We start from the raw sequence: 72,089 nt of genomic DNA, 5'->3' as shown, positions 1-72,089 counted from the left end.
AGCTGTTCCTTGTCTGGACCTGCTGACTCCTGCTAAGTTTGATGGTTCCCCTAAAGCCTGTCGGGGATTCCTGAACCAATGCGAGATCCATTTCGAACTGCAGCCCAGCAACTTTCCAACGCAGCATGCTAAAGTTGCATATATTATCTCTCTCCTGTCTGGTTCAGCCTTGGATTGGGCATCGCCATTATGGGAATGATCTGATGCCCTTCTGTCTTCATATAAAAACTTTGTGACAACTTTCTGGTGAATATTTGATGAGCTGGGGTGAGTGACTTCGGCATCTGCATATATATTACATCTTCGCCAGGGATCTCGATCTGTGGGACAGTATAGTATCTTGTACAGTTCCAAATTCTAGTATCTGGACTTGCCTGGAATGATGAGGCGCTGTATGCAGCATTCTGGCATAGACTTATTGAGCATATAAAAGATGAGCTTGCCACTCGTGACTTACCTTCAAAGTTAGATGAGCTCATCTCATTATGTACCAAAGTTGACCTCTGTTTTCAGGAACATGCGATTGAACATGGAAGGGCCACTACATTTAAGGTGCAAGTCGTCCCTACACCTCGTTTTGGTTCACCAGCTAAAGAGGAACCAATGAATGTAAATCTCTTTTGCCTGTCTCCAGAGGAGCGAAAAAGATGCCGCTATGGACACTTGTGTCTCTACTGTGCTGCCCCTTCGCACATGATTGATGCATGCCCAAAGCATCAGGAAATCTCAAAGTCCTAGCCCATCAGGGAGAAGGACGGCTAGGAGTAATTAAATCTTCTCCATCTACAGTATGAGTGACTGTATATGACCAGTTGCTTTGCAGGTTTCCCAACGCTTCAAGAATGTTTCTACCTTATTTGATTCCGGATCAGCAGGGAATTTTGTGACTGCAGAACTGGTTTAGCGGTGGTCCCTTCCCACTGAGGGACTTTTGTATCCTGTGGATGGCAGAATTCCAGATGCTACTATTACTTGCAGGATGCTGCCTCTCCAAGTTAAAGTGGGGGTCCTGCAGTCTGAACTGTTGTCTTTTTTCTAGTGTTACCCAGAGCCACCCATCCTCTGGTTCTGGCCCTGCCTCGGCTTCATCTCCACAGCCCCCAGATCGATTGGAAGACTCCTCAAGTAACAGCCTGGGGGTCCTCTTGTTTAGGTACCTGTCTTCAGTGGATCCTTCCAGCATGTACTTCAGCTTCCAAGTCTGCTGATATTCCACCGCCATCCATATACCGACTTTAACAATGTTTTCAGTAAATCCAGAGCAGATGAATTTCCTCCTCATAGGAAATGGGACTGTCCCTTAGACCTTGTTCCAGGCAAGACTCTGCCCAGAGGATGTACTTACTCTCTCTCACTTCCCGAGACTCAAGCAATGGCAGACTACATCAAAGATGATCTTGCCAAGGGGTTCATTCGACCATCCTCCTCACCAGCTGGAGCAGGTTTCTTGTTTGTGATGAAAAAAAATGGCAGACTGCATCCATGTATAGACTTTCGAGGTCTCAACGACATTATGGTATAGAATCGGTATCCATTACCTCTCATCACCAAATTTTTTGATCGAGTCAGTGGAGCCACCATTTTTTCAAAACTGCTGGATCTCAGAGGTGCATATAATCTCATTCAAATCCGAGAGGGTGATGAGTGGAAGATGACGTTTAACACCAGGGACAGTCATTATGAGTACCTCGTCATGCCTTTCAGACTCCGTAATGCTCCAGCAGTCTTTCAGCACTTAATAAACAAAATATTTCGAGACCTGCTCTACCAACACATTGTCGTATATCTGGAAGACATTCTGATCTTTGCAAGCAATTTGGAAGAACATTGATATAGGGTGAAAGAGGTCCTATCCTGTCTACGTGCTCACCATTTATTCTGCAAACTTGAAAAGTGTATGTTTGAGGTGAAGTCCATTCCATTCCTTGGCTACATTATTTTAGGCTCCGGTCTCAGAATGGATCCAGAAAAGCTTCAAGCAATTCTAATTGGCCAATCCCTTCTTCACTGAAAGGCATTCAACACTTTCTGGGCTTCGCCAATTACTACAGAAAATGAATCCGTAATTTCTCTACCATCATTGCTCCTATATCTGCTCTAAACCAGAAAGGGGCTAATCTGGCAAAGTGATCTGAAGAAGCCACCCAAGCTTTTTTTTCAGCTCCAGTTTTGAAACAACCAGACACTTCATTATCTTTCATCCTAGAAGTGGATGCCTCATCCATCGTTGTGGGAGCAGTTCTTTCACCGAGCACTCCAGATAGTCATCTCCACCCCAGTGGGTTTTTTTCAAGAAAACTTTCACCCGCAGAGTGCAGCTATACTATTGGCGACAAAGAATTGCTCGAAATCAAGTTGGTATTAGTGGAGTAAAGATATCTGCTCGAAGGTGCTTCCCACGATATCACCATTCTAACTGATCACAAAAATCTGCTATACCTGAAGTCAGCAAAATGTCTCAACCCCCGTCAATTCAGATGGGCCCTTTTCTTTTCCAGGTTTCGCTTCAAACTGTCGTTCTGTCCTGGGTCACAAAATCATAAGGCTGATGCCCTTTCCCATTCCTGGGAGCAAGAAAATCAATCAAATTCTACTGAAAAGTAATCAATTATTTATGCAGTAGCATTATCCGCAGTGGGAGTGGACTCTATGCCTCCTCCAGGGAAAAGCTTTGTTAAGCCAGCACTGCAGAAGCTCTTCCAGTGGGCACATGCTTCTTGTTTCGCTGGTCATGCGGGCATTCATAAGACCTATGAGATCATCACCAGACTCTACTAGTGGCCAACACTCAAATGGGATGTACAGGACTTTATTGCTTCTTGCTGTAAGTGCGCACAGCACAAAATCAACCGTCAGTCTCCTGCCGGGCAATTAATGCCCTTATCTGTGCCTCATCATCCATGGACTCATCTTTCGATGGACTTAATTACAGACCTCCCTGAGTCCAATAAATATAATATCATCTGGGTGGTAGGTGACTGGTTCACCAAGATGGCCCACTTCATTCCACTCACCGGTCTTTCGTTGGCTTCCAAGCTGGCTCAGTTATTTGTAGAAGAGATCTTCAAGCCATGGTCTACCTATTGAAATTATCTCTGACAGAGGAGTCCAGTTCATTGCCAAGTTTTGGCGAAGTCTCTGCCTCATACTTCGAATTAAGTTGAGGTTCTCCATGGCCTATCACCCCCAGATGAACGGACAAACTGAGATAGTGAATTAAGAGTTGGAGTCCTTTCCTGGAATTTATGTATCCTCGTCTCAAGATGACTCTGCCCACTTGCTGCCTTGGGCAGAGTTCTGCCATAACAACCAATACCACTCTTCATCCTTATCCACACCATTCCTTGCAAACTACGGGTTCCATCCCAGAGTTCCTGAATTCTGTCAGTTTTCAACTTCTTCCCTGCCAGTGGTGGATCTTATACTCCAACAATTTGCAAAAAATGTAAAGCTTATTCGATCATCGCTTCTCAAAGCATCTGTCAGGTATAAGAAGTTTCCTGATAGGAAGTGGAAAGGGGTGGTCTTCAGGTTGCCGACTGTTTGGATCCCGGCACACAGTATACCGGCACCGGAATCCTGACAGCCGACATACTGACAGTTTTTCTCCCTCTTGGGGGTTCACGACTCCCCTGGAGGGAGAATAGATAGCTTGGCAAGGGGCTCTTTTGCGCTCGCCACACTGTCGGTAAACCGGCGGTCGGGCTTCTGGCGCCGGTATGCTGGTCGCCGGGAGCCTGGTCGCTGGCATACCATACCACACCCGTGGAAAGAGGTTCCTGCTCTCCAACTGGGAGATCCTGTGTGGTTGTCTACCAAAAATCTGAAGTTAAGAGTGCTCTCCATGTAGTTCGCTCCTCGCAATATTGGTCCATTTGCAATTGAGCGAGTCATCAATCTGGTGGCTTACAAGCTAACACTGCCTCCTTTCCTGAAAGTCCCCAGCTCCTTTCACATTTCATTGTTGAAACCTCTGGTCCTTAATAGATTCCATTCCAAGATTCCCAAGGCACCTAAGGTGCAAACTCAGTGAAGAGTGGAATACGAAGTGGTTAAGATCCTGGACTCTCGGATTCGGTACGGACATCTCCAATACCTAATTGGAAAGGGTATGGTCCATGCCAGATTTCCATGCAAGCCTAAGAGGTGTCCTGGGGCCACCCCTAAAGGAAGGGAGCGGGGTGCTGTCATGGTCCAGGCAATTAAACAGACATTCTTACCTATCAAGTGCCTGTCCAAGCTATCACTACGCTCCAGGTCCGGTTGCTATCAGAGTGGTATGCGTCCACTGCATAGTGTGGTAGATCTGCAATCACATGTGACACAAACATAGTTTCCTCCTAAATCAAATGTGGGTGCTGCCATGTTTGATCCAGTCATCTCATTCCAGTGAGCCTATCCTGAGCATCCTGCTGTCTAGCTGATCATCCCAGCCAATCCTTGCACACTGACTCCTATAAGAATGCTGGGTAAGGACTGCCTAATTGCCAGTGCTATGATTGTCATACCCTGTATGGTTGTTTGCTCTCAGCTGCTTCCAGGTTACCTTGCTCCAGGGGATTCCACTCTGTCCTGAGACCTGAGTTCCATCCAGCTTGCAGCTCTGCCTGGATCTATCGGTGTTCCACCATCAATACTCACCTCCATCGATACTCACCTCCATCGGTGTTCTGCCATTGATACTCACCTCCATCGGTGTTCCGTCATCGATCTCTAGCTCCATCGGTGTTCACCTCCATCGGTATTCCACCATCGATACTCACCTCCATCGGTGTTCCGCCATTGATCTCTAGCTCCATCAGTGTTCCGCCATCGATCTCAAGCTACAGTGGTGCTCTGCACCAATATCCAGTATCATTGGTATCCATATCACCTCCAGTGGTCAGTAACCTTGTGCTCATTTATATTTGGACTTTATCAGTGGTTTACATTGCAACTGTGTCAACTATTATGTGCTCATTAATATTGGGACTTCATCAGTGGTTTACACTGCAACTGTGTCTGCTATTGTGTGCTGATTATATTGGGACTTCATCAGTGGTTCACACTGCATCTTATATTACATTTTGCCATCAATGTTACATCTGCTACAGTATTATCTCTGTTCCTGTGCCAATGTTACTGCATTATCTGTGATACCGATTATTGAGTCTATTACAATCTACCGCTATCTGTATCCTTTTGCATTCTGAATAAAAGACTTATTTTATTTAATATTCTCCTTCATTCTGGTCACGCCTTCAGGCATACGCTCAAGTTACCACATCCTGATTATTGTATAAGAACTTTATTAAAGCTCCCAGATTCACATTCCAGTCAGCCACTACTCCTGAGCTCTCCGCTGGTCAGAGTCAGACCTCAGGCATGACAGTAAGAAGCGCTATTACTGTGTGTGGCCTATTGCGTAAGGGACGCTATTACAGAGTGTTGCCTAATGTATAAGGTGTGCTATTACTCTGTGTGTGGCCTAATGTATAAGGGGCACTATTACTGTGTGTGGCCTAACGTATAAGGAACGCTATTACTATGTGTGGCCTAATGTATAAGGGGCGCTAATTACTTTGTGTGGCCTAACCTATAAGGGGCGCAATTATTGTGTGTGGCCTAACATATAAGGGATGCTACTACTGTGTGTGGCCTAAAATATAAGGAGCGCTACTGCTGTGTGAGGTCTAACATATAAGGGGTGCTTTTACTGTGTGTGGACTAACGTATAAGGGGCACTATTACTGTGTGTGGCCTGATGTATAAGGTGTGCTACTACTGTGTGGCATAATGTGAATTGGTCCTGTTTGGCATAACATGACTAAGAGGCAGTACTGTGTCGTGTAATTTGAATTGGGTGTGATGGGGTATAGGTATTGATATATATTGATTCTAGACTTTATATGCATTATGCTTAAATGTGTTATTGTATCCTTAAAATGTTTTATAGAGATATTCTGCTGAAAATATATTTTGTAAAAAGGAAGCACATACCAAAGATTAGGAAACAGCTGAATGTTTTCATAAGATTCTGTTCCTGGATGACCAAACATCCAGGAAAGGAGAAAGGGAACAGATAAGACATAATTACTGAAAAGCAGATGTTACCCTGACCTTATGCCTAGGAAACTGTCTCTCAATGTGATTTGTAATTCTGTAATGGTTATCTCTAGGAAATAGCTGATTTATTGTGTCCGTGCGAACAGTTTGGTTTCATGCTTAAAACTATAATTTACTGCTTTTAGTATAGCTTGTACTTATTTTTAATTTCTTTGATAATAATGAGTATGATGCAGCTTGTATACTGCTTTTTGAGTATAAAATAAAACTTGTAATGAGCCACTCTTCAGATCAGAAACCTCTGTTGACATATGCAAGTTGTACTGCATCTGCTGATTATCTCAAATGAATACCATGATTGCATAGTTTAGGTACGATTCGTGGAACTACACATACCAGCAAGTTGAACTGCATCTGCTGATTATCTCAAATGAATACCATGATTGCATAGTTTAGGTACGATTCGTGGAACTACACATACCAGCAAGTTGTACTGCATCTGCTGATTATCTCAAATGAATGCCATGATTGCATAGTTTAGGTACGATTCGTGGAACTACACATACCAGCAAGTTGTACTGCATCTGCTGATTATCTCAAATGAATACCATGATTGCATAGTTTAGGTACGATTCGTGGAACTGCACATACCAGCAAGTTGTACTGCATCTGCTGATTATCTCAAATGAATACCATGATTGCATAGTTTAGGTACGATTCGTGGAACTACACATACCAGCAAGTTGTACTGCATCTGCTGATTATCTCAAATGAATACCATGATTGCATAGTTTAGGTATGATTCGTGGAACTACACATACTAGCAAGTTGTACTGCATCTGCTGATTATCTCAAATGAATACCATGATTGCATAGTTTAGGTACGATTCGTGGAACTACACATACCAGCAAGTTGTACTGCATCTGCTGATTATCTCAAATGAATACCATGATTGCATAGTTTAGGTACGATTCGTGGAACTACACATACCAGCAAGTTGTACTGCATCTGCTGATTATCTCAAATGAATACCATGATTGCATAGTTTAGGTACATTGAGAAAGAGTTGTTTGTTTTTTAACTCTGTAAAGATTTAGTAGGCTGTCTTATTGGTATGTAATGCTTATTTGTGTAAGCTAATTTATTGCCTTAGTTTGAAGTGGGATTGTATTGGGAGGGGTTTGCAATCATTGCATTCACATGGAAAATGTTCCTATTTAAAGTAGTAGGCTGTCTTATTGGTATGTAATGCTTATTTGTGTAAGCTAATTTATTGCCTTAGTTTGAAGTGGGATTGTATTGGGAGGGGTTTGCAATCATTGCATTCACATGGAAAATGTTCCTATTTAAAGTCTAGTATACGGCTGGTAGCGCTTCCATAGAAGTGCTGACATAAAAGTTTTATTATAATATTAGCGTTATACCTGCATTAAACCGAAGGAGAACAGAAGGAAAATAACAACACACCAAAATTATGACATATGGACTGTTTTAATACCTCAAAAGTATGTAATTCATCTTATGCATATTATCTGTATTTTACACTAAGAAAAGACATCCCCAACAGTTCTCCATTATGCAAACTCATGTATGTTCTTGATGTAATGAATTGCTTGTAATTGGCATTGCATGTGTGGGGAAGTTGTCCAGTGAAACAGTTCTATTACTGCATGCTGTCTGGTGTTTACCTCCTTTGACCATTTGGCCATTTGTGGACAGGTGTACTATATCTTTTCATTTAGTGAGGTGTAGTCGTGGTGTAAAGGACAGAGTGTGATTCCTGATTGGGGAGGGGGGAAACAAACAAACACTGAACAACATCACCAAACAGGTAATTTCAACTTTAAACTTGTTATTTTTTTGTACTGTCTGGACATGGCTACTAATAACATCCACATACAAAATTCTTAAAGCTATGTGTGCAAATGCTAGGAGCTTAGGAGACAAAATTCCAGAGCTAATTGCGATAATGACAAGGGATAACCTGGATATTGTCGCAATTACTGAGTCATGGTGCAATGAGAATCATGACTGGGACATAGCTATACCAGGATACAATTTATTTAGGAAGAATAGAATGGGAAGAATAGGAGGAGGGGTAGCAATGTATGTGAAAAAAAGCATATATGCTACTTTAATACAAAATGTTGAGGACAAAACTGAGGCCCTTTGGGTCACCACGGAAACTGGGGAGAAGGACATTATTCGCTTTGGGGTGATCTATAGACCACCAGGCCAGGGGCAGGATTTGGACAGGAACCTATTGTTGGACATCTCTAAAATGGCTGAAAGGGAGAAGTCATAATCATGGGAGACTTTAATTTACCTGATGTAAATTGGGAGGGGTCCTTTGCAAGTTCAGCTACAAGTGGCAAATTTCTAAATTCCTTACAGGAAGCACCTCTCAAGCAATTGGTGAGGGAGCCCACTCGCAAAGACTCAATATTAGATTTAATTCTTACAAATGGTGACAGGATATCAGACATATATGTGGGTGAGCACCTGGGATCCAGTGATCATCACGCAGTATGGTTTAGTATAAAGACAGGATCCAACTCCTGTCACACAACTCCTGTTGGATTTTAGAAATGCTGACTTTGCAAAAATGGGGAGATGTTTAAGTGATTCATTGGCTGACTGGAAGAACTTGGAAGGGGTGCAGGAGAGATGGGAAAAACTGTAAAGTGCAATACTAAGGGCAACAGACCTTTGTATCAAAAGGGTTAGGAAAAGCACCAGGAAAAGGAAGCCAGTGTGGTTCGCAAAAGAAGTATCAACTAGTGTGAAAGCAAAAAAGATGGCTTTTAGGAAATACAAACAGACTCAAAATAATAATGACAAAGAGGTGTATATTGACAGACGGAAGGATGCTAAGAAAGTGATCAGGCGTGCAAAGGCAGAAGCTAAGGAGAAAATGTCCCAGTCAGTAGATAAAGGGGGCAAAACTTTTTTTAAGTATATAAATGTAAGGAGAAAATCAAATGGAGGAATAATAAGACTTAAGACAGAGAGTGAGAATTTAGTGGAGGGAGACAAGGCAATAGCAGATCACCTAAATAATTATTTTTGCTCTGTATTTACTACAGAAGGAGAAGGGAAGGGGCCCCAGTTATGTTGCAAGGACATTCATAAAAATAAGGTAGATGAAAGTACATTTACAGAGGAGAAGGTCCTAACTGAACTTTCAAAACTAAAAGTGGATAAATCAATGGGGCCCGATGAGATACACCCAAGGATACTAAAAGAGCTAAAAGATGTGCTGGTGGCACCATTCACAGAATTAATTAACCAGTCACTAAATACTGGTGCCATTCCAGAGGACTGGAACAGAGCAAATGTAGTTCCACTGTACAAAAGTGGAAGCAAGGAAGAAGCAAGTAACTACAGACCAGTAAGCCAAACATCAGTAGTAGGGAAAGTAATGGAAAAACTACTAAAAGAAAGAGTTGTGGAATATCTTAAATCAAACAACTTACAGGATCCAAAACAGCATGGATTTTCAGGTGGGAGATCATGCCAAACCAATCTTATTTACTTTTTTGACTATGTGATGAAAATAATAAATCAAGGGGGAGCTGTAGATGTAGCATATCTAGACTTTAGTAAGGCATTTGACACTGTCCCACATCGCAGACTGCTAAATAAACTTGAAAGTGTGGGGGTGGATTATAAAATAGTTAAATGGATAAGAACCTGGTTGCAGGATAGGAAACAGACAGTTGTAGTTATGGAGGGAAATGTTACCAGTGGAGTACCCCAGGGATCTGTACTCGGACCAGTTTTCTTTAATATCTTTGTTGGTGACATTGCAAATAGTATTGAAGGGAAGGTATGCCTTTTTGCAGATGATACAAAGATATGCAACAGAGTAGACACACCAGGAGGGGTAAAACAAATGATTGATGACCTAGCTAGGCTTGAAAAATGGTCAAGAACATGGCAACTACAGTTTAATGCTAAAAAATGCAAAATCATGCACTTGGGTCTCAAAAACCCAAAGGCTAAATATAGTATCAAGGGTACTATAATGGAAGCTACTGAGGAGGAAAGGGATTTAGGAGTAACTATTTCAAGTGACTTAAAGGCAGTAAAGCAATGCAACAAAGCAATGAGAAAGGCAAGTCAGATGCTTGGTTGCATAGGGAGAGGAATCAGTAGCAGGAAAAGAGAAGTAATAATGCCATTGTATAGGTCATTGGTGCGGCCTCATCTGGAATACTGTGTCCAGTTCTGGAGACCATATCTCCAGAAGGATATAAATACATTAGAGAGTGTACAAAGAAGGGCAACTAAAATGGTGCATGGCCTACATCACAGAACTTACCCGGAAAGGCTAAAAGATCTTAACATGTATAGTATGGAGGAGAGAAGGGAAAGGGGAGACATGATAGAAACTTTCAAATATACCAAAGGTTTTAACAAAGTTCAGGAGGGAAACATTCTTCAAAGGAAGAGAAGTATTAGAACTCGAGGACATACACTGAAACTGGAGGGAGGCAGGTTCAGGGGAAATTTAAGGAAAAATTATTTCACAGAAAGGGTAGTGGATAAGTGGAATAGCCTTCTATCAGAGGTGGTAGAGGCTAAGACTGTAGAGCAATTTAAACATGCTTGGGATAGGCATATGAATATCCTTACAAAGAATGAAAGTTAAAAAATGGTTGCGATTACCTAAAGGATAATAAAAAAAATGGGCAGACTATATGGGCCAAGTGGTTCTTATCTGCCGTCAAATTCTATGTTTCTATGAGTTTTTTTTCACTTTTTTTGGTGTAGTTATCTCTGTACAGTGAATGGGAACCCCAACTAGTGCACCGTGTCACCTTCCATGGCTCGCCATGCTTCGGGCAAGGTTACCATTCCCAATTGTAGTCCATGTGGATCGTAAAGTATGAAAAAGTAAAAAAAATGAAAACAAATGTGAAAAACTCATGTCGACCTTTTGTCATGTCGACATAGAACATGTCAACCTAGAGTCCCTGTTGAACTAGAAACCATGCCAACCTACTTACTGTCGACCAATAGTAGTCGACGTAGACATTGTCAAGCCAAGTGTGGTGACCAAGAGACCGGATACCCTGTGTGTTGTCTCTTCACTTCTGGTATCCAGCCGGCTGATAGAAGCAAATACTCTGACTGATAATCGAAGGCAGTTGTGTTCAGACCACCAGTGGTCCCTGAACCCTAACATTTCTGAGGGCTCATCCAGGATACCCCACCATCTTGACAGATGACAGAACCAACCCTAGAGACCCAGGAGAACCATTGAACCTGTTGGAGATAAGCCTCCTCTTATCAATTTCCTTCAATTGTCTGTTGTTACCCTTTGTTTACCAATCGATTGGGAATCCCAGGAAGCCGACACCACACGTCAGTTATGTCCAGCAAAATGAGACTACCTTCACTTTATTTAGCATGACATTATATAGAGAAAAAGCTACTTGCATGAACACTTGATACACGTCATATTTCAAAACAATAATGCATCTCTTCTCATAACTCCTCTCAGGCTGACATCCCCCCATGTGTCCTTCAGAGAAGTCTAAACACACAGAGACTGTCTAATAACATGTTTTCAAGAATTATAGCTACGACCTTGCTTCGCACAGAATGTACTAACTATGAAATGTCAGCATTATTATGATTAACTCAGCAAAGCACACTTCTACTTCACTACATCATTGCTGCTACTTAACAAAATGGCTGACATGCTTAAGCTATCTATCATCTATCTAGCATCTATCTTCCTCAGTCCCTCCTTTCATAATAATATGACATTACCGCTGATAACAATATGACATTACAGTTGAGCTACAAGGCATCACATAAACTCTGCTTAAAAAGACTAAGCAAACAGTCTAGCTATAATGGTGCTAAAGGCTACCTTCCCATAGGATCGTGCTTGTCACTCTATCCCACGGAAGGTAAAGAACCGTTCACATCATATCCATTAAGGTAGACTGTTCACGGCTCCTTCTTGCCAAGCTCTTCTGTAGTTTTGTTAACACTCGGAGGATTCACATCTTTGAGTTTACAGATTTTTTTCAAGCTGAAAGGAAAGGAAACAAAATAGCATCTTAAAATACAGATATATGCAAATTGCTAAGCCAACAATTTTTAATAAAAACATAACTATTCCAACAATCTACTCTTTGATCCCTCTAAACCAATTAGCTGGGTTTGAGCAGAACATTTCTCTAAACCACTTCTTGCGCACTATTTGTTTCATTAGTAATAATATACAACACATTCTTGGAGTTCTCTTCATACATATTCTAAAAAATATTACACTATTTTAGTAGTATGTATTTGCTTTAAACAAATTAAAACCTCTTATAGGCTTATATGTAGTGGGGACAGATGTCCATTACCCTCCTTTTCCAGATGTGGGCCCATGTTAGCCCAGTATTTCTTAATTAACTGGTATCTTTGAACTTCTTGAGATTTCATTATCTTTACTTTGACTAACACAAGCGCTAGTGTGATAACACATTTCTTATATACTATATATATATATATAAGAAGCACATACTACATATACTACATATATAAGAAGCATGTACTTATACACTAAACACTGGTATGTAACTTTGGATTGGTGGACATGCCAGTCCCTGTCCTCTCCTATGAGAGATATAGAGTATATTATGACAACAATGACTACTGAAGTTCCCAATATAATGACCCATAGTGGTCTGTCTAGTTTAGGCCCAATTAGACTCTGCGTGTTTGTGTATTTCATTGTTCAAACTTAACTTGAGCAAAATTGCAGTGGAACCCAAGTTTCTCTTTCCTTAATTGACACAGAAGTGGGTGTGGTCAGCAACACTCGATATGGACCATCAAATCTGGGCTCAAGTGACTCTTTCACGCGTCTTTCCAGATACTCCCGATCTCCTGGTTAAAGCTTGTCGGGATTCAGATTTGCTCCTGAATCTGGGAGAAAGGCAAACTAGAAAATACAGAAGTGTCAGTTTCTTCAGTAAGACCTTTTAACATATGCAGTCAAATTACCATATATATGCTGTAATTCTCATGGATAATAACATCCTATCTTAGGTATGCTATTAAACAATAATTCATAAGGTTAATAACCTATAGTTTTACTGAATATGGTTCTACTTTTAACCAGTACTAAAAATAAACACTTTAGCATCCCTTTCTGGTTTCTGTGACACACCCACTAACCTGTGGGGGATACACAGAATGCAGTTGTATTACCAAATCATACCTTATGTACTACATTATTTATTTAATTAAATAAATACCGCTATCTGCTACTATAACTCTTGGTACTCTTTATCTGCACATAACTTCTGAAACTATTTTTCTAGGTATTGATTTTGCTGTGGTTTTTGGCATTGGCAAATAACTGAAAATGTATGTGGCTACCAATACATCTTTGGCAGTTAGATATAGTCAATTTGCAGACTTTGAAATGGAAAACAACTTTTTTGAGATTGCTCCATGGGTTGACTTGACCTTCTGTCCTGGATTGGACATTTCCATATATCCAGTAGACTTGTACAAACTTGGTTGCATCTGGATAACATCCTGGAGCTATCCATCTTCCATTAACTAAATTTTCCATTTGATCCTCTCCCAGGTGTGTGAGTCCATGGCTGACTTAACACCCGTGTGGATATAAGCTTCTGGGTAAGTATAGCTTCTCTTCTAATTTTCATAAACCAATGTCTTTTTCTTGTCTGGCTCTTCTTCTTTGCCATGCTGCTTTTTCTTCAGGACCTGCTTGTTCCTGAAATTTCTTCAAATTCTGTTGATTAGGCATTTGAGGCCTTGCTTCTTTCTGTTACTTCTGTCTGTATGGTGTAGATGGCTACCTTTACTGGTTGTTTGGTTGCTTTCTTTATCCACAGGCTACTTTCTCACCCTCTCCTGCTTGGTTCTAAAATTCAATCAGCGTTTCTAGTCTGGCACTGGAATGGTTACTGGATAGACTTGCCTTTCCTGCTGCCCTCTTGGCTTCAGCATCTTGCCAGATTGTTGCTTCTTGTATCAGAAGTGTCATTTCTTGCATGTGCCTGGATCTTCATTACTGCAACCTTTTCTGTGGCCCTTGCAAGCTCTGAACTGGTGTCTGATCAGTGAAGCATGTTGTATGTCTTCGCCACTTGTTTTCTTGAAGCCTCTGCTTTTCCATATCTGGCCCACACTCTTGTACTGGGATGGTAAGTATCCTGGATCCACAACTCCATGTTCAGTGGTCACTTATTCCTGTATAAGGAATTCCATCCTCATGGTACCTTGATCCATCCACATATAGCTCTTGCTGAGCATTAGGTAGGGCTGTGTTTGTAACATATGGCAAGTTGAGGTACTTGTTCCATTAACGCCACACAAGGAAAAGGAAACTTTTTGATTGCTAGAATTATTCTCTTCCGGGCCATCCCTCTGGTCATGCATCCATGATGATCTGTCTGTATCTTGCTCTTCTGGACCACCTTTCTGGTCCTTATCAACTTCTTGCTTTCCCATTCATCAGTAGATAATCTGTTTTTCCCTCCTTTTGAAGCTTGAGATTCAACACCTTTATTGATTAATGCTGGAAAAGGGTTGCTGAGTTGAGGGTAATACATCTTCTGATGGTTACTTGTCGCACTTTGGCAGTGCTACTTCATACATGGTCAGCCTTGCCGCTGACAGGTGTTTGGTTCTTGCTTGTTGAAGCTTCTCTGTACCTGCATGTGGTACCTGGATGATAAGTTCATGATTCAGCACTATGCCTGTGCTCTTGTCCTCTTCTGGGACTGTTGATTCAGCACTGTGTCTGTGCTCTTGTACTCTTCTAGGACTGTTGCTGCTATCACTGCTCTGATGCCGGTAGGTGCTCTTTGAGTACTGCTGTCAAGCTTGCTTGAGTTGTAGGCCACTGGTCTTCACCTCAGTCCATGATTTTGCATAAGGACTTCTATGTATGGCCTCCTTCTTTAATAGTCAGGTAGTTCTAGGGCTTGAGATGAGGCAACTGTTGTTTCCAATTGTTCAATAGCTTCATTCATCTGTTGCTGTATGTAGGATGTGGACCCTCCTCCCTATCAGTGTTGTCATACAATGCTTGCATGTAGACTGGTGCTAGAGGTATCCGTGTTCTGTAGTGTCCTACTAGGCCCAGGAATGATCATCTGACTTGCTTGACACTAGTTGGCATCTTAGCTTGCAGTATGAATCTTTTCCTTCTCACTTTTGTTAGATGTCGGGTACCTTGGGTGTCCTAGGAAGATTACCTCTTGCTTGACTAGCTGCAATTTCTCCTTCTGAGGCTCTGCAGTCTTGTTCTTCCAGAAACCTCACTAAGGACACTGTTCCTTCTTGGTACTTCTTTTAGTAGTGGTGGCAATCAGCAGTTCATTCACCCTGTATTTAGCTGTGTGTTTTGTGGATAAATCACTTGGTGATATAGCCCCTCCACAGGGCTATCCTGGTCCAGTAGTATTGCTTACTTTCTTCTACAACTGGTACTGCGGGAATGAGCCAATACTGAACTTCTGTTCTAACTTGCTTCTTAATGGTTTTTTGTTCTATCCTTTGATAAGTTGCTGGAAAGTTCAACTTCTGCTGGTGTGTACTGTATTCTCCTTGGATAAGATTCAGTACATTGTGCTCCAGCAAAGTCACTGGACATGTACTCCGAGGTCAAGAACTGGGCTGGTATTGGTGACTGTAGTTCTTGCATCTCCTGTCCTTGTAAGTATTTCTGATATCATCAGTTCTTGTGGTATCTCCCTCGGCTGTCTTCTGCGTGTGCTGGCTCCAGTATTCATTAGATACAAATGTATTTCTCCAGTGGGAAGGGTGACTGTAATCATACCTTCTGCTGTTTCCTCTGGAGACATTATGTTCACTGGGGAGTACCTGAAGAAGCTTGAACTTCATATTGACAGAAGATGCATCATTCATTTGTCTTCTGGAACTTTTTCTGTCGTGTTCCTTATTATTTGCTTTAAACCCCGGAGCTTCTGTTACTTTAAATCATGGCATCATCTCTGTAATCTTGCCATGTAGTACTGACCACTTGTCAGATGTCTTTCTTTGTCCTTCTTAAAGCAGACTTCCTTTAGTCTCCAAACTTTCATGCGACCTTCATATTGCTTCTCAACTTTTCTTTTTCCAATCACCTCTCTTTATGATTCATCCATTATTCTTCATACTTTGTCCTTTCTTTACTTGCATATTCTTTCCCACTGCTGCTGGCATGTCATCTTATTAGTCCAAGTCCACCCAGGCTGGTGTTCAACATAATGATGTTCATGCTGGGAGTTGTTGTTCCTCTTTGTCTTACTTTTCCTGTGAGAGGTAGACTTGTATAGCAGCTTGTATTTCAGGTTACATCTTTGCTTTCTTGCAGGGGTAGGGCTTAACCTCCCAATCCAGTCGTTGCAATAGCCTGATCTGTAAGTTAACATAGAGGAATCTGGTTGTGCATAAAAACAGCTCTTGAAACCCTTGTGTCTTCTGTGGGTAAAGTCACTTTTATCGAACTGCCAGTGGTGACTGAGTACACTGTTGCCGATACAGGAGTTGCACACCCTCATATTCTATCATCTTGTGTGTGCTGCGTAACATATGGCTGATAAGAAACCTGTTGCCGTGTGTGACGACATGTGATGACACAGCTGGCGCGTCGTGTCGCTCAGTGGTAAAAGACACGTGGTTACTTTCCTAGCCCTGGTCCTACACATGGACTTCATCAATTGCCAATATGTTATTAGTTATATGTTAGGCAATATTGTATTATATTGTATGATGTTATTGTTACAAGGGTACAGTTATGTTTTACAAGGGTACAGTTATGTTTTCAATGTATATATATGAATTGTAAAATAATGTTTTCCCAATATGACTGCGCAGATAACCTGTGTGTTTGCTGTTGTGTAGATACAGCCAGTCTCAGATGTCAGGCCATACACCCCCCTCATTCTTCCCCACACAATGGATTCCAGGCCACACAATCAGATTAAGTAAGGTTACTTTAGTTAACATCTATTGTGGCCTAGGGGACATGCCTGGGCATGTGAAACTGTCTGGGGGTGTCGCCTTATTGTAGGAAAGACAAAGGTTTGATATAGCAAAGAGGGGACGTGAGACAGAGGTGCAGAGAGAGGCAGGAGACTGACTAAGAAGTAATGTTCTGTCAGGAGCTCCAGGAGGGAATTGTCGTGTAGAATTGGATCACAGAAGTGTGCTGAACTGTGTTATAACCTATTCTGTTAATAAACCACTGTTGGTTTTTCATCTACCACCGTGACTGAGTGATTTTGAACCCAATATCCTCACATTTCCTCCCCCAGCAGATTCCATGTGGCTGCTTCACTTCTGCAGTGCATGAACGCATTCCCAAGATGACACAACTTGTCCTGTATGCTGGATACTCTCCACCTGCTGATTTCCCACTGAGCTTCATTCCAGTACTCCCAAATGTACTGCATCTTGGTAAATATAAATAACATATCCGGCTTCTCAGCCTGCCGATATGCTGACGAACTTCCAACCACAAGCTCCACTGCCCTGGTTCCATTACTGGTCTCCTCCGCTGAGGCCTCGACCATATCCTCCTCTTCCTCCTTATCACAAGGGTGCTCAACGTCCCATTGAGCCAGTTTTCCAATTAGGGATTCCTTGGTATCCACTGTATTAAACTCAATCCGTCTTGCTCGACAGAGGTCCTGTAGTTGATCCTTCTTGCTGTAACGGTAGCATAGCGGGGCAGAATCCATTGCCTACTGTGGTTTATACCTTTCTGCTGGTGTCTTGAGTGATCCCACTGCTGCCGCCAAATGTGAGGATATTGGGTTCAAAATCACTCAGTCACGGTGGTAGATGAAAAACCAACAGTGGTTTATTAACAGAATAGGTTATAACACAGTTCAGCACACTTCTGTGATCCAATTCTACACGACAATTCCCTCCTGGAGCTCCTGACAGAACATTACTTCTTAGTCAGTCTCCTGCCTCTCTCTGCACCTCTGTCTCACGTCCCCTCTTTGCTATATCAAACCTTTGTCTTTCCTACAATAAGGCGACACCCCCAGACAGTTTCACATGCCCAGGCATGTCCCCTAGGCCACAATAGATGTTAACTAAAGTAACCTTACTTAATCTGATTGTGTGGCCTGGAATCCATTGTGTGGGGAAGAATGAGGGGGGTGTATGGCCTGACATCTGAGACTGGCTGTATCTACACAACAGCAAACACACAGGTTATCTGCGCAGTCATATTGGGAAAACATTATTTTACAATTCATATATATACATTGAAAACATAACTGTACCCTTGTAAAACATAACTGTACCCTTGTAACAATAACATCATACAATATAATACAATATTGCCTAACATATAACTAATAACATATTGGCAATTGATGAAAGTCCATGTGTAGGACCAGGGCTAGGAAAGTAACCACGTGTCTTTTACCACTGAGCGACACGACGCGCCAGCTGTGTCATCACAGGTCGTCACACCGTGTTTTTAAAAACCTGTTCTAAATTTACTTAACAGGGTCTATATATATATTCCATAGACAAAAAACCTTACGGTTTCACATGTCCCATTAAGGCTTCTTAGACATGATTGAAATTTCAGAAACCTGTTGTAACTCTTCCACTCAAACTCCAAAAAGCAATGAAATTCCGATCATTAAGGCTGACGCCTTAATGGACGTGTTCCTTGCGCAATACGGATATGGTATGCCATCACAGCCTGTGGGTAAGTGCAGATTCAGCACTCTCACAGAGTGAGATTGCTGTCACTCACACAATGGTGGAGCTGCTAATTCACAGATTTGTGTGCTCATTGGAATACACACATGCAGTCTATGCAACTGAAGGTCTGAGCAGAAGACAAAGCTGCTCGGATGAGGTAAGAGTGTTGTTGGTTGGAGGGAGAAGACAGAGCATTGTGGATGGGGGAACAAAAGTGTGTGGCTAGAGGGAAGACTAAGCAGCATTGCTGAATCTGCACTTACCCACAGGCTGTGATGGCATACCATATCCGTATTGCGCAAGGAACACGTCCATTAAGGCGTCAGCCTTAATGATCGGAATTTCATTGCTTTTTGGAGTTTGAGTGGAAGAGTTACAACAGGTTTCTGAAATTTCAATCATGTCTAAGAAGCCTTAATGGGACATGTGAAACCGTAAGGTTTTTTGTCTATGGAATTTCATTGCTTTTTTTAAATTTATTTTTTTTATTCAGAAATGTAAAATTTCACTGTAAGAATAAACATTTGATTTTTTAAATGTTTAATGAAAATGTTCGTATAACATCACTGTTCTGTGCAAAATTATTTTATTTACCAAACCGAATTGTTTAAGGTCCATACACACTTAACGATTTAATGAGCGACGTCGCTCATTTTCCCCCCTCCTTGAGCGACGTCGCTCGTTTTATCGTTAAGTGTGTATGCCGTCAGCGACGAACGATGCGCGGCCCCGCGGGTCGGCAACAATCGTCACTGTCGGTAGGGCATGCATGAAGGATGTGGACTGTCGTCCACGACCTTCATGCAGGGCTGGCGGGGGCGTGACGTCACTGAGCGATATGAGCGGTCATATCGCTCAGTGTGTACAGTCGGCCGCCGGCCGGCCCGGGAGGGGAAACATTAGACGATGTAGCTCACAGAGCGACATCATTTAATGTGTATGGGCCTTTAGACTTTGGTCAAAATATTTTGCTGCCTTTGCAGCTGATGCAGGGAGGGGGGTAGGCGGCAGCAGCCTGTGACTGAGGCTGGAGGTAGGCGTGAAATGCATTGCTTGTACGTGTGAGTGCGTGGTGTCAGGTGCTGTGCGTGTATATGTGTGTGTGTCAGGTGCTGCCTGTGTATGTGTGTGTCAGGTCCTGTGTGTGTGTATGTGTGTGTCAGGTGCTGCGTGTATATATGAGTGTGTCTGATGGTGCGTGTGTATGCGTCAGCTGCCGCACGTGTGTGTGTGTCAGGTGTTGCGGGTGTATATGTGTGTGAGTATCAAGTGCTCCGCGTGTGTACAAGTGTATGTCTGGTGCTGTGCATGAATACGTATGTCTGTGTCAGGTGCTGCGCGTGTACATGAGTGTGCGTCAAGTGCTGCGCGTGTACATGAGTGTGCATTAGGTGCTGCGCGTGTACATGAGTGTGCATTAGGTGCTGCGCGTGTACATGAGTGTGCGTCAGGTGCTGCGCGTGTACATGAGTGTGCGTCAGGTGCTGCGCGTGTACATGTGTGTGCGTCAGGTGCTGCACGTGTCTGTGTGTGTGTAAGGTGCTGCATGTGTATATTAGTGTGTCTGATGGTGTGCGTGTATATGTATGGGTCAGGTGCTGCGTGTATATGTATGTGTCAGGTGCTGCGTGTGTACATGAGTGTGCATTAGGTGCTGCGCGTGTACATGAGTGTGCGTCAGGTGCTGCGTGTGTACATGAGTGTGCGTCAGGTGCTGCGCGTGTACATGTGTGTGAGTAAGGTGCTGCGTGTGTATGTGTGTGTCAGGTCCTGCATGTGTATATTAGTGTGTCTGATGGTGTGCGTGTATATGTATGTGTCAGGTGCTGCGTGTATATGCATGTGTCAGGTGCTGCATGTTTATTTTATTGTGTCTGATGCTACATGTGTGTCAGGTGCAGCACGTGTATATGTGTGTGTGTCAGGTGTTGCGCGTGTATGTGTGGGTCAGGTGCTGCATGTTTATTTTATTGTGTCTGATGCTACGTGAGTGTGTGTCAGGTGCCGCACGTGTATATGTGTGTGTGTCAGGTGTTGCGCGTGTATGTGTGTGTCAGGTGCCGTTACCCTTCTTCCCATCCCAGCTCTCTCTGTAGAATACAGCTCTGCACCCAGAGAGAGGGAAAGACCAGGGGGCTGATCACTGCACTGCTCACTTTTTGGTCATGAGTTCGGCCTCCTGTTTCTTTCAGTGCTGTGTTCCTGCAGCCCAGCCCTCCCTGTTGTGCCAGAGAATCAGCCCTTCCTTCCCCAGCCAGAGAGAGAGCCCGAGGCAGAGACACTCTTCCCGTAGCTGGCCTACCCCCAGTACTTCAGCACTGGCCATGCAGCAGTCAACAAAGGAGACCAGCAGGGGGTTCTGGCAGCATCAGCTGTGGCCGCAGCTGGATCGGGGAGGCCTGCAGTGTCTGAGGTGGACAGCACTTCCTCCGCCGCTGTCACCTTCCCCTGCCGGAGAGAAAGCCAGAGACATACCCTTCCCGCAGCTGGGCTACCCCTAGTACCTCAGCGCTGGCCAGGCAGAAGTCTATGGAAGGGACCGGCAGGGGTTTCGGGCCGCAGCAGCAGCGGCCGCAGCCAGATCAGGGAGGCCTGCAGGGTCAGAGCTGGGCAGCACTTCCACCAACACTGTCACCTCTGTGCTGGGCATGTACACCAGTCCGTACGGACGGAGGTGTCCACAACAGGCAGCAGTATAATGAGTCAGACAAACTCATTACACGCTGCCCACTGCTGCGCCGCATGCCCCCGATGGAGGAAGCCTAGATGCGGTCCCCAGCGGCAGCGAGGGAGAAGGGTGATCACATCACCCTTCAACCCAGCACCTCACAATCAGCTGGGGATCTGCAGTAGCTTCATCTCTCTCTTCCTCTCCCTCTCTGACAGCACAGCAGCCCCTCTGGGTCCCATGTAGCTCTGCCCCCCTGCTCACAGTTCACTCTGCCTCTCCTGATTAAAAAGAAAATAAGAGCCTGACCTGCTGCTCAGATGCGAGGAGGGGGACGGGCGGTAGGTCCTCTGTGAGTGCACAACACAGTCAAAATTAACTCGGACTCCTCACAACAGTGTGGACTGCGGGCGACGTCAGACGCCAATTTGGGTGTGCTTGCCGCACTACCTGCCCATCAAGCCCAACGTGGTGCCATGGTGCCAGCCCCGCCCACTATACGGATTCCATTTTGTATTAGGAATCCTATAACAGCATTCCAACATCCCTCCCTATGACGCTGCCATCCATACATCCGTACACTGCCGCTCTCATACATCCGCACACTGCCGCTCTCACACAACTGTACACTGCTGCTCTCATACATCCATACACTGCCGCTCTCATACATCCGTACAACCCCGCTCTCATACATCCGCACACTGCCGCTCTCACACAACTGTACACTGCTGCTCTCATACATCCATACACTGCCGCTCTCATACATCCGTACAACCCCGCTCTCATACATCCGCACACTGCCGCTCTCACACAACTGTACACTGCTGCTCTCATACATCCATACACTGCCGCTCTCATACATCCGTACAACCCCGCTCTCATACATCCGCACACTGCCGCTCGCACACAACTGTACACTGCTGCTCTCATATATCCATACACTGCCGCTCTCATACATCCATACAACCCCGCTCTCATACATCTGTACACTGCCGCTCTCATACATCCGTACACCGCCGCTCTCATACATCCGCACACTGCCGCTCTCACACAACTGTACACTGCCGCTCTCATACATCCGTACACCACCGCTCTCATACCTCCGCACACTGCCGCTCTCACACAACTGTACACTGCTGCTCTCATACATCCATACACTGCCGCTCTCATACATCCGTACACTGCCGCTCTCATACATCCGTACAACCCCGCTCTCATACATCCGTACAACCCCGCTCTCATACATCCATACACTGCCGCTCTCATACATCCGTACAACCCCGCTGTCATACATCCACACACCACCGCACTCATACATCCACACACCACCGCACTCATACATCCACACACCGACGCAGTTATACAGCCGTACACTGCCGCTCTCATACAGCCGTACACTGCCGCACTCATACATCCGCACACTGCCGCTCTCATTCAGCCGTACAACCCCGCTCTCATACATCCGCACACCGACGCACTCTTACAGCCATACACTGCTGCTCTCATACATCCGCACACTGCCGCTCTCATACAGCCGCACTCTTACAGCCGCACACTGCCGCACTCTTAAAGCCGCATTCTTACAGCCGCACACTGCCGCACTCTTACAGCCGCACACTGCCACTCTCATACATCCACACACTGCCGCTCTCATACATCCGTACAACCCCGCTCTCATACATCCGTACAACCCCGCTCTCATACATCCGCACACTGCCACTCTCATACATCCACACACCACCGCACTCATACATCCACACACCAACGCAGTTATACAGCCATACACTGCCGCTCTCATACAGCCGTACACTGCCGCTCTCATACATCCACACACTGCCGTTCTCATACATCCGCACACTGCCGCACTCATACAGCCGCACACTGCCGCACTCATACAGCCGCACACTGCCGCACTCATACAGCCGCACACTGCCGCACTCATAAAGCCGCACACTGACGCACTCATACAGCCGCACACATACAGCCGTACAACCCCGCACTCATACAGCCGCACACTGCTGCTCTCATACAGCCGCACACCGACGCAGTTATACAGCCATACACTGCCGCTCTCATACATCCGCACACTGCTGCACTCTTACAGGTGCACACCGCCACACTCTTACAGACGCACACTGCCGCACTCTTACAGACGCACACTGCCGCACTCTTACAGACGCACACCGTTGCACTCTTACAGACGCACACCGCCACACTCTTACAGACGCACACTGCCGCAATCTTACAGCCGCACACTGCCGCTCTCATACATCCACACACCTCCGCACGCATACAGCCGCACACCATCGCACTCATACATCCACACACTGGCGCTCTCATACATCCGCACACTGCCACTCTCATACATCCGCACACTGCCGCTCTCATACATCCGCACACTGCCGCTCTCACACAACTGTACACTGCTGCTCTCATACATCCATACACTGCCGCTCTCATACATCCATACAACCCCGCTCTCATACATCTGTACACTGCCGCTCTCATACATCCGTACACCGCCGCTCTCATACATCCGCACACTGCCGCTCTCACACAACTGTACACTGCCGCTCTCATACATCCGTACACCGCCGCTCTCATACCTCCGCACACTGCCGCTCTCACACAACTGTACACTGCTGCTCTCATACATCCATACACTGCCGCTCTCATACATCCGTACACTGCCGCTCTCATACATCCGTACAACCCCGCTCTCATACATCCGTACAACCCCGCTCTCATACATCCATACACTGCCGCTCTCATACATCCGTACAACCCCGCTGTCATACATCCACACACCACCGCACTCATACATCCACACACCACCGCACTCATACATCCACACACCGACGCAGTTATACAGCCGTACACTGCCGCTCTCATACAGCCGTACACTGCCGCACTCATACATCCGCACACTGCCGCACTCATACATCCGCACACTGCCGCTCTCATACAGCCGTACAACCCCGCTCTCATACATCCGCACACCGACGCACTCTTACAGCCATACACTGCTGCTCTCATACATCTGCACACTGCCGCTCTCATACAGCCGCACTCTTACAGCCGCACACTGCCGCACTCTTAAAGCCGCATTCTTACAGCCGCACACTGCCGCACTCTTACAGCCGCACACTGCCACTCTCATATATCCACACACTGCCGCTCTCATACATCCGTACAACCCCGCTCTCATACATCCGTACAACCCCGCTCTCATACATCCGTACAACCCCGCTCTCATACATCCGCACACTGCCGCTCTCATACATCTGCACACTGCCACTCTCATACATCCACACACCACCGCACTCATACATCCACACACCAACGCAGTTATACAGCCATACACTGCCGCTCTCATACAGCCGTACACTGCCGCTCTCATACATCCACACACTGCCGCTCTCATACATCCACACACTGCCACTCTCATACATCCGCACACTGCCGCACTCATACAGCCGCACACTGCCGCACTCATACAGCCGCACACTGCCGCACTCATACAGCCGCACACTGCCGCACTCATACAGCCGCACACTGCCGCACTCATAAAGCCGCACACTGACGCACTCATACAGCCGCACACATACAGCCGTACAACCCCGCACTCATACAGCCGCACACTGCTGCTCTCATACAGCCGCACACCGACGCAGTTATACAGCCATACACTGCCGCTCTCATACATCCGCACACTGCTGCACTCTTACAGGTGCACACCGCCACACTCTTACAGACGCACACTGCCGCACTCTTACAGACGCACACCGTCGCACTCTTACAGACGCACACTGCCGCAATCTTACAGCCGCACACTGCCGCTCTCATACATCCACACACCGCCGCACGCATACAGCCACACACGATCGCACTCATACAGCCGCACACCGACGCAGTTATACAGCCGTACATTGCCGCTCTCATACATCCACACACTGGCGCTCTCATACATCCGCACACTGCCGCTCTCATACATCCGCACACTGCCGCTCTCATACATCCGCACACTGCCGCTCTCATACATCCGCCCACTGCCGCTCTCATACATCCGCACACTGCCGCTCTCATACAACCGCACACTGCCGCTCTCATACATCCAACCACTTCCGCTCACATCTATACATACATAGCCTCCATACATCTACACATCCAATCCCTGCACAAGGGAACACTGAAATCACTATCACTTTTCCCCGGGGTGTGACCACAGCTAGCCACTGCTCCGGCCACCTTCTTGTGACACCAAAATGCATCTTACCTATCATCAGGGTGCTGCTGCTGCTGGGGGCGGGTTGCTGCCTCAGTCTCCTGGTTGGTGCTGCGATTGGAGGGGGTACTGCTTCCCTGTGCTGCCACTGTCTCCCGGATCATCGTGCCGCTGGCTGATTTGCAGCTTGACGCTACTGCTGCCGGGAGTAACAGCTTCCTGACTGTTGTTGCTGGTGGCTGCCTACTGCTCATTGCCGCCGGAACACTGACCGGCTCGGCAGTGATGGTGGGGTGCCTGCTCCCTTCCGTCGAGCATGCCGCAGTGTAAAAAAATAAATAATAAATAGAGAGCATACCAGGGTGAGAGTCTGTATGGATCACAGTGATTACACGGGGCACAGCATAAGGACACCTTGCTGTGAGGGGCTCTGCCCACACAGATTGCTGCACCCTCTCTGATGTCAGCCGCTGCCCTCTCGTTCTCTGGGCGGCCAGTTCCAGTGTGAGGTAGGAGAGGAAGAGAACACACAGGAGAGCAGCCCTGATATTTAACAGAGGTGGAAGTTCTATAGGCAGCAGAGACAGAGACCAGCCAGCCAGTCTCCCAGTGTCCTGATCACTACACGCCGCCAGCACAGCATTACAGGAGGGTCCTATAGTGCTGCCCTGAGCTAACAGGTGTGTGTACCAAGTGTACCCCGTACAGTGTGCTGCACCCTGGTGTCTCTGAGAGGGGTGAGGTCACCATGCCGCTTTATTATATGGCTTTTCCTTAGTACTGTACGTTACTGCCCTGCACTAGTAGTGGCAACTCTGCCCTATGTGAACCTGTGAGGTTATTTTCCTATTTACAGAATAACCGGGCAGAAGGTGGCCATATTGCGGCTCTCAAGTGAAGGCACTCTAGTACACCCCCTGCTGGCGGCCTCTGCGCAGGCGCAACAAATTGAAATGCCCTATCTCTATAATGGGGCATATTTCTCTTAATTAAAAAAAACCTGTAACTTTCTGAAAAACCACAACCCCAAAAGGCACTTCACTGGGACATGCTCTATCTAATAAAACAAACCCCAAGTCTTATTTATATATATATATATATGCACACACACTCATGTATATACATGCATATACATGTATACACAAATACACGTATGTACATGTTTATGTATGTATAATACACTGATAGAGTACATTATATTTATGAATTAATTGCTTCCCGATTCTGCAGCAGCATCATCAGCACCACCAGTGTTACTCACAGTCACTTCACACTCACTGCTGCACAACACATCACTTAATTTCCGGGCCGCCCGCCACCTGGTGAAAAGACATGGGAGATGAAGGACCAGCAGTGCCACGTTGAGCGGAAGTATTGTGAATTAGTTACCCACACACTCCTTGTGACACCTGCTCCCGACCTGCCCTCCCACCCGCCGCCTGCCGTCCGGAACCCGCACTGACAAGTAAGTCTCAGCAGAATGTGTCTGCCGGCGGCTCCCAGCCCCCCTAGAGGAACACTGCCAGTGGTGTGGTGGCCACGGCACACTAGGACTGAGAGACCGCAGCGGGAGGAAAGCACAGGTGGGCGGGAGGAGAGCATGGGCGGACATCACCACGTCACATTGCAAGGTGACGCCAGTCCTCTCAGTGAGGCCGCCGACGAATGCACTCAGCATAGTATTAGCAGCAGGCAGAGGGGGGGCAGGCGCAGCGGTGGTGGGAGGTACGGAAATGAGCTGCAGGCTAGGCTCCACCGATCACACACTCAGCGATCACTGTGCTACAGCAAGCGTGGCGTGCAGCGGTGCTGGACATTAGGGAGTGCCTGTGCGCACCAGGCACCCCCTGTACGCACGCCTATGCGCTACCACCCACCATATGCCACACTACATCACTATGCTATAGCCCTCCCATATGCAGCACTTCATAATTACACTATACCCCCCATACAACATACTACATCACCACACTACACTACTCACAATAAAATTAAAACATCCCAGTTCCTCATTCTTAATGAGCTCATGTGAGTTCTCTCCCCAACGGAGCTCCAGACCAAGTAACAATGAAGACACCAGCAGCGTGTAGGGGCCAGGCCTGGTCCACTTGTCAGGAGAGAGCAGTCACTGGAGGGTAAGATGGGGACGGGGCCTAGTCCTACAGATGGGAGAGAGCACAGACAGGAGAGAGCAAGGTACAGGGGTAGAAGGGGACGGCTGATGTGAAGAAGGGGGCCGGGCCTATTCTTACAGGCTTTCAAAATTCGACTTTTTAAAATTCGACATTTGACAAATTCGACTTTTCTGCAATGGTACAAATGCGGCAATTCGACAAAAGTATATTCCATTGAAGTTTGTAAATTCGACAACAGTGCTTTTAAACAGTAAATTCGTCATTTTCAATCCGCCACACTTTGCTGGCGGAATCTAATAAAAAAATTTAAAAACATGTTTTTTTTGCTGTTTTTTTTTTTTTTTTGGTAATAGCATATCTATTTATATTAGAAGGGATTAGGTCAGGCATTCCCAACCGCGGCCCTCAAGGCACACTAACAGTGCAGGTTTTAGTGATATCCAGGTTCCAGCACAGGTGACTTAATTAGTAGCTCAGTTATTTTGATTTAACCATCTGTGCTGCAGCCTGGATATCACTAAAACCTGCACTGTTGGTGTGCCTTGAGGACCGCGGTTGGGAATGCCTGGATTAGGTACTTGGTTTGTCTTTTTTGGAGGCACAAGTATTATTTATATATTCTTTAAAAGATTATTTATTTATTTATTTATTTTTAAAAGGAATGTGAAAAACCCGGAAAAAAAATGGCGTGGTGTCCTCCCTCCAAAGCATAACCAGCCTCGGGCTCTTCGAGCCAGTCCTGGTTCTAAAAATTCGGGGAAAAAACGGACAGGGGATCCCCCGTATTTTTAAAACCAGCACCGGGCTCTGCGCCTGGTGCTGGTGCAAAAAATACGGGGGACAAAAAGAGTAGGGGTCCCCCATATTTTTTACACCAGCATCGGGCTTCACTAGCTGGACAGATAATGCCACAGCCGGGGGTCACTTTTATACAGTGCCCTGCGGCCGTGGCATTAAATATCCAACTAGTCACCCCTGGCCGGGGTACCCTAGGGGAGTGGGGACCCCTTCAATCAAGGGGTCCCCCCCAGCCACCCAAGGGCCAGGGGTGAAGCCCGAGGTTGTCCCCCCCCATCCAAGGGCTGCGGATGGGAGGCTGATAGCCTTGAGAAAATTGAAAGAATATTGTTTTTTCCAGTAGTACTACAAGTCCCAGCAAGCCTCCCCCGCAAGTTGGTACTTGGAGAACCACAAGTACCAGCATGCGGGAGAAAAACGGGCCCGCTGGTACCTGTAGTTCTACTGGAAAAAAAATACCCAAATAAAACCAGGACACAGACACCGTGAAAGTATAATTTTATTTCACACCTGCCGACACACACATACTTACCTATGTTGACACGAAGCAGTCGGTCCTCTTCTCCAAGTAGAATCCACGGGTACCTGAAAATAAAAGATAATTATACTCACCTGATCCAGGTTCCAGATTAAATCCACGTACTTGGCAAAACAACAAACCGAACACCCGGACCAGACGGACTGAAAGGGGTCCCATGTTTACACATGGGACCCCTTTCCACGAATGCAGACATCCGAATCTCGCGAGAATCCGACAGTGGAATGATGACGTTCGGCCGCGCTCGGGTTAGCCGAGCAAGGCGGGGAGGTTCAAACCTGCCTCGGACCCGTGTAAAATGGGTGAAGTTCGGGGGGTTCGGATTCCGACGAACCGAACCCACTCAACACTAGTATGTACGTGTGTGTCAGTGCCGTGCGTGCACGTACGTGTGTGTCAGGTGTCGTGCGTGTATGTGTGTGTGTGTCAGGTGGCGCATACCTACATGTGTGTATGTCAGGTGCTGTGCATGCTTGTACGTACACGCGTGTATGTGTCAGGTGCCGCGCGTGTACGTGTGTGTGTGTGTGTGTGCGTGCCAGGAGCCGCGCGTGTACATGCGTGTGGGTGTCAGGAGCCGCGCGTATACGTACATACGTGTAGGTGTCAGGTGCCGCACGTATACGTACATATGTGTGTGTGTCAGGAGCCGCGCGTGTACGTACATGTGTGTGTGTCAGGAGCCACGCGTGTGTGTGTCAGGAGCCACGCGTGTGCATACGTATGTGTGTGTCAGGTTCCACACGTGTACGTACGTACGTGTCAGGTGCCGCGCGTGTACGTGTGTGTGTGTCAAGTGCCGCGCGTGTACGTGTGTGTGTGTGTGTGTGTGTGTCAAGTGCCGCGTGTGTACGTACGTATGTATGTGTGTGCCTGGAGCCGCGCATGTACATACATGTGTGTGTGTATGTCAAGGTGCTGTACGTGTATGTGTTTGTCTCAGGTGCTGCACGTGTGTATATGTGTGTATCTCAGGTGCTGCATTTGTATGCGTCAGCTGCCACATGGGTGTCAGGTGTTGAGCGTGTATGTGTTTGTGTCAGGTGTCGCATCTGTATGTGTGTGACTGTCAGGTGCTGCGCGTGTATGTGTGTGTCAGGTGCTGCATGTATATATGTGTGTGTTAGGTGCTGTTCATGTATGTGGGAGTGGCAGGTGCTGCATGTGTATATATGTGTGAGTGTCAGGTGCTGCATGTGTATACGAGTGTGTGTGAGGTGCTGCGAGTGTATGTGTGTGTTAGGTGCTCTGAGTGTATATGATTGTGTGTCAGGTGCTGTGCGTGTGTGCGTTAAATGCCACATGTATATATGTGTGACAGGTGCTGCCTTTGTGTGTGTGTGTCAGGTGCTTTGCTGCATGTCTGTATGTGTGTGGGTGTGTCAGGTGCTGCATATCTGTGTGTGTGGGTGTGTCAGGTGCTGCATGTCTGTATGTGTGTGTGTCAGGTGCTTTGCTGCATGTCTGTATGTGTGTGGGTGTGTCAGGTGCTGCATATCTGTGTGTGTGGGTATGTCAGGTGCTGCATATCTGTGTGTGTGGGTGTGTCAGGTGCTGCATGTCTGTGTGTGTGGGTGTGTGTGGGTGTCTATCAGGTGCTGCATGTGTGTGTCAGGTGCTGCATGTCTGCGTGTGTGTGTCAGGCGCTGCATGTCTGCGTGTGTGTGTCAGGTGCTGCATGTCTGTGTGTCAGGTGCTGCGTGTGTGTGTGTGTGTGTGTGTGTGTGTCAGGTGCTGCGTGTGTGTGTGTCAGGTGCTGCATGTGTGTGTCAGGTGCTGCCTGCGTGTGTGTGTGTGTGTGTCAGGTGCTGCGTGTGTGTGTGTGTGTCAGGTGCTGCGTGTCTGCGTGTGTGTGTCAGGTGCTGCGTGTGTGTGTGTGTGTGTGTGTGTGTGTCAGGTGCTGCGTGCCTGCGTGTGTGTGTGTCAGGTGCTGCGTGTCTGCGTGTGTGTCAGGTGCTGCGTGTCAGGTGCTGCGTGTGTGTGTGTCAGGTGCTGCGTGTCTGCGTGTGTGTCAGGTGCTGCGTGTGAGTATGTCAGGTGCTGCGTGTGAGTGCGTGTGTCAGGTGCGTGTGTGTGTGTGTCAGGTGCGTGTGAGTGTCAGGTGCTGCATGTGCGTGTGTGTCAGGTGCTGCGTGTGCGTGTGTGTCAGGTGCTGCGTGTGCGTGTGTGTCAGGTGCTGAGTGTGCGTGTGTGTCAGGTGCTGAGTGTGCATGTGTGTCAGGTGCTGCATGTGCGTGTGTGTCAGGTGCTGCGTGTGCGTGTGTGTTAGGTGCTGCGTGTGCGTGTGTCTGGTGCTGCGTGTGCGTGTGTGTCAGGTGCTGCGTGTGCGTCAAGTGCTGCGTGTGCGAGTGTCAGGCGTTGCGTGTCTGTGTGTGTCAGGCGTTGCGTGTCTGTGTGTGTCAGGCGCTGCGTGTCTGTGTGTGTCAGGCGCTGCATGTCTGTGTGTGTCAGGCGCTGCGTGTCTGTGTGTGTCAGGCGCTGCGTGTCTGTGTGTGTCAGGCGCTGCGTGTCTGTTTGTGTCAGGTGCTGCGTGTGAGTGTGTGCATGTGTGTCAGGTCCGTGTGAGTGTCAGGTGCTGCGTCTGTGTGTGTGTGTCAGGTGCTGCGTGTGTGCGTGTGTGTCAGGCACTGCATGTCTGTGTCAGGCCCTGCATGTCTGTGTGTGTCAGGCGCTGCGTGTCTGTGTGTGTCAGGTGCTGCATGTGAGTGTGTGCGTGTGTGTCAGGTCCGTGTGAGTGTCAGGTGCTGCGTCTGTGTGTGTGTGTCAGGTGCTGCGTGTGTGCGTGTGTGTCAGGCGCTGCATGTCTGTGTGTGTCAGGCACTGCGTGTCTTGGGGGGGTGGCCGGACACACAGCAGGGAGGAGCGTGGCCGGACACACAGCAGGGAGGGGGGGGGTGGCCGGACACACAGCAGGGAGGGAAGGGGGGGTGGCCGGACACACAGCAGGGAGGGAAGGGGGGGCGGCCGGACACACAGCTGGGAGGGAAGGGGGGGGGGGGGCGGCCGGACACACAGCTGTGAGGAGGAGGAGGGGGGGTGGCTGGACACACAGCAGGGAGGGAAGGGGGGGGGGGCGGCCGGACACACAGCTGGGAGGAGGAGGAGGGGGGGTGGCTGGACACACAGCAGGGAGGGAAGGGTGACCGGACACACAGCAGGGAGGGAAGGGGGTAGGGGGTGGCCGGACACAGCGGGAGGAGGGGGGGGGTGGCCGGACACACAGGAGGGGAGGGTGGCCGGACACACGGCAGGGAGGGGGGGGTGGCTGGACACACGGCAGGGAGGGGGGGGTGGCTGGACACACGGCAGGGAGGGGAGGGTGACCGGACACACGGCAGGAAGGGGAGGGTGACCGGACACACGGCAGGGAGGGTGACCGGACACACGGCAGGGAGGGGAGGGTGACCGGACACACGGCAGGGAGGGGAGGGGGTAGGGGGTGGCCGGACACAGCAGGGAGGAGGGGGTGGTGGCCAAACACACAGCAGGGGAGGGGAGGGTGGCTGGACACACAGCAGGGGGTGGGGTGGCTGGACACACAGCAGGGGGGGTGGCCGGACACACAGCAGGGGGGGGTGGCCGGACACACAGCAGGGGGGGGTGGCCGGACACACAGCAGGGAGGAGGGAGGGGGTTGGCCGGACACACAGCAGGGAGGAGGGGGGGGGGTTGGCCGGACACACAGCAGGGAGGAGGGAGGGGGTTGGCCGGACACACAGCAGGGAGGAGGGGGGGGTTGGCCGGACACACAGCAGGGAGGAGGGAGGGTGGCCGGACACACAGCAGGGAGGAGGGAGGGTGGCCGGACACACAGCAGGGAGGGAGGGGAGGGAGGGGAGGGGGGGGTAGCCGGACACACAGCAGGGAGGGAGGGAGGGGAGGGAGGGGAGGGGGGGTCAGCCGGACACACAGCAAGTAGGAGGAGGAGGGGGGGGGGTTGGCTGGACACACAGCAGGGAGGAGGGGGGGGGGGGTTGGCCGGACACACAGCAGGGAGGAGGGAGGGTTGCCGGACACACAGCAGGGAGGGGGGGGGGGTGGCCGGACACACAGCAGGGAGGGGGGGGGGGCTGGACACACAGCAGGGAGGGGGGGGTGGCCGGACACACAGCAGGGAGGAGGGGGGGGTGGCCGGACACACAGCAGGGAGGCGGGAGGGTTGCCGGACACACAGCAGGGAGGGGGGAGGGGGGGGTGGCCGGACACACAGCAGGGAGGAGGGGGGGGTGGCCGGACACACAGCAGGGAGGGGGGGGGGTGGCCGGACACACAGGGGGGAGGGGGGGTTGGCTGGACACACAGCAGGGAGGGGGGGGTGGCCGGACACACAGCAGGGGGGGGGGGGGTGGCCGGACACACGGCAGGGAGGGGGGGTGGCCGGACACACAGCAGGGAGGAGGGGGGGGTTGGCCGGACACACAGCAGGGAGGGGGGGGTGGCCGGACACACAGCAGGGAGGGGGAGGGGGGGTGGCCGGACACACAGCAGGGAGGGGGGGCGGACACACAGCAGGGAGGGGGGGTGGCCGGACACACAGCAGGGAGGAGGGGGGGGGGTTGGCCGGACACACAGCAGGGAGGGGGGGGTGGCCGGACACACAGCAGGGGGGGGGCAGACACACAGCAGGGAGGGGGGGGGGGGTTGGCCGGACACACAGCAGGGAGGGGGGGGTGGCCGGACACACAGCAGGGAGGAGGGAGGGTTGCCGGACACACAGCAGGGGGGGGGGGTAGCCGGAGACACAGAGCAGGGAGGAGGGGGGGGGGTTGGCCGGACACACAGCAGGGAGGGGAATTTGGAGTCTGGCTATAGGTGCACATTACGGGGGGGGGGGGGTTGGTGAGCTGGAGGCTAAGTAAAACAGCTCACACGACATGGCAGTTGGAGTGCCAGCAGGTCACACTAGTGTACACAACACATAACAGGGGGGAGGTGTTGGAAAGAGGTGCGGAACAGGGAATTGAGCAGTGCTGCTGAGTGGCAAGTAATTGCCAAAGTCAGCCTTGTGCTGGGCACATCCAGACGTTGATCACATGCCACTGTTTTCTTACCCAGACACCTCTGCCGCTGTGTGCTAGATCTGTGAGTGCGCCTCCCCCCTCTCTTCTCCACGCCACTGTGACTGGCCTGGCAGAGCTGTCTTCATTGAAGCAGCGGGGGAAGGGGGGTGGTAGAATGCAGGTGTCCGGGGCTTCTCCCCCTATAAGGTGCTGTTTCCAAGGTCCGCTGGAGGGGGAGTGGCCAAAGTGTTTCATCAGCCCCTCTACACCGCCGCAGCTCCCGGCCTCCCCGAGTACACCTTCCTCCTCGGCTCCTCCTCCCTTTCCTAAGAAAGTAATGAGGAAGGGGGCGGGGCCTATTCCTGCAGACGGGAGAGACGGAGAGCACACTCGGGAGAGAGCAAGTAACAGGGGAAGAAGGGGGCGGGCTGAGTAAAAAGGGGTGGGGCCTATTCCTACAGATGGGAGAGATCACGAATGGCAGAAAGAAAGATACAGGGGATGAAGGGGGTGGGCTGAATGAAGAAGGGGCGGGGCCTATTCCTGCAGACGGAGAGAGACACGGGGGGGGGGGGGTTTGGAGCATGGAGAGGCAGAGAATTGGGAGAGCAGAGAGGCGGGTTGGAGGGGGGATCGGAGTGCTCTTGCTGCGTGTGAACCTGTAGAGGAGGAGGAGGATGGGGACCCAGAGTCTAGCTGCAGTGCAAGGCTGCGTCTATGATGACGGGGTAAATACTGCACAGTGCTAAGCACTTTTGAACTTCCCGCCCCTGGCTGACTGTGCTGTGATCACGTGGTGTAGGAGCCGGCCCTGCCACCGCTCAAACGGAACAATAAAACTAACGTGAGCCGTGCCAGGGCCTATTATTGTCACACTATGCCCCCAGTAACCCCAAAACACCCCCTTACCCCACTGTATCACCCAAGTGTAGGCCGTTCCCCTCCAGTTTACCAACAAAAACCGGAGGCGAGGAAAAAGTCGTCCATGTTAGTACACCCAAGTGAAGCTGCCACTGTACACCCCCTGCTGGCGGCCACTGCGCAGCCGCAACAAATTGAAAAGCCCTATCTTTATAATGGGGCATATTTTACTTAATTAAAAAAAAACTATAACTTTCTGAAAAACCACAACCCCAAAAGGCACTACACTGGGACATACTCTATCTAATAAAACAAACCCCAAGTCTTAATTCGTCCTCTATCCTGAGTTATGCCTTCCCAAAAAAAATCTCATTCACTCTATGGGAAAACCATGTCAAAAAGCCATACAGGAAGTCGCAGAAAAAAACTGACAGTTGAAACTTTAGGTTACTCCCAATTCCTCATTTTTTTTTAATTTTACCCTGAAATTTGGCATGCAGCACCGGGTGACAATTCTACGCTCCCAAGCCAAATTTCAGCTCCGTACGTCTAATCACTTTTGAGGTGTAGCCCCTCAAACACCATGCCCCCATCTCAGAAGTTCCCTATGGGAGAATTCCATTTGTTCGATTCAGCCTTAACATAAGGGCACGACCGTGCCCTTTGTCAAAGTCAGAAAAATATCACGCTGCACATTGCCATATATGCACCTCATGCGTGTGCCCGCTGCACGTGCATGAGCCCTCCCGTGCGTGCGTATACTCGCGGTTGCGTGCACTCGCAGGAGCGCGGTATGCGCATTTACGGTAGAGTTTGTGTTCGTCTAGCGGGCGACTCAATCGTAACATATTTTAGTCATCTAATGTATTTTGTAGATTATGGTCCCTTTGATAGAATCTGAAAGTTTAGTTAATATAGCATGTTCGGGGACAAAGAGATTCCTCTTTGTTTGATACGAAGGGTCAGACAGGGGTTACACAGTGGTGTTTAGTATCCATCGGAAGAGAATATAATTAGCAATATTCCGGTGTTGGTTTGAAGCGGATTACTCGCTCGTGCGTATAGTTATGGACATAAGAAGTTTATGGACATTTACTATATTTGCACTTTATTACGCGTGCGGCGGGAAACCCAGTTTCCCTCCCACCTGAGCAGTTTGAAATAGTCACAGCCCACCTGTATGAACCAACCTATGACCTTTTGTTATAATGCGGAGACGGATTCCTGTGTCCAATGAACAATAAGAATGTAGGGACCATTGTACTGTACTGTGTGTAAGTGTATATAAAGACAAGCCGACCTGGGCCAGCTCTCTACTCTTCTCAATGGTTCTCATCACTGATAATCGGGAGCTGGATATCCAGGAAGGCGCATGCGATTGTTTCCCCTTGTGCGTAAGTTCTCTGCAACCATATTTATCTCCTATTTTGTTGTAAGCCATTCTCCCTCTCCTTCCCACTTAAATGTAATTGTGTCTTTGTTGTATTTTATTGTGTAGTAATTCGGTTAGGTATTTTTATGGTAGTTTGGTAGTATATAACTTGTATTGTGTATTCTTTTGCAATTGAACGTTCATTCATTCCCTTAAAAGGCGTTAGACCCTTAGACCGGTATTTGAGCGTTTATTATATTGCTAAAGGGTTCTCAGAGCGTAAGAGTCGCTCATACAGCTTTTAAACTAACAAGGTTACACTGTGTTGCATTTACACCTTATCACTGCACAAAGGTTTAACTCTGTGAGCGTCAGCACCGCTCGTGATCTCCTCGTGGTCTCGAGCGTCCGCTACGCTGATAGCGTATCATTACGGTAATCGGCAGCCTATAGCGTGCTTGCCTTTACGCATTAAGCCGTGAGCGAACGTGCCGCTCGTGCGTCTCGTCCACGGCTAAGCGTCCGCTACGCTGAGTACGTACCCTTACGGTACCACTTACTCCAATAGCGTACTGAGTCTCTTAACCTTTTAGCGTGTTTAATATAGGATATATATTAGGCTTTATCAATTGGGGGCTCGCCAGCTCTTCACATATCTGCACTAGGTAATTTCAGCAGACATTATCGGTCAGCAAAAGGCGGGAGGTAATATTCCTCGTAGTGCTGACCAGATAAGCGTCTGCTTCGCTTAGTAAGGAGTGCTGAAGGAATCCGGAACCAGAAGGTAGGAACAGTACGTTATTGTATTTTAAAACCTGTTTAGTTTCTGTTTTGCGAACGTACGCATAAGCACACACACCTGTATTTCGTGTTTAGCATTATTTGTCTGTACCTCATTCTCCTGATTGCCACACACTAGTGATAACGTGTTGAGACATTTGTTGTTATTAATAGTTAAAGGATAAATATTTAAAGGAATAATTGTAAAAGGCACGCACACAATCTCGCCTAGAATACAAGGGAGATTTGAGTGGTGTTCAGTGAAGGATTACTGTTAAAGATCATTCACATTGATAAACGTGTAGTGTGTTACTGTGGACGTACTTGGTCTGCGTACACGTGTCCTTACAAGGGCAGGGCGTACGCAACGCAAGGGTCGACGCACGGAGCGTATATTACGCAACGGAGCGTACGGATACGCCCACATAATACAAACCGCACGATAGTATTGTTTTAATAGGCGATAAGGAAGTAACGCGAAAATAACACAAATCTATCTCAAATCCAAAAGTTTAAAGTTAAAAGAAAAAAATACTTTCTCTGTTGCAATTGACAATGCCAAATTCCTTGTCGTATAAACAACCCTTTATGAAGCTAAGAACACTGTACGCTGTTTACTTAAGAAGTACCGTAATGGTACGCTATTTGCGTAACGATCGCTCAGCAGTAAGCGAGACGCTCAAGCGTCACGTTCGCTCACGGCCCAGTGATCACAGGACACGTTATTGGCTATGACTAGGGGAATGATTCGCTGTAGCGTAGCGTGCGCTCGAGACCACGAGGAGGTCACCAGCGATGCAGACGCTCACAACACTATACCTTTATGATAAAACCTTATACCAATGAAATACACTGAATACCTTAATGTGAGTACAGGGTGTAAGTGCAACCTTGTGTAACCTGACTAACTACAAAGCTGCTTGAGCGTCACCGACGCTCAAGTGAACACTTAACACTATAGAAAATACACAGATACTGGTTTAGGTTCCAAAGCCTATTAACTGTATTATATCTAATATACTTGTAAAAGGGGATAACAGTACAATTGATACACTACAATATAACAGAGACTTCCTAACCACAGAACTAAACTATAAATACAAAAAGACAATACTACTCTGACCTAAATGCAATACAATACAATGCTATAATACTATGAGAGATATAAGAGAAAAGAGGAGAGAGAGAGATAGAGAGAGAGAGAGAGAAATTGGCTCACAGAAAGACAATGATTACGGAGAGAAACTTACGCACAAAGGGTATGATCGCCTGCGCCTCGATATCCAGCTCCCGGCTATCAGCAGATAACCGTTGATGAGAGAGTGAGAGCTGGATGTGGTCGGCCTGCCTATTTATGCCCCACACACAATGCAATCTCCTGGTCCTACAATCCCATTGTCCATTGGCCGAAGGAATTCGGCCCTGCATCATAACAAAAGGTCATAGGGTGATTCATACAGGTGGGCTGTGACGATTTCCAACAGCTCAGGTGGGTGGGAAACTGGGTTTCCCGCCGCATACCTGAGTATGTGTAAATAATAGAAATGGACATAAACTTCTTATGTCCATAACTATTCGCACGAGCGATTAATACGCTCCAAACCAACACCGGAATATTGCTAATTAAATACTCTTCCGATGGGTACCAAACACTGCTGTATGATTCCTGTTAGACCCTTCGTACGATATAAAGAGGGATTCCTCAGCTCTGGGACATTGTATTTTAACCAAACTTTCAGAATCTATCAAAGGGACCATGATCTATAAACTACATTAATTGTGAAAATATGTAACGAATGAGTCGCACGCTACGACTATATAAACTCTACCGTAAATACGCATACCGCGCCTGCGAGTGCACGCTATTGCGGGTATGCGCCTCCACGGGAGAGCGTACGCACGCGCAGCGCGGACCAGTGTGCGGTGCAAATATGGCAACGTGCATTGAGACATTTTTCTGACTTTGACAGTCCACCCTTTGGCAGTCAATAATAACTGCCACAAAACATTTAAGGAGAAAAATGTAAGTCAGGGGTTAATTGATTTCCATGGTGGGGTAAGGAAGAAGAGAGGAGTAGGTGTGAAAAGGGTATGACCTAGTGAGAAAGTAGAAGCATGTGTGTATGAGTCCATGTTTGGAGGGTCATGTATCATCGTGCCGTACGTGTGGTAAGTCAAGCTTCGAGGTATTGCGAAGTATACATTTGAATTCCTTCTTATCCTGTGGTACAGGTCTGTGGATGGGCTGTCAAACTCTACCGAGCTCATTTCGGCTGTGGTTGTAACAAAATGGGGATGCACATTTTAGTTGATGATACATGAATGGGGGAGGTATGTGGTTGCTGCTATCTGTGCCTGTATTCCCTATCGTCTATGTGTGTCGTTACCTGTGGGTTGTAGAGATGAAGATAAAGAACACTTACGAAAAATGCAATGATATTCTATGTCAGGGAAATGTACATCTGTCGTCGAAGTTGTTTTCGGTATCTGTTGAGAGTCGTCTTCTTTGCGCTGTATTGCTCCTTAGGCATGAGCAAATAGCTTTGTCTGAGCCATCAGATTTACAAAAAATGTTGGGCTAGCGTGAGTTTAAAAATACTAGGGAAACTGGGGATCCATGGCAAAGTTCATCAAGTGTCCATATTTAAAGTTGTCAAATCTTCTTCTTTGGTCAATCCGTTGTCTGTATACATCTCGTCTCGTCAGCTTCCTCGTCCAAGGGGGTCTTTGTATCTGGGAGAAAAGCAGAAAAACAGGTGAAAGAAACGGACCGTATAATCGCATTTTTATCACATTCTGGTTTCTATCATTGGGTCATAAATCAAATCCAGGTTAATTACGGTTTCCTCACTCCTCAAGCTCATCACTTTTGTACTTTGTTTGCACCTCATTAAAGCCTGCCCGCATCTAAATATCAATCCAATCGATATAACGACACCCAAGATACATAGTAGAAACTTTCCAACATCCATTATGACTCCTTGAGCCCAGTCTCCTAAACCGGAGAACCAATTTCGCGGGTTCAACCATGACACCCAACCAGTCAGCTCATTACCTACAGCAGCAAGGGTGAGATTGTGTTTTCGACGAAATTCCCACTTTAGTTGGAGAATATCGTCCATCTTTTGGTCTATGACCTCTACCGGATCCTCGGTGCTATTTGTGATATACGTGCAACACTTTATGCCGTACTGTGTTGCCAATGTAACACAATATCCGCCTGTTACTGCTGTAAGATAATTAAGAACCATCCTATGCTGAACTAGTTCTGTTTTGTAAGCTTGAAGTTCTCTTCCAGTATATCTAAACGTGTCATCATACATTTCAGTGATATTATCTAACAAATTGGCGAGTGCGGAAATGTATTTATAATTCATCACACCTCGAGCGGTGCGAGTGAAATCTAACGCTACCAGAACCTGAATCCCGGTGGATTCATGGATAAGATCAGAGGCCGGATGCTCTAACCTTTCTGACAGTTGTCTTTTAACTCGGTGCTCGTAATGAGTGTGAGTATAAGGAGCTTGGGCACCACGGTGTATGTCCTTCATTTTGTCATGTGTAACAGTCATCACTTCAGGCAATACTTTTCCAATATAACACAATCCTTCAGAGTTTGGGGCAAGCCACTTGTACGCCTTTCTCCCGCATATGAAATATGCATCATCGGGGAGAACATATGGGACGGAGAAGGACATGACCATGTTACAAACCTTCCAGGTGAAATCTCCTGACCCTAATTCTTCCATCTGCCTAATGCACGTATCGGTTTGTACGATATGTGCACAGTATCCTGGTGATACCTCTCCAACTCTAGTAATCCTACTTCCTAAGGTATATCGATACCGGAAAGATTTTCCTCTACTGGCTATGTGGCGTACGAGCTCTGTATCTATAGGCATTCTATCTGCTCTGTGTGAAAAGGTCATGGTAAGGTTGCTCCATGACACTTCCCAATTTCCCGGCTTACGGGGATTGGAGATGTTAAAACATAAGAGGGACCTATCCACATGGTATTGGTGGAGCTTCAAACTAGGAGGGCTGGAGATGTTAAACCTCCGATCCACCGGTCTCCCACCACTTAGCTCAAGTACCTCCCCTAACGTTAAAGGAAATGGTACTAGCCCTGATTTACTGTGACCCTGAGGTACTTGAGAGCATACCCAACAATCTGTTTGGTTTAACACGTTACCCACTAGAGAGTGATAGTCACTCAATGGATGCCGGTCCATATGGATATTAAAACTAGATTGGCATTTCTTTATGCATCCATCTTCAACCAGATTATCACAGAGCCTACAGATACAATTTTCTTCAGCTAACAATCCATCACAATTTCTTCTATCGGATCGTTTTCTGATACTCGCCTTTGCTTGTTGGTTTGGTTGATCTTGGAAAACTACGCCTCCATCATCATAATCGGAACCCATTCCAGAACCTCTTTCGACCTCTATGGTACTCTCGCCGGAACAGACTGCTCTGGTCAACATCATGGTTAACATCAAAATCCGGATCACAGTCTCTTGGGGCAAGTCCATCTTTGAGGAGGAAATAGAGAAGAATGAGAAGGGGGAAAAAGAAATTTTAAGGGAGAGGGGCTGGGAAGTGGAGAAAAACAATAAAAGGGAGAAGGGAGTCGACAACTGCTTTCGGTCTTCAAGGCTCAGGTGCCGCCTCAGTCCTCCTGGAACAGACACTCCAGTGATACAACCTCTACCGTCTGTTCCTTATCACGGGACTTCTCTGGATCGGCAACCTTTTTGCAGTGGGATGAATGGACCCAAGTCTCTCTCTCAGCAACCTTCAATGCTGTGGTGCTAGTCAATAAGACCTGGTATGGTCCTTCCCATCTATCAATAAGACAACCTGAGCGTAGAAAATTTCGTATCATTACATAATCCCCAGGTTCAATGTCATGACAATTACTATCTGGTAAATCAGGAATCACCAACTTCAGATTATCATTTTGATTCCTCAACTGTTTACTCATGTTAATCAAGTATTTTACAGTTACTTCATTGTTACATTTCAAATCATCCTGAGGGTTAATCATGACATGCGGTTGTCGACCAAACAGAATTTCAAAAGGGGACAGGTTAAGAGGGGACCTGGGAGTGGTTCTGATGCTATACAAAACAATGGGTAAAGCTTCTGGCCACGTCAATCCTGTCTCTGCCATTACTTTACTCAATTTATTTTTAATAGTGCTGTTCACTCTTTCGACCTTCGCACTCGCCTGTGGACGGTACGGAGTGTGCAGCTTGCTATCAATACCCATCAACTTACACATTCCTTGAAAGACATCACCTGTAAAATGGGTACCCCTATCACTTTCAATGATTCTAGGGATACCATATCTACATACAAATTCCTGCACAATTTTCTTAGCTGTAAACATAGCGGTATTTGTAGCTGCTGGAAAAGCTTCGACCCAATTCGAGAAAACATCTATACAGACAAGTACATATTTCAAATTTCTACATGGGGGTAATTGAATGAAGTCAATTTGTATTACCTGGAAAGGGCCGCCGGCAGGTGGGATATGGGATGGTTCTGTAGGTATTGCTTTTCCAATATTCTTTCTCAGACAGGTAAGGCATGACATTGCTCTTTTACCCGCATGAGAGGAGAATCCTGGGGCGCACCAGTATGCTCTTACCAATTTGCACATCCCCTCCTTGCCTAGATGAGTCAGCCCGTGAGCTGCTTCAGCCAGACATGGAAGGTATGCCCTGGGGGCCACTGGTTTACCATGTCCATCCGTCCAGAGCCCTGAGGACTCCTGGCCATATCCCTTTGCCTTCCAGACTGCTCTTTCCTGTGTGGAACACAAATTCTGCATCTCACACAACTTCTGTGTGTTGATGGTATTAAATACCATCAACTGTGTGGTGTTTGTCCGTGTGGGGGTAGCAGCTGCAAGCTTTGCGGCTTCGTCTGCTCGGCTGTTACCAAGGGATACTGGGTCTTGGCTATATGTATGTGCTTTACATTTGATAACAGCCACTCTGTCGGGTTCCTGTATCGCTGTTAGAAGCCTTTTTATGTGAGCTGCATGCGCTATCGGTGTACCAGCTGCCGTCATGAAATTTCTGAGACGCCATAGCGCTCCGAAATCATGTACTACCCCGAACGCGTATCTGGAATCGGTGTAGATATTGGCAGACTTACCCTTAGCCAATTCACATGCTCTGGTTAGGGCGACCAGTTCAGCAACCTGGGCTGAGTGAGGTGGGCCTAGCGGTTCCGCTTCTATGGTGTCTTGGTCATCTACGACTGCGTACACAAGTCTCCCGAGTCTGACTGTCTGTGACAACTACCGTCCGTGTAGAACGTGAGTTCTGCATCTTCCAGTGGATTGTCACTGATGTCAGGCCTTGCGGTAAAATTTTGGGTCAAATATTCCATACAATCATGTGTATCTTCCTTTGCATTAAATCCTCCTTCCCCATCACTCTCACCTCCCACCCTTTGTGCCTGATCAGGCACACCTGGGAGGAATGTTGCAGGGTTTAATGCGCTGCATCTCCTTATGGTGATGTTTACTGGGGCCATTAATGCCAATTCCCATCTCGTAAACCTTGCTGATGAGACGTGTCTGGTTTGGGCAGAATTCAATAAGGCAGATACCGCATGCGGTGTATGGATTGTGAGGTTGTGGCCTAGCACGACATCTTCGCTTTTTGTTACTAGCAATGCTATCGCCGCAACGCTACGCAAGCATGTGGGGAGGGATCGCGCTACCGTGTCTAGCTGGGCGCTGTAGTATGCAATTGGCCTGCTGGCGTCACCGTGTTTTTGTGTTAGTACACCTGCTGCGCACCCAGCACTTTCTGTTCCGTATAGTTCAAAGGGTTTCCCATAGTCTGGCACACCTAGTGCTGGTGCCTGCGTTAGACACTGTTTGAGTCTCTCAAATGCTGTTTCGGATTCGTCTGTATGCGAAATCCGATCAGGTTTGTTTGAGGAGACCATTTCCTGCAAAGGTAGCGCCAATATGGAAAACCCTGGGATCCAATTACGGCAATACCCACACATTCCTAGAAACGTCCTGATCTGTTGTTGGGTTTGTGGCAGTGTCATGTCTCTAATGGCTTGGATTCTATCAGCGGTCAGGTGTCTCAGTCCTTGTGTTAGACAGTGTCCCAAATATTTTACCTTAGCTTGGCATAATTGCAACTTGTCTTTGGAAACCTTGTGACCTGTGTCTGAAAGATGAAACAGGAGCTGTTTCGTATCCTTCAGAGATGCTTCCAGTGAATCTGAACACAGTAATAAATCGTCCACATACTGTATCAATACTGATCCACTGTCTGGTTGGAAAGACTGTAAACAATCATGCAAAGCCTGAGAAAATATACTTGGACTATCTATGAAACCTTGGGGTAACCGAGTCCACGTGTATTGGACTCCTCTGTATGTGAATGCAAACAAATATTGGCTGTCAGGGTGCAGAGGTACCGAAAAGAAAGCGGAGCAGAGGTCAATAACAGTGAAAAATTTGGCAGTGGGAGGAATTTGCATTAGGATGACAGCTGGATTTGGCACTACGGGGAACTGACTCTCAACTATTTTGTTAATCCCCCTTAGATCTTGCACTAGCCTGTAACCCCTCCCCCCACTCTTTTTAACAGGGAAGATGGGACTATTTGCTGTGCTGGACGTTCTTACTAGAATGCCCTGTTGTAGCAAGCGCTCTATTACGGGAAAAACTCCTAACTCCACCTCTGGCTTCAGAGGATACTGTGGGATTTTTGGAGCTATCCTACCATCTTTTACTTGTACTACTACTGGAGCTACGTTTGCCATTAATCCAGTGTCCTGTCCATCTTTTGTCCAAAGTGACTCTGGTATCTGAGATGTCATTTCTTCTACTTGGGATGGATTCCTATTTGTCATAATGGAATGTGACATTAATTTTGATGGGGAGTCTAACATGTCTCGTACTTCCTGAGCGTGATTCTCAGGGATGTCCAAGAATACACCTTCAGGAGTACAATAAATGACGCAACCCATTTTACATAGTAAGTCTCTTCCCAGGAGATTAGTTGGTGCCGATGCAGCCAGCAAAAAGGAATGCTTGGTATGCAAAGGCCCTATTGTAATCTCGGCTGGTTTGCTAACAGGGTAGTGCTGGACTACTCCTGTTACTCCCATGGCTGGAATTGTCCTACCAGTGGTTCTCATGCCCACTGTCGAATTTATCACTGACTTGGCCGCCCCTGTGTCTACAAGAAAGTTTAAAGTTTTACCAGCTACATTGATTGCAATTTCTGGTTCGCTTCCAAGACTAGCAATCAACTTAACTGGGTGCAGATTACAGGTATGGCCACACCCCTATTGGGTATGCTGACCTCCCTGAATCCCGCTGGCAGCAACTACTTGTGAGGGAGTTAGCTGGGAACTACCAGAGGCATGCCAATCTCTATTCAGGGGATATCTTTTTGTTTCCCCTGTATGTGGCTCAAAACTCCGCCTCTGTGGACCCTGCTCCCAATGTCGTGTGTTGTGTTGTTGTCTAGGGGGTTGAAAAGATCTTTGTACATTCTTTGTTCTACATTCTCGTGCATAGTGTCCCGGTCTGTTACAAGAAAAACATGTTATTACACTTGCCTTACCCACAGGATTCGGTGGTACATACGCGGGCTGCCTTGTGGTCAGCGCCTGTATACTTACGGACATCAACTTATCACTTTGCGACTCCCTGTGCCTAGTGATGTTTCTGTCGTGATCAATAGCAGCCTCTCTCAATGTGGACACTGACAGACCTCGCCAACATGGTTGTGTGGTCTGTACCCTAGCTTTTAATGTTTCTTTCAAACCATCCATCAGTACAGATACTGCTACTTCTCGATGGTTTGGGTTGGTCTTAATGTCTTCTATACCAGTGTACTTTGCCATTTCTAATAGTGCCCGGTGAAAATACTCTGTTGCCGTTTCGGACTCCTTTTGCTTAATGGAAAATATCTTGTTCCATTTAACAACGGCTGGGAAATACTCCTTTAGCTGTAAATTTATCCTTTTTACATTATCCTTGTTGTACACGTCTGTAAGCGGTACATCTTTATCCAATGCACAGTCAGCTAAAAACTGAGTTGCGTCAACATTGGAAGGTAAACAAGCTCTTAGCAGTATCTGCCAATCCTTGTTGTTGGGTTCTACAGTGTTACCTAGATCCCTGATGTATTTTTGGCTAGCAACTAAATCCTTCCTGGGGTCAGGAAATTCGGACACTATTGTTCTTAATTCCATTCTGGAAAATGGAGTGTACATGGCAATGTTCCTTATGGGAGTGGCTCCAGACACATCTGTTTTTCCATTGGGAACTGCTATTACCCTTACAGGAGCAATTCTAACAGCCTCTTCCTGTGTAGATTCTACAGCTTGTTGTGGTACAATTGTTTCAGTGTAGTGCATGGTGCCGTACTTACCCGTTGACACGACCTCACCTATCCCTCCGCTAGGGGCTTTCACTAATCTCGTGGGTGTCGCTGTGCCTACTGTGGTCTCTGCTATGGTGGCTGCAAGAGAGAGAGCTGAAATTGTTGCTGAATCGTCTTCTTGATCACACTCCTGAGGAAGGTTCAAAACAGGGTACATCTTGCACGGGTTAATACTTGCATGAGTTATTTGGTTAACATCATTAACATTTACAAGGTTACTAAGAGTTTGTGTTTTACAACCCAGTGCGTTTCTCTCCGCAATCAACTTCTCTCCTGCAATGTATGGTGGAGGAGGAGCTGTGGCAATCAACTTCCTGACTGCCCCAGATCCTGCCGCCAGAGCCAAACCTCTCTGTATCTCACCTTCCTGGTGCCATAACTGTAAATAATCATGATGCTGAATTCGTCTCTTTGCTGATTTTACGAGACATATCCTCCTCCTTAAATTTTGTAACACTTCTGGACTAAAGCTACCTATTCTTGGGAATTTGTCCCTGTCTTGTACAGTCATTCTCTCCCATTCATCACATAAAACCTCTGTGTGACTACCGTATTTTTCACACATTACATATCGTGCCGACCCAACTGGTCGGTTCTCTGAATCAACCCGAACCGAGGTTGATCGCCCCCTACCTGAACAAATGGCCCCCATAATCTGCAGGCGTTGCTTATTCCTCCTTGGATCTTTATCTCAAGGTTTTCAGCGAACCCTTACAAACAAACCAAGATGTCCTTGGGCAGGCCGGCGGTGGTGGTTTATCAAGTACCCCACTTACTTCTCGCCCACGTTGGCCAGTACTGCAATCACTGTAACCAGAGCTGCTGTACCCAACCTAGGGCCCCTGTGAACCTTTATTTACTGGGGCGCGTTCCCCAGCAAGTATCGGTTGTTGGATAGTTCCTGAGTGACCAGCGAACTTCCCTTCCAAAAATAAAAAATTACACAAATCACGTCAGAATGTACAAATAGCGTTTGTGACCACTTTACTCTAATGGTATTAGGTCAGATTACTAACTACTGCACACAATTACGTGCGGTCCAATCGTTCAGTACACGAGCACTACTTGTCATGTACTGAAAGATCAATGGAATCGATGTTTCCGGCCGCGATTCCTTCAGCAAGAGCTTATGGCCTATATGGGTTCTGCACCAACACCCCAGGCGTTGTGCCACTGGACTTTTATAGCGGACCTCTTTGTCTATTTTACCTGTTACCTTATGACCTCCTGGTCTGTTACCTTATGACCTCCTGGTCTTGTTACCTTATGACCTCCTGGTCTTGTTACCTTATGGTCCGCTATACTCTAATGCTCAAATATTATTTAACCAGGGATGCCTCCCTAGCCACCGTATATGTCACTTACACGTGTGTCCCTTGACGAGTACCCGGCTTTCCTTTTGGTTCCACCTTAAAGTTATATAAACTTTTGTATACAAAACACACTCACTCAACACATGTACACTTTTGTTTCTATATCTATTTCTGCGCAGAAATTGTCTTTAGGCCAAAAGTGTTACCAATTAGGAGCAGGATCTGTTAAACTAAATTTCAGATTTTTCCAAAAATAGATTTGCGTTATTTACCGCGTCGCGTTAATTATCGCCTTTGCGTTACTTCACTTTATCACAGCTTGAGCTACGTGGGCGTAACCGGACGCTACGTTGCGTAATGTACGCTGCGTGCGTCTGCCTTTTGGATTGCGTACGCTAGTCTTTGTTAGCGACACGTGTACGCAATGCAAAGATCCACCGTAACACAATATATACTTTTATCAATGTAAATGATCCCTGATCATCTACCGCAATCCACACTGACTGCCTTGTATCTCAGACAAACCGTGTGTTGTTCTATACTTTAACTATTACCTCTACTATGAAATAACAGCAAATCTCTTTTTTAGCACTTTCTATCAACTATAAAAATTGGCAAACAGGAATAGTGATATACGAAATTGAAAAAGAAATGCAGATAAATGTATGCGTGCGTGTATACGCAAGACAGAAGAGAAATAAAACAGTTTTTTAAAAGACACAAGCGTTTTGTTCTTACTTCCGGTTCCCGGATTCCTTCAGCACTCTTTATCTAAGCGAAGCAGACGCTTATCCCGTCAGCACTGTGAGACAACCTCCCACCCTTTGCTGGAGGGATAATGTCTGCTGATCTACCTAGTGCAGATATGAGAAGGATAGGACGAGTCCCCAATTGACAATGCCAAATTCCTTGTCGTATAAACAACCCTTTATGAAGCTAAGAACACTGTACGCTGTTTACTTAAGAAGTACCGTAATGGTACGCTATTTGCGTAACGATCGCTCAGCAGTAAGCGAGACGCTCAAGCGTCACGTTCGCTCACGGCCCAGTGATCACAGGACACGTTATTGGCTATGACTAGGGGAATGATTCGCTGTAGCGTAGCGTGCGCTCGAGACCACGAGGAGGTCACCAGCGATGCAGACGCTCACAACACTATACCTTTATGATAAAACCTTATACCAATGAAATACACTGAATACCTTAATGTGAGTACAGGGTGTAAGTGCAACCTTGTGTAACCTGACTAACTACAAAGCTGCTTGAGCGTCACCGACGCTCAAGTGAACACTTAACACTATAGAAAATACACAGATACTGGTTTAGGTTCCAAAGCCTATTAACTGTATTATATCTAATATACTTGTAAAAGGGGATAACAGTACAATTGATACACTACAATATAACAGAGACTTCCTAACCACAGAACTAAACTATAAATACAAAAAGACAATACTACTCTGACCTAAATGCAATACAATACAATGCTATAATACTATGAGAGATATAAGAGAAAAGAGGAGAGAGAGAGATAGAGAGAGAGAGAGAGAAATTGGCTCACAGAAAGACAATGATTACGGAGAGAAACTTACGCACAAAGGGTATGATCGCCTGCGCCTCGATATCCAGCTCCCGGCTATCAGCAGATAACCGTTGATGAGAGAGTGAGAGCTGGATGTGGTCGGCCTGCCTATTTATGCCCCACACACAATGCAATCTCCTGGTCCTACAATCCCATTGTCCATTGGCCGAAGGAATTCGGCCCTGCATCATAACAAAAGGTCATAGGGTGATTCATACAGGTGGGCTGTGACGATTTCCAACAGCTCAGGTGGGTGGGAAACTGGGTTTCCCGCCGCATACCTGAGTATGTGTAAATAATAGAAATGGACATAAACTTCTTATGTCCATAACTATTCGCACGAGCGATTAATACGCTCCAAACCAACACCGGAATATTGCTAATTAAATACTCTTCCGATGGGTACCAAACACTGCTGTATGATTCCTGTTAGACCCTTCGTACGATATAAAGAGGGATTCCTCAGCTCTGGGACATTGTATTTTAACCAAACTTTCAGAATCTATCAAAGGGACCATGATCTATAAACTACATTAATTGTGAAAATATGTAACGAATGAGTCGCACGCTACGACTATATAAACTCTACCGTAAATACGCATACCGCGCCTGCGAGTGCACGCTATTGCGGGTATGCGCCTCCACGGGAGAGCGTACGCACGCGCAGCGCGGACCAGTGTGCGGTGCAAATATGGCAACGTGCATTGAGACATTTTTCTGACTTTGACACAATTCTTCTGGGTTAGACTATTACTGAATGAATGGAATTCTGTACAGAAATAAGAGTGTTCGAATGTAAGAGTGTGTATATATATAAGATTTCTCTTTTATTACGGAAGTGGGAACCATAGGCCAGTAGAAAGAGGTACACCAGCGAGAGTGATATCGTGGGGTGGCTTGGGAGGCGTCCCTTGTTAGTCTCGACATATTAATGAGCAGTAGAGTCTGCTGTACATAACAGACCAGGAGGTCAAGGACCAGGAGGTTCAGGTACAGCAGACTAGAAGTAGAGAAGCACAACCGAAGAGGGTTGGTGCGAGACCCATATAGGCCAACAAAGCTCAGGGCTGAAGGAATTCGCAGCAGAAATTTTCGATTCCACTGATCGTTCCGCACATAAGATTAGTTGCTTGTGTGCAGATACGATTGTACCGCATGTGATTGTGTGCATTAGCGTGTCTTGAATTCAGAAGAACGCTACTTGCACATTGTTAACGTGATTTGTGTATTTTTTTTTATTTTAAGGGAAGTAGCCTGATCACTCAGGGACATTCCAACGACTGATACTTGCTGGGGAGGGTAAGACACTCCCACACGCCCGAGCAAGTAGAAGTACTTAGGTGCCCTAGGTTGGGTACGGAACCTCTGGGAACTTTGGTCGCCGTATTGGCCAGCGTGGACGGGAGTTAAGTGGGCGGACTTCGGAGTAAAACCCCCACCGCAGCCTTACCCCAAGCATCTTGGTTTCTGTAAGGGTTGCCGAAGACCCTGATTTGAAGTCAGAGGTAGTGAAAGCAGCACCTGCAGAGATTTATTTATTTATTAACAGTTTCTTATATAGCGCAGCATATTCCGTTGCGCTTTACAATTAGGACAACAGTAATAGAACAAAACTGGGTAAAAACAGACAGACATAGAGGTAGGAAGGCCCTGCTCGCAAGCTTACAATCTATAGGGGCCAGTTGTTCAGGTAAGGGGCGATCAACCCAGGTTCAGGTTGATTTAGTAAACCGACCAATCGGGTCGGCAAGGTATATCATGTGTGAGAAATATGGTCATCACACAGAAATGTTGTGCAATGAATGGGAAAGGATGACTGTGCATGACGGGGAAAAGTTTCCCCGGGTAGGTAGTTTTAACCCAGAAGTATTACAGAATTTAAGGAGAAGAGTGTGCCTGATTAAATCTTCAAAAAGGCGTATTAGACATTATGATTATTTAACATTGTGGCAACAGGAAGGTAAAATACAAAGGGGGTTGGCGCAAGCCACTGGATCTAACCCTATCAGGAAACTGATAGCCACTGCACCCCCACCACCATACATACCTGGAGAGAAATTGGTTGCAGAGAATGGCACTCAGGGTCATGTTAAATGTATAGAAGTTAAAGATAATGTAACCAAAGTAATTAATGCTAACACTAATCCGTGCAAGTTGTACCCTGTTTTGAACTTTCCCCAGGATTGTGACCAAGAGGATGAGCCCACAACAATATCAGAACTCTCCCTAGCAGCCACCATATCAGAAACAGCAGTAGGCACGACCCAACCCATAAGATTATTATCAAATGCCCCTAGCGGAGGGACAGGTGAGGTCGTATCGACTGGTAAGTACGGCACCATACACTATGCTGAAACCATTTCACCACATGTTGTAGAATCTACTCAGAATGATGTTGTTGGACTTAATCCTGTTAGGGTAATAGCAGTGCCAAATGGGAAAACTGACACTTCAGGAGCAACTCCTGTCAGGAACATCGCCATGCACTGTCCCTTTTCCCGAGCAGAATTAAGATCAATGATGTCTGAATTCCCTGATCCTAGGAAAGACTTAGTTGCATGTCAAAAGTATATTAGGGAGCTAGGAAATTCTGCAGACCCAAATAACAAAGATTGGAGGACAGTTTTGAGGGCATGTTTACCCCCCAGTGTTGATCCGTTAAAGTTTATTGCTGATTGCAAGTTAGATGAGGAAGTACCACTAACAGACGAGTATAATCAGGATAATGTAAAGAGAATCAACTTACAGTTTGGGGTATATTTTCCTGCAGTAGTAAAGTGGAATAAAATCTTTACAATAAAACAAAAAGAAGGTGAATCCACACCAGAGTATTTTCACCGGGCTCTGCAGGATATGGCTAGGTACACTGGTATAGATGACATTAAAACTAATGTACACCACAGGGAAGTAGCTGTTTCAGTATTAATGGACGGTCTAAAAGAGGTTTTAAGGAATAGAATACAAACCACTAGGCCTGATTGGAGAGGTATGTCGGTGGATGCATTGGGAGAGGCTGCTGCTGGGCATGATCGGAATATCATCAGACACAGGGAGTCACAGAGTGATAAGTTAATGGCTGTGAGCATACAGGCCCACACTACCCGGCCACCTCAGCCCAGAACTGTGACCCCTGTGGGTAAGTCAACAGGTATAAAATGTTATTGTTGCCACAGAGAGGGACACATAGCACGTGATTGTAAAGTAAGACCAATACAAAATTCATATCAACCCTATAGACAACGACCTGATACGAGACATTGGGATCAAGGACCGAAAGGGCGGAGCTATGAGCCACATGCAGGGGAAACCAAAAGGTATCCCCCAAGAAGAGACTGGCAAATCCCTGATAGATCCCATCTACCCCCACCACAAGTAATTGCTGCCAGCGCGATTCAGGGAGGTCACCATACCCAATAGGGGTGTGGCCACACCTGTAATCTGCAGCCAGTGAAATTGATTGCAAGTCTTGGAAGTGAACCCGAGATCACAAGTGATGTAGCTGGTAAATCATTAAATTTCCTTGTAGATACGGGGGCGGCCAAATCAGTAATAAATTCGACAGTGGGCATGAGAACCACTGGTAAGACAATTCCAGCCATGGGAGTAACGGGAGTAGTACAGCACTACCCTGTTAGCAAACCAGCAGAGATTACAATAGGGCCTTTGCATACCAAGCATTCCTTTTTGCTGGCTGCATCGGCACCGACTAATCTCCTGGGAAGAGATTTATTGTGTAAAATGGGGTGCGTCATTTATTGTACTCCTGAAGGTGTATTCTTAGACATACCTGAGAATCACGCTCAGGAAGTACGAGACATGCTAGACTCCCCATCAAAATTAATGTCACATACCGTTATGATAAATAGGAGTTCATCCCAGGTAGAAGAAATGACATCCCAAATACCAGAGTCACTTTGGACTAAAGATGGACAAGACACTGGATTAATGGCAAACGTAGCTCCAGTAGTTGTGCAAGTAAAAGATGGTAGGATAGCTCCAAAAATCCCACAATACCCTCTGAAGCCAGAGGTGGAATTAGGAGTATACCCCGTAATAGAGCGCTTGCTACAACAGGGCATTCTGGTAAGAACATCCAGCACTGCCAATAGTCCCATCTTCCCTGTGAAAAAGAGTGGGGGGAGGGGTTACAGGCTAGTGCAGGATCTAAGGAGGATTAACAAAATAGTTGAGAGTCAGTTCCCCGTAGTGCCAAATCCAGCTGTCATCCTTATGCAGATCCCTCCCACTGCAACATTTTTCACTGTTATTGACCTTTGCTCCGCCTTCTTCTCGGTACCTCTACACCCTGACAGCCAATATTTGTTTGCATTCACATACAGAGGAGTCCAATACACATGGACTCGATTACCACAAGGTTTCATAGACAGCCCAAGTATATTTTCACAGGCTTTGCATGATTGTTTACAGTCTTTCCAACCAGAGAATGGATCAATATTGATACAGTATGTGGATGATCTACTACTATGTTCAGATTCACTGGAAGCGTCCCTGAAAGATACAAAACAGCTCCTGTTTCATCTTTCAGACACAGGACACAAGGTTTCCAAAGACAAGTTGCAATTATGCCAGACTAAAGTAAAATATCTGGGACACTGTCTGACACAAGGACTGAGACACCTGACCGCTGATAGAATTCAAGCAATTCGAGACATGACTCTGCCACAAACCCAGCAACAGATCAGAACGTTTCTAGGAATGTGTGGGTATTGCCGTAACTGGATCCCAGGTTTTTCCATTCTAGCATTACCTTTGCAGGAGATGGTCTCATCAAATAAACCTGATCGGATCTCGCATACAGACAAATCCGAGATGGCATTTGAGAGACTTAAACAGTGCCTAACGCAGGCACCAGCATTAGGTATGCCAGACTATGGGAAACCCTTTGAGCTGTACGGAACAGAAAGTGCTGGTTGCGCGGCAGGCGTCCTAACCCAAAAGCACGGTGATGCCAGCAGACCGGTAGCATACTACAGCGCTCAGCTAGATACGGTAGCGCGATCCCTCCCCACATGCTTGCGAAGTGTCGCTGCGATAGCATTACTAGTAACGAAAAGCGAAGATGTAGTGCTAGGACACAACCTCACAATCCATACACCTCATGCAGTGTCAGCCTTACTAAATTCTGCCCAAACCAGACATGTCTCATCCGCACGGTTTACAAGGTGGGAATTAGCACTAATGGCCCCTGTAAACATCACCATAAAGAGATGCAGTGCACTAAACCCAGCAACGTATCTCCCAGGTGTGCCTGGACAGGCACAAAGGGTGGGGGATGAGAGTGATGGTGAAGGAGGATTTAGTACAGACACTGACTCACATGATTGTATGGAATATTTGACCCAAAATTTCACGGCAAGGCCTAACATCAGTGACAACCCACTGGAAGATGTAGATCTTACTTTCTACACTGACGGTAGTTGTCACAGACAGACGGACTCGGGAGACTTGTGTACTGGATACGCAGTCGTAGATGACCAAGGCACCATAGAAGCAGAACCGCTAGGCCCACCTCACTCAGCCCAGGTTGCTGAACTGGTTGCCCTAACCAGAGCATGTGAATTGGCTAAGGGCAAAACAGCCAATATCTATACCGACTCTAGATACGCCTTCGGGCTAGTCCATGATTTCGGAGCACTATGGCGCCTCAGAAATTTCATGACGGCAGCTGGTACACCGGTAGCGCATGCAGCTCACATCAAAAGGCTTCTAACAGCGATACAGGAACCTGACAGAGTGGCTGTTATCAAGTGTAAAGCACATACATATAGCCAAGACCCGGTATCACTTGGTAGCAGCCGAGCAGACGAAGCTGCTAAGTTAGCAGCTGGTACCCCCAGACAGACAGACACCACACAACTGATGGTATTTAATACCGTCAACACACAGAAATTGTGTGAAATGCAAAATTTGTGTTCCACACAGGAAAAGGCAGTTTGGAGGGCAAAAGGATATGGCCAGGAGTCCTCAGGACTCTGGACAGATGGACAGGGTAAACCAGTGGCACCCAGAGCATACCTTCCAAGTTTAGCGGAAGCAGCACATGGGCTGACAGATCTAGGCAAGGAAGGGATGTGCAAGTTGGTAAGAGCATATTGGTGCGCCCCAGGATTTTCTTCCCATGCGGGAAAAAGGGCAATGACATGCCTCACCTGCTTGAGGAAGAATATCGGAAAGGCAATACCAACAGAACCATCTCATATCCCACCTACAGGCGGCCCTTTTTCAGGTAATACAAATTGATTTCATACAATTACCCCCTTGTCGAAATTTGAAGTATGTACTAGTTTGTATAGATGTGTTTTCAAATTGGGTCGAAGCATTTCCTGCGGCCACAAACACCGCTATGTTTACTGCTAAGAAAATTGTACAGGAATTTGTGTGTAGATACGGTATCCCTAGAATAATTGAAAGTGATAGGGGTACCCATTTTACAGGTGATGTCTTTCAAGGAATGTGTAAGTTGATGGGAATTAATAGTAAGCTGCACACTCCGTACCGCCCCCAGGCGAGTGCGAAAGTAGAAAGAGTGAACAGCACTATTAAAAATAAATTGAGCAAAGTTATGGCGGAAACAGGATTGACATGGCCAGAAGCTTTGCCCCTTGTATTATACAGCATCAGAACCACTCCCAGGTCCCCTCTTAATCTGTCCCCTTTTGAAATTCTGTTTGGTCGACAACCGCATGTTATGATTAACCCTCAGGATGATTTGAAGTGTAATAATGAAGTGACTGTAAAGTATTTGGTTAAGATGAGTAAACAGCTAAGGAATCAGAATGACAATTTGAAGTTGGTGATTCCTGATCTGCCAGATAGTAATTGTCATGACATTGAACCTGGGGATTATGTAATGATACGGAATTTTCTACGCTCAGGTTGCCTTATTGACAGATGGGAAGGACCATACCAAGTCTTATTGATTAGCACGACAGCATTAAAGGTTGCCGAGAGAGAGACTTGGGTTCATTCGTCCCATTGTAAGAAGGTTGCTGATACAGAGAGGTCCCGTGATAAAGAACAGACGGTAGAGGAAGTTGTATCACTGGAGTGTCTGTTTCAGGAGGACTGAGACGGCACCTGAGCATTGAGAATAATAAGATCGGAGGCAGTTGTCGATTCCCTGTTCCCTTTTATTGTTTTTCTCCACTTCCCATCCCATCTCCCTCAATTATCTCTTTCCCCCTTCTCATTCTTCTCCATTTCCTCCTATAAGATGGACTTGCCCCAAGAGACTGTGATCCGGATTTTCCTGTTGACCATGATGTTGACCAGAGCAGTCTGTTCCGGCGAGAGTACCATGGAGGTCGAGAGAGGTTCTGGAATGGGTTCTGATGACAGAGTTGGAGGCGTAGATTTCCAAGAACAACATAATCACCGAGTAAAGGCGAGTATCAGAAAACGATCTGGTAGCATTGACAATAGAAGGAATTGTGAAGGATTGTTAGCTGAAGAGAACTGTATCTGTAGACTCTGTGACAGTGTAGTTGAGGATGGGTGCATCAAGAAATGTCAGTCCAGTTTTAATATCCACATGGACCGGCATCCATTGAGTGACTATCACTCCTTAGTGGGTAAAGTGTTAAATCAGACAGATTGTTGGGTATGCTCTCAAGTACCTCAAGGCCATAGCAAATCAGGGTTAGTACCATTCCCTTTAACTATAGGGGAGGTACTTGAGCTAAGTGGTGGGAGGCCGGTGGACAGGAGGTTTAATATCTCCAGTCCTCCTAGTTTGAAGCTCCACCAATATCATGTGGATAGATCCCTAATATGTTTTAACATTTCCAATCCCCGAAAGCCGGGAAATTGGGAAGTGTCATGGAATAACCAAACCAAGACCTTTTCATACAGAGCCGATAGAATGCCTACAGATACAGAACTTATACGCCACATAGCCGGTAGTGGAAAATATTTCCGATATAGGTATACCCTAGGAAGTAGGATCATGAGAGTTGGAGAAGTATCACCAGGATACTGTGCACATATCGTACAAACAGATACGTGTACTAAACAGATGGGAGAATTAGGGTTAGGAGATTTCATATGGAAAATGTGTAATATGGTTATGTCCTACTCCGTCCCATATGTTCTCCCCGATGATGCATATTTCATATGCGGGAGGAAGGCGTATAAGTGGCTTGCCCCAAACTCAGAAGGGTTATGTTATATTGGAAAAGTACTGCCTGAGGTAATGACCGTATCCCACACTAAAATGAAGGATATTCACCGCAGTGCCCAAGCTCCTTATACTCACACTCATTACGAGCACATCGTTAAACGGCACCTGATAGAAAGAACAGAGCATCCGGCCTCTGACCTGATCCATGAATCCACCGGGATTCAATTCCTAATCGCGTTAGATATCACTCGTACCGCCAGAGGAGTGATAAATTATAAATATATATCTGCGCTTGCAAATTTATTAGACAATATCACTGAAATGTATGATGACACATTCAGGTATACCGGAAGGGAGCTCCAAGCTTATAAAACAGAACTGGTTCAGCATAGGATGATTCTCAATTATCTCACAGCTGTGACAGGCGGGTATTGTGTTACCCTAGCGACTCAGTATGGAATAAAGTGCTGCACGTATATTACAAACAGCACCGAGGACCCGGCCAAGGTCATAGACCAAAAGATGGATGACATTTTGCAATTAAAATGGGAGTTCCGAAGGAAACACAATCTCACCCTTGCCGCTGTGGGTAATGAGCTGACCAGTTGGGTGTCATGGTTGAACCCACGAAATTGGTTCTCTGGTTTAGGATAATGGACCCAAGGTATTATCATGGATGTAGGGAAATTTCCTTTGTGTATTCTGGGTGTCATCATATTGGTCGGTCTGATATTTAGATGCGTTCGGGTTTTAACAAAGTGTAAACGTAGCGCCCGAGTGATGAGTTTAAGAAGTGAAGATACTGTAATAACAACGACTGATTTGATTTACGACCCAACCATTGAGACAATGTTGTGATGAAAATGTGATTCCACGGTCCGTTTCTTTCACCCGTTTCTCCTTTGTTTTTCTCCAAGGTACAAAGACATCCGCTTGGAAGAAGAATTTGACAACCTTTTACACAGACAATTGATGGACAATGCCATAGACCCCCAATATCCCTAGCAATTTTAAAATTTTACGATAGCCCAACACTTTTGTAAGCCTATGGACATTGAGAAAGCTTTTGCTCGCATTTTGGCAAAAGCCCACAGAGACTACAGTCAACATGTACATCAAGAGAAGACATCAGACAAGACCTCAATCGGCAAATGTACATTAAACTCACATAGTTTATGACTGCATTTACCATACTTGCTTCTTATCTTCATCTCTACAACCTTCAGGTAATGACACACATAGTCGATAGGGAATATAGGCACAGATATCAGCACTCACATATCCCCCCAATTCATGTATCATCAACTAAAATGTGCTCCCCCATTTTGTTGCAACCAAAAGCCGAAAAGAGCTCGGTAAAGTTTGACAGCCCATCCACAGACCCGTACCACGGGATAAGAAGGAATTCAAATGTATACTTCGCAATACCTCGAAGCTTGATTTAAAACACGTACGGCACGATGATACATGACCCCCCAAACATGGATTCATACACACATGCTTCTGCTATCTCACTAGGTCATACCCTTTTCCTACCTTCTTCTCTCCTCCCCTACCCAATCATAGAAATGTATTATACATGACATATATTTTTCTCTTTTTGAACTGTTTTAGGAAGTGGCAGTTATTGGTGACTGCCAAAGGGTGGACTGTCAAAGTCAGAAAAATATCACGCTGCACATTGCCATATATGCACCTCATGCGTGTGCCCGCTGCACGTGCATGAGCCCTCCCATGCGTGCGTATACTCGCGGTCACGTGCACTCGCAGGCGCGCGGTATGCGCATTTACGGTAGAGTTTGTGTTCGTCTAGCGGGCGACTCAATCGTAACATATTTTAGTCATCTAATGTATTTTGTAGATTATGGTCCCTTTGATAGAATCTGAAAGTTTAGTTAATATAGCATGTTCGGGGACAAAGAGATTCCTCTTTGTTTGATACGAAGGGTCAGACAGGGGTTACACTGTGGTGTTTAGTATCCATCGGAAGAGAATATAATTAGCAATATTCCGGTGTTGGTTTGAAGCGGATTACTCGCTCGTGCGTATAGTTATGGACATAAGAAGTTTATGGACATTTACTATATTTGCACGTTATTACCCATGCGGCGGGAAACCCAGTTTCCTTCCCACCTGAGCAGTTTGAAATAGTCACAGCCCACCTGTATGAACCAACCTATGACCTTTTGTTATAATGCGGAGACGGATTCCTGTGTCCAATGAACAATAAGAATGTAGGGACCATTGTACTGTACTGTGTGTAAGTGTATATAAAGACAAGCCGACCTGGGCCAGCTCTCTACTCTTCTCAACGGTTCTCATCACTGATAATCGGGAGCTGGATATCCAGGAAGGCGCATGCGATTGTTTCCCCTTGTGCGTAAGTTCTCTGCAACCATATTTATCTCCTATTTTGTTGTAAGCCATTCTCCCTCTCCTTCCCACTTAAATGTAATTGTGTCTTTGTTGTATTTTAATGTGTAGTAACTCGGTTAGGTATTTTTATGTTAGTTTGGTAGTGTATAACTTGTATTGTGTATTCTTTTGCAATTGAACGTTCATTCATTCCCTTAAAAGGACGTTAGACCCTTAGACCAGTATTTGAGCGTTTATTATATTGCTAAAGGGTTCTCAGAGCGTAAGAGTCGCTCATACAGCTTTTAAACTAACAAGGTTACACTGTGTTGCATTTACACCTTATCACTGCACAAAGGTTTAACTCTGTGAGCGTCAGCGCCGCTCGTGATCTCCTCGTGGTCTCGAGCGTCCGCTACGCTGATAGCATATCATTACGGTAATCGGCAGCCTATAGCGTGCTTGCCTTTACGCATTAAGCCGTGAGCAAACATGCCGCTCGTGCATCTCGTCCACGGCTAAGCGTCCGCTACGCTGAGTACATACCCTTACGGTACCACTTACTCCAATAGCGTACTGAGTCTCTTAACCTTTTAGCGTGTTTAATATAGGATATATATTAGGCTTTATCACCTTATAATACATACACACATATATATACACATATATATACACATATATATATATATATATATATATATATACACACACACACACACACATACACATACACATCATACATCATACACGTATTTACTAAAAGAATGCAGCAGGATTCTATTCCCTCATATCTGGCAACTTGTTTACAATTCCCAACACATTTGACTGACACCATGGTATGTAATATTCTCAATCAATATGTTTGGAGCTGCCATGTCTAACTCATTTTTCCACCTGTATCAAAAACTGCATCACAAAACTTTTAGTATTTTAAATAATAATAATAAAGCACTGTAATAATGAGCACTATGCTTACTATCCTTCAGCTACCTGACAGCTGAGAATTATTCTCTAACCCAAAACTAAAATACACATTGCATATGTGAAAAAATGACTTTATGGAAAAATATATATAAATCTGCATAATTATACATAATCACCCATTAATATACTTTACAGTAGCATGTTCTATAAAACTTACTGCTTTCTAATTATCTTTAAAACATTCTAAGACCTTAAGGAATAAAAATGACAATTGTTTTTCTAATGCAATTTTTCTTTACTTCTTATGATATATATATATATATATATATATATATATAATATTATCTTATCCATATTCCGTAATCATAAACATTGGTACATCCGCATGTCGTTAGTCACATAGAACTAACATGTGAATTGTTACCTTATTTCCCATCCCCAGTCTGTATATTTACAGAGCACATAGAACAACAGATTATACTTGATAATGTTACTATCTTACTACTACGATAAAACTTTGATATATCAATTATCTATTGTTCAGATTTTGTAATATTTTGGATTTACACAGTACTTTGGTCATATGGAATCAGCATTTGTGGTTTCGCTGAGGGACTTACAACACAGACGGGCTGTAACGGTTACTTTCTCCTTGTTATTGCAATCTAGACGATGTATTGCTATGCATAACTTGGTCTGAGAACATTTACATCTCCAGGAACCTTGCTTATAGGGAGTAACCCTTAACTCTCCCTCATTACCGCTTCTAGCAGTACGTGCTGTGGGCAGTATGCCAGACTTATCAGGTCTGCATTTTTCAGACCTAGGGACATTACAATTTTGACAATCTCTATTTGTACATTTCCATCCTGATACTTTTGTATAAACCAGGAAACAATTTGGATCCACTGTTCTTGTGGATGACATAATAATTCTGGAAGTTGGATACAACCAAACCATTAAGTATTTTTACATTTAACACTTAGGTACTTTTCCAAGTATCAATATCCAGGATCTAAAGGATATGCAGCTATGTGCTCGATTTCCTGAACTAGCAAGGAAACTCAGCCACTGTCTACCGATATCACTTGGTTTTGGAATAAAGTGACATCCCATCAATATATAAACACTTTCTATTGAGTCCATAGTGTTCCTCCACACTCCTGTTTCCGCACAGAACGAAATGGCTCTCAATATGAAAGCACCTTGCCCTTTCTTTTCTATAAATGCACATATAAACATTCTGAGCATACGTCTTCTGTCGACATGTGTATATGCTTTTAACTACTTATTCATACAGGTGATGTATTAAACCTTATGCCCCTGAAACAGTTTGTCAAATTCTTAACAGTGTCAGTAAAACCTTGTTTATCGATCCAGTGTTTGTTGTTTGCTTTAAATCTCCCTCATTAGTAAACCATTCCCTTCCTCTAGGAAGTTTGCCCCTTACACAAATTGTGCTTATTTTTCCTTCCCTAGTACTGACAGGGGCTCATTGTGCGGTCCCTTCGCGTGATTGATCAATTAACTTTGCAAAATCCTTCGGGACTGCACCTTGTACTGCGCAGTATCAAAAACAACAAAAGTCAGTATATACCTCAGCTTAAAATTTTTTACTCTTTCAAGCATCACACTTAATAAGTAGTAAGTGTTTTCTAGGGAACTCTCAGTTTAGAAAACTTATTCTAAACATCACACTTAGTTCAATTAAGTGTTTTCTTAGGAAAATACCTCAGTTTAAGAGACTTGCCTGCTCTTAAACATCACACTTCTTATTTAAGTGTTTTATATATTCATCAGCAATGCAGGACCAAAATGAAGCAAACCACTTGGATCTTTTAATCCTCTGACACAACAAACCCAAAATTCTGTCATTACTGACTTGACTTTATCTAGTTTACAAAGACTTCTCAAATCACTGAGTCATATGCATAAGTTACCTTTGTCAATAATGGCTTTAACCTCTACTTCTAATAACGTTAAACTCTTTGAACAGACAAATTCTGGTGACAAGTGATTAATAGATGGACAAGCGTAGACAATATACTGCAATATATCAGCTAGTGCACTTTTCTATGAAAAACTGATACCACTATTACCACACCTTGTATGTTAAATCTCGACTGCAGATTCCTTACATTAAAAGACACACACACTCTGGCTGTACTGGATTGCAAAGACTGAGTATGTTTTTAAATGCCTTAACCTAAGTCTATGCCATCTGGTTAAACGTTGTTTATAGTCAGAAGGATTTCCTTCACCAACTATAGCTCTGGAACCAAGGAGTATATAATTAACAGGTAATTAATTTATCAAGGCAATACAGAAATCTATCACCAATACATTTTTCTATCACCACCTTATCAACATGACACCCAACTGTTGCAAAACCTGTCTTAGATTCCTTACAAAACTGAAATCACTATTTTGCAAATATACCTTTAAAATCACAATATTCTGACTCAATAGCAGAATTACACCACAAAGATTCTGAACATTTGCAGTTATGACACGTTATCTAAAAGTAAAACCACAAATTTTTTCCCCTTGCAAAAGTGAAACTGAAACTTAGAACTTTAAAATAAAACAACATTTTTCCCTTGCAACAGTGAAGCTAAAACTTATAATCTTTATCAGCGCACACAGACAAATAATGAATGTTTATCAAACAGACAGACAATTGGGTCCAAATAATCGAGTATTTGCTTACCTAATCAGTTGAAGAGACCAGATGAATGTATATACAAGTACTGACAAAGTAATCCGGTTGATATATACAATGATCAAGCTTCAGATTACTTACCCGGGTATGTCAGCAGTTGCACACACAGCCAACAGCCGCATCGTTATCTGATATTGATAAGCTCATCAATCCCGGACGAGCACCCATGTAACTGTTGGAGATAAGCCTCCTCTTATCAATTTCCTTCAATTGTCTGTTGTTACCCTTTGTTTACCAATCAATTGGGAATCCCAGGAAGCCGACACCACACGTCAGTTATGTCCAGCAAAATGAGACTGCCTTCACTTTATTTAGCATGACATTATATAGAGAAAAAGCTACTTGCATGAACACTTGATACACGTCATATTTCAAAACAATAATGCATCTCTTCTCATAACACCTCTCAGGCTGACATCCCCCTATGTGTCCTTCAGAGAAGTCTAAACACACAGAGACTGTCTAATAACATGTTTTCAAGAATTATAGCTACGACCTTGCTTCGCACAGAATGTACTAACTATGAAAAGTCAGCATTATTATGATTAACTCAGCAAAGCACACTTCTACTTCACTACATCATGGCTGCTACTTAACAAAATGGCTGACATGCTTAAGCTATCTATCATCTATCTAGCATCTATCTTCCTCAAACCCAAATCCGTACGGTGAGTAAGTCAAAGTTCAGATTTCTGCTTTATTACTCTGTCCTGTACTTCTTTTTGTGTCTTGGGGTGTTCATCTGTACTGATAAAAAGAGGATATCCAGAGATCCCGATCATAGCCAGGAGGAAAAAATAAAAGGTAATACTGTAGAAGAAAAGTGTTCATTTTAGAAAATAAAGAAAATATTTTAATGTCTAATAATAATGAAGATATATTAAATTTGAGGGGTTGTTGTAATAGTTGTACTTGTATGATAATTCTCTTAAAACATAGAGGGTCTCAATGGTATATAATTCAGACTAATGACCCCGGTAGAGGTTTTTAAAATATCAGAACACATTGGAAACAATGGTTAATTATAGGTTCACATTTATACAGAAAATATTTTGATGACAATCTAGAAAAAGACTGGAAAACAGTCCTTGAAAATTATCCCAAAAATGTAAGGAGACAGGGAAATCACTTCCAACTACTTTGTCTTCACATATATCCTTTATTAAGGAAAATAGGTTGACATAGTGTCTTGAGACACCAGAGAAAGTCCAAATGACTGAAGTATTTGAAATTGTGATAATCTGTATTTTTGTTTATGATTCTGATTTTCCTGGCCTATGTGGGATGGGTAGGGGTCATAGGGTCGACATGCAGTTGGTGGACAGTTATTAGGTCAACCACTACTGGTCAACAGTGACTAGGTCAACACCTGAAATAGATAGACACCGTCATTAGGTCGACATGAGCAAAGTCGATGTGGAAAAAGGTCAACATGAGTTTTTTTACTTTTTTGGTGTTGTTTTCTATGTAAAATGACGTGGAACCCCAGTTAGAACACCATGTCCCCTCGCATGGCTCGCTTCACTCACAATGCTTTGGAAAAGGTGCCTCGCTCCACTACTGGTGTGCTCGGCACAGGTTACCACTCTCAATTGTAGTCCACGTGGATCGTAAAGTATGAAAAAGTTCAAAAAATGGAAACAAAATATGAAAAACTCATGTCAACCTTTTCCCATGTCGACCTAGTACATGTCGACCTATTGACCATGTTGACCTATTGACCATGTTGACCTAATGCATGTCGACCAATAGTGGTTGACCTAATGTCTGTCGACCTAAGTGCTGTCGACCTAATGACCGTAACCCTGTGGAATATATTTTAAGAAAAGTATTTGTAGGGATTAAGAAACTTCTTGCTAGAACTGAAAACAGAATTACATTAAGTATAAATTGTATATACTAGAAATTGTTTTCAGAATATTGTTGATAATATTATTCCATGCTGCAATTGTTCTTTGGTATGCCCTGTACATGTCAATTTACATGGTAGACCTACAACCCAATTGTTTTAATTGTCCCCAGTGTACAGGATATTTAGTATTACACACCAAAGGGACGCCAGTTGGAGGAATTTCCATAGGAGATCTCATAGATCCCTAGAGACACATAACAGCCATAGTAGGAACACATGTTCCTAATCCACAGTAGCTCCGACATTTCTTATATCTTAGTTGGGGAGGATTATTAATAGACTTTCCTCAAAGACAAGGAGGAAGGGAAAATCAAGATCATCCAGTTATCTGCTCAGTATCCAATTTGAGAGGTTCACTAGGAAGAAGGGTAGCGCAAATCCTTCATCAGGTTACCTAAAAAATACAGTTCTATGTTTGAACAGATAGTCTTTCAAAGGAGTGTGAGTCTGGACTCCCCATAGTCACAGGTGAGGTCACATTTAAGTGAGTGTGATCAGGATTCCTCACTGATGGGGTCAAGTAAGATGTCAGGGCCCAACAAACCATTAGATATTCTCAACATAAAGAGGGATGAAAAGCTCTTAAATTAATACAGAAGATATTCAAAAGAGCAGGCTTTCTCAAGATGGAACATTGAACATTATAGAATGGGAAAAGTTTGCATCATGTAATAAGGCCTGGATATCGAAACACGGCTATCAAGTTCAAGTTGCCATATGGATAAATGTAGCCAGGAAAATAGACTAAAAAAAACTAAAGAGATTGGATGATGAATTAAGTGATTTACATCTAGAACCTCTCCCATATACACCAAATCCTGCTATAGTGGCAGTACCGCACCCAGTTGGACCTCCCTTACCTCCAACAGCACCCCCAGCTCAGGTTGTCACACCTCCTCCACAACCCACAGAAGGAAAAGTCAGTCCCAGGACAATAACCAGAGATGGTACCACATGGAGTGTGGGAAGACCAGGAGGAACAAACTTAGTAAGAACAGATATAGAGTACCCAGAAAGAACCTGTCTAGTATGCAACTTCTGCGTACCTGGGGGAATGAGACTCTGCCCCAATTGTAAAAATTATGTGCTGACAGATGCACCACCCTGTAAAGATGACTGTCAAGACAGGTGGTGTTTGTGGATCCATTGGACTGAAGGAGCAGATGCCCCTGAGTGCTGGAAACAAGGAGGACAAAGGTAATTCCTTTTCATATATTTATTGAAGACAACAGATACGAATGAGACTGTAGGAAGCTGGGGCTAATTAGTTCTGGATTGGGAAACTGCTGGGAATTAAGTCACTGAAAGATATGGGGCCGAGGTTGGATAACTGTGAAGAATGTACGTAAGTCGATTTAAGGACAAGATTAAGAACTGTGAAGTCGAGTTGTAGAATAATGTGGAGGTAAGGCTGAAGAACTGTGAAGACTGGTTGCTGAATGATATGAAGATGAGGATGAAGAATTGTGAAGACTGGTTGCTGGAAGATATGAAGACGCGGATGAAGAACTGTGAAAATTGGAGCTGGATGACATGAAGACGTGGATGAAGAACTGGGAAAACTGGAGCTGGCGAACCACCACGGGGATCCTACGGAATCCGAAGGCACCGGCGGGAGAGCAGGCAACTGTGACTACACACTGGGGCACTGGCAGGCGTTGTGCAGCGAGAGCCGGCAGAGAACTCGGAGAGCCTGACGGGACCATTAACAGGAGATGCTCAGAACCAGCTGCGGGAGCACATAGCTTAGGCACAGAATAACTACAATAAAGCACTGGCACAGAATGCAAAAATCCCAGCCTACTTATAGGCAGCAGGGAATCAGGATTGGCTGTCACTCACCCATTACGCTCATTGGTGCTGCACTTTGGTCTCCAACATGGCCGCCCCCATACTGCAGACACACAGGGAAGCTGGGGCCACTAGGTCCTCCCTCCTGCCTCCAGGAAGCCATCACTCCCACCGCCAACCGCGCCCCATTCCCCTGCAGCCCAGAGCACCGCAGAGCCGCACCAAGCACGGACGGACCCCATGACCCACCGCCGCAGTGGGTCATGGGGTCTGACAATTACATGAATGACTGCCTGACAATGACATGAATATGGAATCTCTAAAACTCACCAGAAGAGTACGTTAATATGTCTACAAGACTCATTCAATGACCTTACTGCATATCTCAGCTATTGGAATGAGTCAAGAAGACCAAGAAGACCCAATGATGAAGGGGCTACTGATCTATATATAGGAGATCCACGAGACCCATTGTAAGCCTACCCAATACAGGCATACCCTGTACAAGTGCAAAGATTAAGAAATGCTGCTTATCAGCCTCCAAGGGATAATAATCCAGCTCAGGGTGAACCAAGGTTCATGGGGAACCAACAACACAAGCCATTTTATGCAACAGATATGCATGACATAGGAACCAAAGCTCCAGACCCAAGAAAACACAAGCAGCCTTTTGTGCATACATGAAGAGAATGGATGCCATATGGACACATGCATGGGTGGACTTCCAACAATTATGTGAAGCTCTCCTTGGAACAGGAGCCACACATGAAATAAGCGTGAATTTCAGTGAGTCAATTACATCAGGAATGATACAGAATGACTGGCGTACAGCAGAGGTAGTCCCAATATTTAAAAAGGGAATTAAAACTCATGCCGGCAACTATAGACCGGTTGTTTGACATCTATAGTGGGGAAAATACTGGAAGGCATATTAAGGGATAGTATACTAGAGTACATAGATACCTCCAAGGTTATTAATAGGAACCAACATGGTTTTGTGAAGGACAGATCATGTCAAACTAACTTAATAAGCTTCTACGAGAAAGTCAGCGAAAATATTGATCAGTGGATGTGGTCTTTCTGGACTTTGCCAAAGTCCTACATAAGAGACTAATTTTCAAATTAAGATAGCTTTGGGTCGGAAACACTATTTGTACTTGGGTAAGTCATGTGCTGTACAACAGGGAACAGCGAGTTGAGATTAAGGGTATGTTCTCTGAATGGGGCTTAGTGCTTAGTGGAATACCACAGTGTTCATTACTCGGGCTATTGCTGTTTAACATATTCATTAATGACCTAGGAGTGGGCCTAGAAAGCACAGTGTTAATTTTCACAGATGATACTAAGCTGTGTCAAGTAATTAATTCAGACAAGGATGTTGAGTCTCTACGGAATTATTTATCCATACTGGAGGTCTGGGCAGACAAATGGAGAATGAGGTTCAGTATAGACAAATGTAAAGTTATGCACTTTGGGACTTAGAACAATCAGGCAGCCTATAAATGTAATGGTGAAAATGTAGGTATAACGGTAGATGAAAAGGATTTGGGTGTGCTCATCGATAATAGACTTAGTAGCAGTACGCAATGTCCAAATGCAGCAACAAAAGCAAATAAGGTGTTAGCATGCATAAGACAGGGAATGGAGACAAAGGATGAGAGTGTAATCCTGCCACTGTTTAACTCATTGGTACAGCCGCACCTGGAATATTGTGTACAGTTCTGAGCACCACACTATTAAAAAGATATCTTGGAACTAGAAAAGGTTCAGAGGTGATCCACCAAACTGGTTAAGGGGTTAGAGACACTGAATTATGAGCAAAGACTTACAAGGTTAGATATGTTTACACTAGAAAAGAGGAGGCGAGAGGGTACATTATTAATATTTATAAATACATTAAGGGACAATACAAGGACTTAGCAGACGATCTGTTTACCAAAAAAAACACTACACAGGACAAGAGGACACCCCCTGAGGTTAGAAGAAAACAATTCATACACAACGGAGGAAAGGGTTCTTCACAGTAAGAGCAGTAAGAATTTGGAATTCTCTACCAGAGGAAGTAGTAATGGTGGACTCACTAAATAAGTTTAAAAATGGATTAGATAAATTCCTAACTGATAGAAATATCCAAGGTTACAGCATCTAAATGATGTATAATTTTATAACACAGGTTGAATTTGATGGTCATTTTGTCTTTTTTCAACCTCTCCAACTATGTAAATATGTAAGCACCATACCAGCTCAAGTAGCAGCGGATGGAAGTATGAAATACCAAACATTCCAGGACCGCTAGAACAAAGAACTGTTGAAAGTGGTACAGCCTTCAGAGCAAGACTTCATAGATGGTGCCATAGTCAGAAGATGAGAGCACCAGCGGCCCAAACATCAGACAAATCCAAGAAGACATCATCAAAATATATTATGATAAAGTAGTTCAAAGTAGAGATGAGCGGGTTCGGTTTTACTCGGTTTTACTCGGTTCTCAAAACGGCATCTAATTGGCTCACGGATGTCACGTGTTTTGGATAGCCAATAAGGGTCGGTTTTGAGAACCGAGTAAAACCGAGTAAAACCGAATCCGCTCATCTCTAGTTCAAAGACATGAAGATGAAGGATTTGAAGCTAATAATCCTCAACACCAGAAATTGCTGCAAACCAAGTTCTGTAAAGGTCTTCAAGAAAACTAAAGAAGTCAACTAATGGCTTTAAGACCAGAAGCAGCTTCAATTACATTAGAAGCTATAGTACAAGTTCTGGAAGGAATTGAAGATAGAGAGAAAGAAAGGAACAGAAAAGCATGTGAAAATAATCAAAGTATTACTGTATATGTAGTACAAGAAAGTGGAAAATGTATGCAGAAGAACCCAGGAAAACAAGATCAAGAAACCAGAACCAAGTCTATAGGACCAGGCTCTGAAACCAGGCAGTATTTTTTTCTGTAACAAAGAAGGCCATATGAAACGTGATTGCAGATAGCACAAGGCATGGTTGACAAGCAAAGAAAATAAATCACCCAGTGCATGAAGAACAGGCTCCCCTTAATACTCCCCTATTGAGGTAAGGCTATACAAAACAACAGGACAAGACAACATAGACAATCCTACAAAAGGACAAGTCACATTACAGCTACCTAATGGACACAAGTGTCAATGCCTTATTGATACAGGGGCAAGCCATACTGTCCTACAAGAAAGGGAAGTATCACAAGAATTATTAACTTCATGAAGGTTTGAAGGAACAGGGCTGGATGGAAGCACAGTACTATTACAAGAAAGCAAGCCAGAGTATCTGCATGTGGAAAATATATCTAAATCTGTCCCTATCCATTTCTTAACATTCACTACTTGTCCAGTCAACCTCTTGGGAGCTGATATTCTACAGGCACTGCAAGCAGGTATACAATACACAACCTCAGGAGTGAAATTCTCCAGAAAACTTCCTGAATCTACTGTACACCAAGTAGAAGCAGAACTATACCCTCTCCAGTTAAAGGAATCCAAGAATACCACTACTGAAATACAACTTCCTGATTGGTTAAAAGAAGTTCAATGAAAATTATGGACTAAAAGAGAAACATATGTAGGCAACTTACAGGTGCAACCTCTTCAGATATAACTAAAACCAGGGACACTGCTAGTGTCCATCAGGCAGTATCCTCTCACATGAGCATCAGTCTGAAGCAATTACTCTACAAGTGGAGAAGTGCAAGGATATAGGAGTTAAGTAATGTACAGTAACTCACCCTTCAACAAACCTCTATTCCCAGTGAAGAAAAAGCAGTAGGAACAGAGGTTCAATATTGAATGGTACATGAACTAATAGAAATCTAGAAAAGGCTAATCATCAACATTTCTACTGTACCAAATCCACATACGCTGCTAAATCAGATACCTCCGAAAGCCACTTAGTTCACCGTAGTGGACCTAGCCAATGTATTTTTCTCTGTACCATCACAGAAGACAGCCAGAAATACCTAGCGATCACCCATAATGGAAAACAATACTGTTGAACAAGATTGTCTCAGGGAGGGGACTTGAGCCCATCAGAATACTCTGGCTTTAGTCCTTCAAAAGTGGAGACCTACATTTCAAGATACCCAGCTAATTCAGTATGTACATGATCTCCTACTGGCAAGCACAACAGAAGAACAATGCAAGCAAGAAACATTATCTTTGCTGAAATTGAGAGCAGAAGAAGACTGCAGAGCATCCACAGAAAAACTACAGGCAGTACAACAGAAACTGGTCTTTCTAGGACATTGCATCTCTCAAGGAAAAATACACTTGACTGCTGAAAGAACTGAGGCCATAACAAAGGCAAAGATTCCAAAGACACTCAAAGAAATCAGAACATTTTTAGGACTCATAGGATACTGCCGAGAATGGAAACCTTCAGCTTCCATACTGATCAGAGGCGGAACTACAGCCAGGGCAAGCAGTGCGTTGCACTGGGGCCCACCTCTGTCCAGGGTCCCAAGCATGTAATGAGTCAAACTGACTCATTACATGCCGCTGTGCGCTTCGGGCAACCACTGCCCGCAGCGCACAGCCGCCCGGAGAGGAGAGGAGCGCAGCAGCACGGACGGGTGAAGTAGGAAGAGGGAGGTGGAGGAGGGAGCCACAGCAGCGCTTTGTTACTGGTGGAGGCGCTGCTGCCCCTCTGCTTCACTATAGGCTGTCTTCCGAGAACAGCCTATAGTGAAGCAGAGGGGCAGCAGCAGCAGCGCCTCCACCAATAACACATCGCTGCTGAGGGGCC

This window comes from Pseudophryne corroboree, chromosome 10 (genome assembly GCF_028390025.1).
Source record: "Pseudophryne corroboree isolate aPseCor3 chromosome 10, aPseCor3.hap2, whole genome shotgun sequence".
Lineage (NCBI taxonomy): Eukaryota > Metazoa > Chordata > Amphibia > Anura > Myobatrachidae > Pseudophryne > Pseudophryne corroboree.
Note: the sequence above shows the minus strand (reverse complement) of the source record.